The sequence below is a fragment of the Caretta caretta genome, chromosome 8 (genome assembly GCF_965140235.1).
Source record: "Caretta caretta isolate rCarCar2 chromosome 8, rCarCar1.hap1, whole genome shotgun sequence".
Taxonomy (NCBI): domain Eukaryota; kingdom Metazoa; phylum Chordata; order Testudines; family Cheloniidae; genus Caretta; species Caretta caretta.
Genome location: NC_134213.1, coordinates 60,460,114 through 60,532,202, shown reverse-complemented (window position 1 = coordinate 60,532,202; position 72,089 = coordinate 60,460,114).

Here is a 72,089-nt window from a genome sequence, read left to right as displayed (position 1 = left end):
CAACAGTGAAATTTCAAGTTTAAAAGCCAACATTTCAAAGTGTTTGCAGTAAGAGGAATAATGGTATTTGCATTCACTGAGCCTCTTCACAGGGAAAGGTTCAGGATGTACAAGTGTTATGCCTCCACAAACCGTTATCTGGCAGGTAGGGTGTGGTGGAGACATGCCTGAATAAACACATCCACTGAGGAAATTTTGAGCAAGATCATCTGATGATTCATACAAATTCACCACGTTTCAATTTGCACCCACAGCAGCATGTCCATGATGAGTGGGCCACACTCATTTTCACTTTGGAGACAGGTTTGGGGGAAGGCCTCTTCAAACAGAGGCAACATCATTCCTGCAGTCACTTTGGATTGAGCCTTGTGTTCCTGAGATTAGCCAAAACCACTGAGACCATGGGAGTCTTTCCACTGGCTGAAATGAGTTTTGTATCAGCTTCAGAGAGAGGGATAGCAAAGAGGTAGCAGGGTAGCAGAACTCAGAGCTCAGTAACAATGCAGACCCACACAACAAGCAACATAACCTTAACTCCAGCCAACCCAATTTACCAGACGGTCTTATCCTCACTCACCACACACCAAATGTCCACAACTAATCATGGAGGAGATTAGTAAAAGAGTGTATGCAGAAGGGAGAGTTAAAGGAGCAGAGTTAAGGCTGTGGTGTCCAATAGTTGATGTAGTGCATATTCTCCTCCACCTATGCATGGAGAAGAGTAGGGTATGGTTATATAGTTTAATGCTTTTGAGATTATATACCAGATATGCTGCGTGAGTGGTTTGTGTGCATTAATATTATATTCAAAGTGGTTTATACTTTTTCAGTTCAATTTTTAATTAAGAGAATGTACCAAAAAAAGTACTAGTCAAACAATGCATATTCAGATTTTGGCCTCTTCTTTCCTATTTGTCTTTTTGAAAATGTAGCCATAAGGAGAGTTATTTTTTAAGTAACCATTTTTATAATTCAGTGACATCATCATAGGTCAGGCACAGTGACTAATTCCATTGTTCATCTAGGGAGGCTATTGTTCACAAGAGAAGTTATTTGAAAGTACTTTTCACCTCCATGAGTCCTGACTACTGAGAGTGTATTTCCTCCTTTTGCATCCAGCCTGACTGGGAAGGGAGCTCTGAAACACCTCCTGCTCCACCAAACACCAAATACAATTCCATTTGTTTTCTTTTACTTTCAAGCTTTATTATTTTCCAGATGGGGAGAGGGCAGGCTGGATAGAACGGGCACAGCCTGCCTATCCTGAGCAGCTCCATTTACCCCCTTTATTTCCATCTAGCATTTTCCTTTAGCTGCCCTCCTCCATTTTTTAAAATTATCTACACTACATGACAGCCTGTTTATCCCTGAAATCAGAGTGGAGCAGAGACTAGAAGGGTCATCCCTAGCAACTGGCAAATTAGATCTGTAGCAAGTCTGGGTCATACTGTACCGTCAATTTTAAGCAACACTCCCCCACTGAAATCAGTGGGAGCCTAAGTAAGTTTACCTCAATATTTTCAATATTCCCTCAATATTCTCTATTGTAAGTATATCAGTATTTGAAATGTACCTTCCATCTACTATACGGAATTTCTGTGCTTTAATATGGAAGTCAATTTTGTGAAATATTCCCTAGATTACACGGAGTATTCAGGACTAGGAAGATTCACCACACTGTAAATAAAAAAATGCACAGATAATGCAGAAAATAATAACATTATGTGGCAGACAGATTATGGAATAAAACATATAGAATTGACATAAGAGCAGGGGATGTCCATGAAATAGGTGAGTTCCTTTAATTTAGTTATTTTATTCTAAAAGAATTGTAATGCTAAAACAGACAAGGATGCATTAGTCTATTACAATACACAAATCACATCATTCATGCAACCTAATGCATTTCTAAATCTCAATAGTACCAAGGATCCATACAGCTGTTTCAAACATTCTGGGTTTGATTGTGATGTTATTATACTTTTGCCTAAAGGGATTTGAAGACAGACAGTATGGGGTAACTTCGCTATAAAGCTTTTTTTCAGCAGCCAAACACTGCACTTTTGTTATGGAGATAAAGAACAGACATTATGGAGTTGGCAATTTATGGGCATTCAACTATCCTGTTGAGGGAAAGGGGGTTGGGGGCGGGGAGGGATGCATTTATCAAAGAGAACTCTGTGGTGAAGACCTTTCTTCTAAATGCATCTTTTAAGGGATTTCCAAAAAGTCTCCATAGTTACTAATAGGTGGACTCTTAAATTCCTTGTACAATATACCCCAAATCCTGTTCACAGGTCCCAGCATGAGAAAATATGCAGACACTGGGCTCTTCAGTGGTAGCAGGGAAGAATCCAGACAGAATGTTGCCATGGGCTCTGATCAAAACCCTATTGAAGTCAATGGAATGATTGACTTCAGTGGGCTTTCGATTGGCCCCCAGAGTGCACTGACATCTACATGCACATGCATGGTGCAGAAAGGGTGACTCATTAGCTAGGAACTGGGAATCCTTAGCCCACAAGGTAGCAAGCAATTGTGTTCCCATCAGCACCCAAAGCTATGTGCCAGCAGTTAAATATTGCACATTAACCTTCTGCAAGAGAGCACTAAATAGTGTCCAGAGTGCATGTTATGTTGGCCTTATGAAGGCAGGATGTTTTTCAGGCCAGACGTGTGGTCACCAGTGCATAAATGGTGTGTGTATTTACCTGCAGTGGCAGCACTTGATCCTGTATTTGCAATATATTTAGATAAATATCAAATATATATGTTCTTCACCACACACCTCCATATTTTTTATTTTTTTCTTCATTTACCAGTATTATGCTAAGGGGAAGGGGGTTCAATGCATTTCAGTTTATACAGTCTACCTCTCTCTGTCTGACAAAAAACCCTATGTCAGTGTCATTAGTTGTCATAACATTAATTGTCTTTGTGAGGCAATACCCTCAGTTCTCTAACCATAATTAAGAAGGCAAATACATGTAAAATTTGAACTGTAATAGGAAACTATTAGAATACCAGGATGCTAATTGCCTGCAGTTCTTTGTTGATGACACTTTCATGAACCATTAGGCAGATTCTTTTGTTCTATTAGTTTAACGATGTTTTATGTGAAAAGCTTGTTTGTAATAATTTTTGATTATTTTTAAAAATCAAATCCCCTCTGAAATGTTAGTATACCTCCAAACACGAATGTTCAGACAGCTCCAGGAATAAATGCATGCACAATACACATCAACAAGCAGAGAGAGTGATGCCACAACATAACATAGCACTGATTGGCTGATGTAGCCAAAGTGTTGCTGAACCTGACCAGTTCAGGATGAAGATGGCCTTCCCCACAGCTGATGTTTCAGACAGTAAAGTGAATTTCAGTCACAGACTACATGCATCATTTATAATTTTACAATCACAGGAACCCAACTACCTCTATGGAGAATTTGTTATGAATTAAGGATCAGCAAGACACAACTATTGTTTGGCTATGTAAAAGCTGACATTGAGAGGTGAAGTGAGTTGGGGTTTGAATTCATGGTTCATAGGAATGTGTACCTAGGTTTTGGAAATTATGTAAGCACAATTCTAAATATCTGGGTCAGAATACTGTGCATTGTCCAAGCTTCCTCAGATATTACTATTCCAGATTCTGAAGGTATCTGCATGATCCTCACTTCCACATGGAGAGGCTCAGCACAGGCATATGTCTGGGGATGCTGGGAGGGTAGCACTGAAGAGCTTCACAGTTAAATACCATGGGGTTACAGAAAAGGCAGGGACTAAGGTCTCTACATCCCTGGACTACATGTGACAGACATGACCCTGTGGAGCTACTACAGCTTTGGAGCTGGAGCAGCCGCAGGAGACAGGTGCCAATGGTGTGTAGCCCAAGCTTTCCTCTGGGGGTGAAAGAAGGGAACTTCCCTCTGCTCCCTAACAGACATGGTAGAGGAGATCTTTGGCCTAATGGGACCCATTATCCATAGCTGCCAGGTTCATTTAAGAGTAAGTCAGTATGCTCTAGTTGTCCTTTTCACTGTCTCCCACTCCCTCAGCTCGGAAATTTTGACCCCACCACACACTAACATGTTGTGGGAGGATCTCCCCACAACCACAATACCTCTCCTAACACTTCCACTGCCATGCACAGCACTGAAGAGCAAAGTGTGTGATGCTAACACATAGGTAGGGGATTCAGGCAGGGTAGCTGTAGGACTGGCTACTCCGTGACTATTTCTGAGGTATGTAGGCCTTCTGAATATACTAGCTCTATGCAGGAACAGATCCTGACCAGTATGTGGTGCTCCAGATGTCTCTACGCTGAACCAAGGTCAGTCTCTGGCCCAATAGTAGTGATGCTATTTATTATCTGTATTGTGGTCGTGCCTAGAGACCCCCATTAGAAATCAAAGCCCAGTTGTGCTAGGCACTATACACAGGATGGAAAGAGAGTCTGTATCCCAAACTGCTTCCAAACTACTTATCAAATGAGACACTACATGTGGATACAACTTATAGGGGGCACAACGTAACAGGGAGATATTTATTATTTGCACAATAGTAGTATTTTTAAAAGGGAATCAACTCCCAAACTGAATCAGTGCTCTACTTTTCTCCTTTAAATTACTTTTTCTCAATATTTATGGTTACAAAGGTTTTTAGTAAGCTAAAAACATTGCAAACCTCACCATTCCCACAGAAGAACTAAGTGTAAGAACATCCATTTCCCCCCATACATATAAAAGCACAAGTTAAGTCTTTTACTTCTGAAGTGCTTAGTGAACTAGTCTCTCTATAGCATGGCTACAAAGATCATTCAGCAAATCAGCCTTCCCCACACATAAGAACACTTAGTAAGCCAGCCTCAGCATTGGAAGACTGCATGTGAAACTAACAACATTGGAACCTCCAAAGGGTCAGAGTTCAGTACAGAGCAACAAGTTGGGAACCTTACCTAATTTATCAAGGCCTCTCCATCCATACACACCCCGTCTACCATCAACAAGCCTTGTAGACAGATTTTGGGGAGGGGAGGGAGACAGGTGGGAAGAGATTGTGGTTAGGTCAAAATTGATACGATAAGATGATTTCCATCCCCACTAGCATCTTAAGTAAAGGGGTTATGATTTGTGGTAAAACAAATAGAATATTTTGCTCCTTTTGCTACATCTGGAGTATTTTAGGTCAGTCGTTTTTAAGAGCAAATCGTCTAGATCTGCACCTGACTGTTGCTCTGCATGAGCCTTCAAGTACTTAACCGTCCCATGGAAAAGATAAAACCAATAAGAAATCAAGATGTTTCATCTTGCTTAAGGAACTCTATTTGCCTTAGTGGTATGTGCTAATGAATTTAGCATTTGGAACTCTGGCCCACTATCACCATGGGGTTAATATCCAAATGAATTACCTGAGAGTGAAACACAACCTTTAAAACTCCAACCATTAAACTATTTAAATAAGAATTTTTTTTAAAACGAGAGTTATTCTAAGGTTGCTCTGATATCTCTATGAAGAATCATTTGCAGAGTTGAGATTTCATTTTTTTTATAGAAACTTAGTAAAATAAAAAATAAACTAGGTAATAAAGAATACCCTGTGAAGATGTAATACTAGAGAATTGGTTTGCTGAGGGAATGGATACAAAATAGGAAACAGAATGTTTTTGGTTTGTTTTTTTCCCATTTCAGTTATTTATCTGCATCACCATGGGGATGTGGGAGGCATATCACCTTTTTGTTTAAGCAGAGAAAATCTAGAAGAACTTAGTGTATCCCAGTCATGTAGCCAATCTCGTATTTCTACAGTTGCCTTGTAACTTTAAAATGGGTAATTAAACCTGTAGGGCTATATTCAGTCCCCTGTGAGGCCAGGAAAAAAACTGGTGTAACCCAAAATATACCTCTGTGGTGGAAATAGTCCTGGAGATGCTAAAAAATGTTAAAATCTTCCCACCACTAGAGAACCTCTACCATAAAGAGACCCAGAAACAGACCATGCTACCTCTAGTGGAATCAGGGGCATAGGATGAGTGATTCAGTGCATACTGTGGGCAACTTCCACTGCCAGAGCTTCAGAGCTGCCCTCCTTTAATTGAACCCCTGGTTCTAGAAACATCACCTGTCTCCCAGGTTGAATTTTCCCTTAGGAACAAAAGCCTCTGTTGGTGCAGTTGCAGTCAAATTACATCCTCCCTATACCAGTGGGATAAATCAAACTTGTGTTTGTAACTGTGTTCTTGTCCATTTCTCCTGGAGTGGGGGCGGGGAGAAGAGAGAAGGATTCTTAAAACAGAATGTTCTAGTATTCTTGATAGGGTACATTTTCATTCTTAGAGAATACTAATTCATTGACTCTACATTTTTCAAATCAAAATTTTAATAAAGAACAGAACCCTTTTTTGTTTGGTTGGTCAAAATAGTCATTTCAATGTATGGTGTAATTATACAATTAGCCTGGTTTAACAACATCAACAACAAAAAGTCTATCTTCTGTAGATTTCTCCAATCTAGGGCTGAATGTAATTCCAGCTGACTCATTCTCCCTAAGAAAATGTGACAACAAAAAATTGGCTATTTGTAATTATGATTACCATGCTTAAGTTTGAAATTAATGGTCAGTAAACATAGAACAAACAAGAGAGAAATTACTTTTACAAACAGAAAATCAAAGGGTTGATTCACTATTGTGTTACACCCTCTTTATGCCAATGTAATGGTACTGATTTCCATAGAGTTGTGTTGGCCTAAAATGTGACTAATGCAGTATTGAATCAAGTCCAAACTAGGGAGTTTGTTGCTGGGTTGATCAGAGTCAAATACTATGGCAGGACGATGTCATGACCAGTAACATTTATAGTAATGCATGATAATATGGGGGTAATCAATTGTCATGCTTCAAGGTTGATCAAAGCTTCATTCCCTATCTGGGCACTTTATCATTGCTCAATTAGCTAGGTGCATTGTGATGGCCAACACACTTGGGATTGACATGGGGATCCACAGACCTAAAAGTCTGAACAGGTTGAACTAAAAACCCAACAGCTCTCTGGCTGGGACTGTAATACACACATATACTCTGCATCAGGTACAGAGAGGGACCGCAGAGTGGGTTACACATTTATTTACAGATAGATATTTCTATGGTATGGGAGGAGCTTGTCTTCTTCTAATGCATCAAGGCACCTAGTGGATGCCAGAGGCAGTAATTCCTTTTACTGAAATTGCTAATTCAACCTCAACTATGGCAAAAATTCTACCAATCAACAAACTTTTGATTGTGTACAGATTTCCTTAGTTTTCCTCAAATTAGTCAACTGCATGGCTGGTAAACTCCAAAAAGATGGATTGTTCTCTTCTGTCACAAATAAGATTCAAGTAGAGGCTCAACCTGTAGATCATGTGAACTCTTCAGTACTTTCATATGTAGAGTCTTTAAAAGTTCTTATCGAAATAATTGTTCTATTTTCAGTACAAATGAAACACTAAATAAATGTCCCGTTCAACTGTCACCTAAACCAAATGACTGAGTGAGAGAGGAGGAAAAAATGAGGAAAAAAAGAGAAAGAAACTAATGAATTATATGGATTAGCCTGAGAACAAATAATAGAGGATAAGAAAGTGGGTGGCCATATTTCATCTCTTGACAAGGCTGTTACCTAGGAAACAAAAGACCAAATGATTGCATGAATGACCCTCTGCCTGTGGATTTAAATTGATGAAATTATATAGGACTGCAATCTATGCAGAACAAGGAAGTAGATTGTCAGGGCCACTGTTTATTAGGTGAAATAGAAAAGTTTTAAAAGGCTATTTTCATTTTGATGAGTTTTTAAAGCATTTATTATCCAAGTTTTCTGTCTTTATTATCTTAGTCTCTGACCTAACAAAGCTGAGGAATAAAAACCCAACCAGTCAACCCATCCTGCTGATTAATCACCATTTTTAAGACTCCTGTATAGGATGCAAATTGCCAACTGAACTCCAGCTCCCATCAGCAGGACTCAAGTTGATTCCAACAGACATCCAGATGGTATCAGTAGGACATCATTTTGACTAGTAGCAAGGAGTTCATTAATCCTCCTGTGTGTGCTGGACTTCCAGCAAAGGTAATCCTGTATAAGAAACCACAGTATGCCCTCACAGACTATGACAAACAAATATCACTCATTAATTTTACAACTTAAGAACCTGGTGATGCATTGCCTATGATCAGTATAATAACCTTCTGTGAAAATATGAAGGAATCATTAAAAGGATGAAAGTGTTTGCTTCCTCTTGACTAAATAACCTTGAGATGCTTAGAGAAATGTTAATGTAAAAGGCATATCCTTTTGTACAATAAGATTAGTTTTCTTAGACAGGCTTGCAGCAAACAACTTTCCTAAGCAATAGAAAGGTTTAACAATTTCAAATGCTTTTCTATAATGTTATTTCTCCCCTTGCTGTGCAAACAGTGTACCTTTAAGCACCCTCAGTATATTTATCCATGAAATAAAAAGTGGTTATATATGGGAAATAAATCTTATTTGAAAACAAATAACAAATTTGCTTTGCAGTGGGGATTTAAACACAGTAGTAATAAAATACTGATAATTCTGTGCATGTATATAGTGTCTCAGACTATAATCCAAAAATGGTCAGGTCTCCAAGTATTCAAATCAGATTACCCTATGAAAAACAAGTTCTCGAAACATTTAAATGGATATCGTGGTTCAAAACTATGTCAATGTGTGGCGTGATGTTCCATACTTTTCCTTTACATACAATGGGCTAAATTTATTCCTGGTATAAGCAGGTGCAACTCCATCAACTTCAATTTCAACTGAATTTGGTCCATTATATTTTTGGAGAAAATTTCTTATTTCATCTCTGTTATGCAGTTGTTTGTGGATAATGTTCATCACATGGAGCATATAAAATAAATGGATGACGCCAATGCCAAGCCAAAGTGTTTGAAAACTACAGAAACCATGTAGTGGGAATAGATTCACTTGCTACGCACATTATTCCTTACTGTTCTTCAAGAAAAAGTAAAAAACTACAACTACTACATTAAAACGTTCAGTGATGACTGAAGCTATTTATAGATGATCTTACTTTAGAGTTTAAAAATTCCATACTATTTTTAGATTTTCCAATAAAGTTGTATTTGGAAATGCATTATGAATGGCCAGTGTGGCCAGTGCACCTGGGCGTGTAGGGCCAAATTCTGTTTTATTTATCTCTGTGCAAATTTAGTGAAATTGGTTTGGCAATCAACTATTTCAGTCCTGTTTTTGATGGGAATATATTTTCTTCAGTATGACTGGCTAAAATCCTGCTCCCATATTCAGACCATTGGCATGAAGTTACTGTATGGCACGGGCCATTCTAATTCTGAAGCGCTATTTTCAGTAGAAATGGGTCCAAAACAAAGCATCAGACAACCCCAAACTTTCTAAAAGTTCAGATCCAGATTTAAATTCCACACCACAAGGAATCTAAACCCTGAAATTTCTCTCTCTCTCTCTCTCTCTCTCTCTCTCTCTCTCACGCTCCTGCACTTTAAGAAAATATGGATCCAAAACTTTACAGCTCAGGCCCATCTGTAGTGTACTGGTTTTAAAACAGAAGGCCTCTGTACTTTTTTACAGGAATACATGCATGCTGTTTAAGGGAAAATCTGGAGTCCTAAGTCAATAGGTTTTCTTCCTGAGTCAGGAATGCACAATTTGGCACTAGAAGTGACAATTTTAAAGTAAACTTATACTGTGTAATCTTGGAATTTAAAAGTTTCTTGAATTGCTATAGCTTTCACTCTCACAAAATCTGTACTATATGTGACATCACAACTTTTGTTTCCAGATGCTTACTTTTTTTTTCCAAAATAAGTCTCCTTTAATAATACTTTACATTTATATAATAGTTTACATATGCAAAGCACTAAATAGACTCACTAACTGATCCTTGCCTTCTTCTGCCAGTTAGGTGGGTAAGTGTTATTATTCACAGTTTACAGTTGTGGATACACAACACAAACAGAGGGCCACACAACAAGTCAGTGGAAGAGTCAGGGTGAAAACTCAGGACCCTCTTTACTCCCAACTGAAAAGGATCTGGGGGTTATAGTGGATCACAAATTGAATTTGAGTCAACAATGTGATGCACTTGCAAAAAAGGCTATCATCCTTCTGGGCTGTAACAACAGCAATATCATATGTAAGACACGAGAGATAATTGTCCCATTCCACTTGACACTGGTGAGGACCTCACCTGGACTACTTTGTCCAGTTCTCAGTGCCACGTTTTAAGAAAGATGTGCAGAAATTGGAGAGAGTCCAGAGGAGAGCAACAACAAAAGATAATAGGTTTAGAAAACGTGACCTATGAGGAATGGTTACAAAACTGGGCATGTTTAGTCTTGGGGGGGGGTGGGGGAAACCCTAAAGGTAGACCTTATAACAGTTTCCAGATATGTTAATGGCTGTTATAAAGTTGACAGTGATCAATTGTTCTCCATGTCCACTGAAGGTAGGACAAGAAGTATTTGGCTTACTCTGAAGCATGGCAAATTTAGGTTAGATATTAGGAAACACTTTCTAACTATTAGCATAGTTAAGCATGGGAATAGACTTCCAAGTGAGGTTGTGGAATCCCCATCACTGTAGGTTTTTAAGGACAGGTGGGACAAACACCTGCCAGGATGGTCTACATTTACTTGGTCCTGTCTCAGTGCAGGAGGTTGGACCAGATGACCTCTCAAGGTCCCTTCCAGACTTACTTTTCTATGGGGTAGATATGGACATTCACACACACAGCTTTTGATCTCTCTCTTTTTCATCTTAGTTGGCAAACAACAGTTTCAAAGCATTTTGTAGTTCATATTCCATCAGGTTACATATGATGCCAGATTCTCTTCTATATTCCTTGTTGTTTTTGTTACTTATTGGATCACTTTTTTCCTCGATTGAGGGGTCCCGGTTTTCCTTTTAAGTAAGGACTTAGGGAGGTAAAAAGGTTACACTGGATTTCACTAATTGAGTCTCATCACCCTTTTTTCCTTCACTCTTCATTTGGTCTTTGACAGTTCACTTTGCTCGGTCTGCATTTAAACCTCCAACTATTAGTTCTACAGGTTTAGAATAACTATAAATATGTTCATTTCTGGGTATATTTAGGAAGCTATTTTCAATGTAATTATTGATCAGTATGCATAAGCTTCTTTAGTATGAATTTCCCATGATTCTTACTAGGTTTAAATTGCATTATTTTCTGTTTTGGGGAAGTATTTTAGCTGCCAGAAAGTTGCCTTACTTATTCCATTAATGACCTTTCCTTGAGGGGGCTAATGGCAGTTCCCTTTTCTTCCTTGTTTGCCTAATTAGGCTGGCAGACGAGAGAGGATCAGAACTCAAAGGGGGGGATGATTAAGCAGGCATATACTTGTAAAATTAAATAGTGGTTCAAGGTGGAGAGATATCAGACCAGAACAAATAAAGAGGGAAGGTGACCTAGTGCCTCCATTGGAGTATTAGCTTAAAGAGTTAACCACAAAGGAATTGCATCATGGAAGAGAGCAGAAAGCTGGATCTGAGAGTATGACCACCACACCTGCTCTGAATCACTCCTCAAAATCCAGCAGATGCTTTTGTTGACTCATGTGAAATGACTAAATTGCAGTTACATTTGTTTGTTGAGCAGGATAGGAAATAGTCTAGGAAGGGGGTGGAGAAGTAAAGCTGGCTGGTGGTGGGCTATTTGATTAGCTCCAGTGGTCCGGCATGAGGAAAGGAACAGTAGGAGGAAGACTGGCAATAAAAAGAGCCTGGGGTGGCCCTGTCATTATTGTGCTGTTTGGCCATCCTCCACAGCTCAGCCTGCCTTCCCTGCACCACTGGCCTTGGCTGTTCCAGCTTGGTAGTCATTGAGCACTACATCTGGTCTTAGTGAGAGATGAAAATCTGTTAAATAATTAACCACTAACACACTTTCATCATGCCATTTAAAGCAGTAGCCACAGCCACATTCCTGTAGCTGTCAGAGGAGCCTGTCTCTGCATAAACATCAGCTAGCAAAACAGGAGAAAACAAATCTGCTGGAGTCTTTAGCCACTCACCTACATCCACTGAGTCCTCCATCCCTAAGGTGAAAGAGACCAGAGAGAATCAAATGTATTGAGACAAAGCTTTGGAGTCACCTTTTTAACCTCAACTGCATTTGCTCAGCTGCGTCCCCTTTGTCCATTCTGCATGATAGACCACGAAGTAGCCAGAAAATAACTGGCTTGTTAACGAAGACTTTCTGTGAGGCAGGTGAAGTAGAAGATAAGATAGTCAAGAAAGGGGAACCAAGATGTGCAGACTAAGTCTGTCTGTTGTAAGCTGACATGCAGACAATCAGATACTACTGTGATGAACCTGGTATAAATGTCTAGACAGAGATAGACGTGCAGTACAGTGTGTGTAAGAGGGAGATACAGTAGGATAGCTGTTTCTTGCTTTTTGTACAATCCCAGGGGAAGTCTGATTATTTTATGTTAAAAAGGCTACAGTATAGATTCCTATTTCCTTCTTATCTCCTGTTAAGTAAGTGTTAATATTTTCAATCCTATGGAAAAGTTACTGATATAAATGTAAGAAACACCCAAAAAGACAATCTGTTGTTTTGTTTTCATTTTTGTGAAATATATTTCTTAGTTTATTTCTTCCACTTGTGGCATAGCCTTAATTTCATACCATACATTTATTTAGGTAGGTAGCCTAAGTTTTCTTGCAAAATCACTAGATCACTCCATACAAATTATTCTACTGCTAATGTAACTATAGAAAAAATGAGTATCTCCAGATAGATCAGATATTGGCCAAACAGTTACTTTTGTATGTACCTGCTTTATGTCAAACCTGTTCTGCCAGTCTCTAGCTATCACTATTGAGTGAGTACACTGGTGAAACATGCTATAAAAATAACGATAGCGGTACTCTGACCTATGCTCAAATTGTTCTTCCTCCATGGATTCAGTCAGTGAACTGGAACAGTTTGAGAGCTGGAAGTCCTGATTCTTCTGACAAGCTTTTCAGCTTGATATTCCAAAGACTCAGTATTTACCAAGTTTATCATTTTATAGATGACTGCCCTGCTGGAAAAAACAACAACAACAACTCTTCTAATAAAAGTGTGAAACTTTTACAAGAAGTAAATGGTACATCTGAGTGAAATTCACAATAGGACAGACAAGTAAATGGTTCATTCATTAATACTTTATTTCATTTTGAAGTCAGATTAATGAAATCCCTGTATTCTTCTTAGTTTAAAGGCCCAGAGCAATATAGTCACATTAAAGTTAAAAAAATAATCAAGAATTGTCAAATGGTCTTTAACTTGTATTCATGAAGGATATTTCCAATCATAATACAACCATTTTCTTCTCTTTATAATACATTTTCAAATCTACCATAAGGATTTTATATGCAAAAATATGTACTGCTAGAAACATTGCAGAAAATGCATATGCTTAATGAAGTTCTAGCAGTTTGCCCCCTTCAGCAAGCAGTGGTGACAAGTTATTGCCTGAATTATTCCATTGCAGAGTGAGAATTTTTTTTTGTTAGAATTCAATAAGCCTCAGCATAGTATGTAGATCATTAAGGCTTGTCATTGACTGTGTGGTGTTTTGTTTCAGCTATTAAGATATGTCTATGTTCACATATTGTAGTTCCCAAAAAGAATGGGAATTATGTACACATCAGGATAAACTGCTGTACAGCCATTTACCCCAGTCAAGGGGCAAAACACAAGTAAACTTAAGAGTTAATATAAACCTTACATTACTGCCGGCATGAGTTAGCAGGTTATGAATCTGGGACCTTCAGCATCACACCTCAGACCTCTACTGCTTTAGCTCATGGAGTAACTCTGTTAGTTAAATGCAGTAGAAAACTGCACTTCCTCGATTTTGAGGAAAACATTGACAATCCTTTTGTACTAGTGGGTCTTTGCGTGATTCCATAGACCAATTTGAGAAGAACGTTTAACACACTGGCCACAAAGCCATTTGCCTAGTTGTGTCGATTCAGCTGCACATTGTTTCCATACCTGGAACTGTGCTTCCAGCCTCTCCACACAATTCTCAAAGTTGTGGACACTGACCCTATAAGGTGTGGCACTATGCAATACCTTCAATTGCCAGCTGCTCAAAGGTTTAATCAAATATTCGTTTTGCACAGATTTTGTTTCAGAGTGTCTTTGAAGCATTTCACATGCTCTCCACACTTATAATTTGCTGGATCTTAATTCAGAATATAAAACATGCTTTGATAGATGGATCTCAGGTATTCAAATTACATGGCCAATCCATCTTAATTGGGTACAGATAAAATGAGCCTTGATGCCAACCAAACCAGCTTTCCCCAGGACTTCAGTGTTGGAGCAGCCACTTGAGGGAGATATGACACACACTACCAGTGTGTTACAGTCACAGAAAAAAATAAAACATACACTTGACTGAGAGTTTATCTTGGAACTGGATCATTTTCATGATCTTTGGTATTTCAGCAGCAGCCACAAATACAACATAGTTAGCTTGGAAACAACTGGCTACCATCAGCATCAATAAAATAAAGCTATCACCTGAAAGAGCATCACATGACCCTGTGACTTAAAATATAGAAGTCTCAAAACAAGGTTAAAATCTGCCCCGAAAGAAAATCTTATCACAGATGACAGCATACTCAAAGACATCATCACACTAAAAAACAGATCCAAAAAGTAAATCACTGTGCACTGGTTATAAGACGACGGAACATAAAGCAATCTATAATTACAGTAAGTGCAAGGAAGATTAAAATGATAAGTCACCTTAATGGTTCTGGATTACATTTATTAAAATAAACTTGTCTGAGGTTCATTTTATCCTTATGACTACATCTGCCATAGGGGGCAAAAAAAGTTTTTTCTTTTAAACACATGGAGCATATCCTGCCAATAAGAGTTTGCCTGAGTAAGGACTTAGACAATGAGTAAAGATTTGTCCTATTTCCAACAGAATGTTCACCTTGAGGGAGATTTTCAAAGGCCTAAGTTAGTAGTTAGGTGACTAATCAACAAATTCCAGAATAGAATTAAAATAGGAACCAAGGTAGTGTATTTCTTCATACTTCTGTGAACTAACTGACTTCTTTGCTGGCTTGCTGCTGGAGGCCCCAAATTTAATTGCCTTAGCCAATTATTTCAAGCTTAGTGCAAAAGTTATGTTGCCAAATCCACACAGACAGGGCTGATTTTAAGATCACCCATACTCCCATTTGTCGCCCTCTTTCCTTACACACAAGTGTAGAAACTGAGCTCAGGTGGGTACTTCACTGAACAGTCCCTAGATTGAACTCAGCAGCAATGGCAGTGAGGTGGGATTTTGAATGGTGGGATTCCAGTTATGGCACTTACTCTCACTGCTGATCCAGTAAAACACATTATGTGTTGACCTTCAGAGCCAAGTGTAAGACTCACCTACTTACAAAGATTTTTTTCTTTGAAGAGGGTAACAATGTTCTGTTTGGTGGCTGTTTGAGCTAATATTAGTCAATACATTTAGTGGATGTCTCTTCACTCTGCCCAGAAATGTAATAATTGGAGTAATTTTAAAAAGCTTTTAAAAATAAATAATATAATCAATCAGTTTGAAAGAAAGGCGATTTATGAAGAGAGCCATAGCAAAATGTAAATGATTATAAGTGTATACTCACATATACCTAGTTCATGTATACACAGGCAAGTATATTTTACTTATTTTTATGTAGCCAAAGGTCCAGTGTGCTTCAGTTGCAACAGTGGAGACTACAAGTTATAGATTACAAACTGCTGCATGTTGGGAGAATTTACTGGTGCCTGCTAAGTAGTATCCTTTACCCTTCTAGCAGGGAGTTTTAACATGAAAGCAGGGAGAGCATGAGGCAAGGAGAAAAGAGGCTGCTGGACTGTAATCTTGCTCTGTGTTTCCTAACAGAATACATCTTTGTTCCTGGTGTCTTGTCTGACTGGGTCTGGTCTGAGGTGACCACACTGAGGAACCTCAGTCCCAGTCCCCAAAGTTGAATAAAAAGCCAAAAGACAGACTTACCCTATCTTGAATAAATCTCATACTGGGATGAATGGGGAATGGGTGATGGGTAAATTTAGAAAAATCTTTTTCAACTGTTCCATAATATACAATTAAATGTATAGAAAAAAGTGTCTACAAATCAATACTCCTCTGCACTGCAGCATTTGTATGCCATGTCTATGATAGTATCAGTTCATTGTTGCCACAGGGAATATAGGCTTTGATATATTCTCATTCAAACTCGATAAGTTTATGGAGGAGATGGTATGATGGGATAACATGGTTTTGGTAATTAAATATTCATGGTAAATAGGCCCAATGGCCTGTGATGGGTTTTTAGATGGGGTAAGATCCAAGTTACCCGGGAAAGAATTTTCTGTAGTATCTGGCTGATGAATCTTGCCCATATGCTCAGGGTTTAGCTGATCGCCATATTTGGGGTCGGGAAGGAATTAATTAAATATTCATGGTAAATAGGCCCAATGGCCTGTGATGGGTTTTTAGATGGGGTAAGATCCAAGTTACCCGGGAAAGAATTTTCTGTAGTATCTGGCTGATGAATCTTGCCCATATGCTCAGGGTTTAGCTGATCGCCATATTTGGGGTCGGGAAGGAATTTTCCTCCAGGGCAGATTGGAAGGCCCTGGAGGTTTTTCGCCTTCCTCTGTAGCATGGGGCACGGGTCACTTGCTGGAGGATTCTCTGCTCCTTGAGGTCTTCAAACTACAATTTGAGGACTTCAATAGCACAGATATAGGTGTGAGGTCTTTTTTAGGAGTGGTGGGTGAAATTCTGTGGCCTGCATTGTGCAGGAGGTCAGACTAGATGATCATAATGGTCCCTTCTGGCCTAAATATCTATGAATCTATGAATCTATAAGTGAAATATCCAGTCAGCTGTGAACTTTACCTTTCCATAACTAGTCCCATGCTATGAAGGTAGCACATCTCATTACTGTCTGCTTGATAGAATTTCAGAGGTGACCCTGAGATCCTTTGGACAGAGCTGGGTGGAACCTGGACATTTTGTGGTTGCCTGCCATGGAAAATCATGTATGGCATTTTTGTGATACATATTTAAAGTAAAAACCAGTTTCCTCTCTAGTACTTTTGAGTTCTTATATGCTGAGTTCAATCACAGCTCTCTCATGTGATTGCACCCTAACCCACACTTTTCAGGCAACCAGAGTCTTGAGCTTCTGCACTACAAAGCAGTAGTCACACTGCTTTTCAGCCAAGAAAAAAAAGTGTGCTTTGCAATGGAGAAGGATGAATGTCAGAGTTCAATTTCATCTTGCAAAATCTTAATCTTCCCCTTTTGATTAATATTTTTAGCTATCACAATGAAGAGACATTGCAAAGGAGAGATTATAGAAGTCTCATACAAGGACTAACCCAAACAAAGTCATCTTCAAAATTCCCTAAAATTATCTTAATTTTATTACATATCTGTGTTCCTGATTGGTGTAAGGAGGACATCAGGTATAGTTGGAAGAATGGTAAGGGGAATTATATTTTAAAAAGTGAATGGTAGCAAAAAGAAGTAAAAACCCTCCCAGGTTCCAAAGGTGTCATTCCCTCTTTGTTCCCAACAAAGGAGAAACAGCTTTGTAGCAGATTCTCTCCACTCTCAAAATACATTGCATGCATTCATCTCCTAACATGGAGGATTTAACACCTTTATTTTAGTTGAGGATCGCCTCTTACCCACCAATCTGTGTGCAAAACTCCAGTTGAAGAGAATGTTAGCTAGGATCAGAGATCCATGGCTAGATATTGTACCATAAATCATCAAGGAAGCAAACACATGAAAAAGTAAAAGCAACATCACAGTGCATTCTCTTACTCCTCAAACTCTTCCCATTGTGGGACCCTGAGGTTGCTTATTGTGCAGGTACGATCAGCCTTCAGCCTCCCACGCTTTTGGTTTGACATGATTTTTATTGTTGTTTCCTCTGTGTACAAAGTGGTGCTATTGGTGAAAATAGCTGTTGCAATATGGAAAATACTGGTATAAAGCAAAGCTACTACTTCAGCTTTGTGTGGGAAACTTTTCACTAAACCTTTTGCACTGTAGATTAGGCTCCTCTAATATGAATGTTATGTTTGTGTGTGGGTTTGCTTTTCATTTATTTACTTGGGGAGTTGGGGAGACAGACAAAGGGAGGGAAATTAGTTGTTGGACTTTGGTGGAGTGAAGGGCAGAAGCTACCCCATGGTTCAAGGAAGCTCAGAAACCCCTCCTCTATTGATTAGCAATACAAAACTTTGGGGATTGAAATGTAGTGCCATTTACAAGCAGTGGTGCTGGAACAATTTTGATAGTGGGTATGATGAAGGCAGAAACCATGTATTTGGGTCATTACTACTTCAAGCCAGAAGGTGCGTCAGAACCCCCAGTTCCAGCACCTATGTTTATAACTGAAACACAGATCTACATTAGTAGACGTTTGCCCTGTGTGCATTCATAATGACTTTATGCAATCTCACTGTAGCACCAGGACCCAGTGAGTAATTAATATCTCCATTAGTCAAATATGGGTCTGAAATTTTGTCACCAGGGAGAAAAAAGTTTGCAGAAGAACTGGCAACCCAACTGGGAGTTATATAGGAGATACTGATAGAAAAGTAGAAAACTAGGTGTAGCTGCATTTATAGTATGCAGTTTCAACTATCTTTCTACCCTTGGAATCTTCATAACCTCTCATATCCTTAAGGAAATCTCCTTGAATATTTAAGAGAGATAAAATCAATAATCACTGTATAGTAATGCAGTAGGATTTTATAGATTACTACTTCCAGGCCATCCATACTGAAAAGTTCTTCAGAACACCATAGAAAATGGAAACTTATTTACAGGTTTTCTGAACAATATTTTAAATATAGCATGGTTCAAAAACCTGTAGATAACGTAACTTTCTATATTTTTTAGAGTAGGCTTGCTGTGCCTGTGTTCTTAAAAATAATGAAGTCAACTGGGAGATACCATAGCAGTGCTCTCCAGAGCTGTGCCAAAAATTTCAGGTACAACCCTGAACCCACTCAAACGTAGGGTAAGTTTGAAATCTAGTCAAATTCACAAACATCAGCCCAGGTTCATGATGTTTCAAAAAACCTGGGTTTATTCTAATCACACTGCTCACCTAATCACACCTGCCACTATTTTGTACTAGACTCTGTATATCTCTGGCTTATCATTACTGCCTTCTGGCAGACCCCATGGGTTTATCATTCCAGGTACCTGCCAGGTCCCAATATCTGTTTTATATTTACAGACGCTTAAACATTATCTTTAATAAAACAAGATACTTTTAATACAAAGCTAACAAGTGGTAGAAACTCTCTTTCTTACACCATACCCCAGAGAGAGAAGTGTGAAAGATTAATAATGAGAATTTCTACCAGTAGATAATTTACTCAATTATTTTAGTTCCCTTATGTGGATACAAAGAAAGTTCTTTAGACACCTGAAGGAAGTTGATAAAGTAGGATTTGACTTGCAAAGAGACCTAGAACTTGACAGTGACAGTAGAGAGTGTTTGCACTTTTTGAGCAATGTAATGACATCTCCAAGCCTACATTCACATTCATCAGGATTTCTACGAGAAAGTGAGAAACAAGTATTCTTTCTAGGTAATTCTTCACGTATGAGCTTACAGTAGAGTACACCCTATTTTCCTGGAACCAAAGTAGTGTCATTATTGCACATGCCTGAGCAATTTTGCTTGGAAATAACAAAAAAGAAAGATCTGCTCTTTCTGTGTGGTTCATAGGATTTGGAAACAGTTGACGGAAGCCCACATTTTCTATATTCTTTCTGCTTGGTGAATTACCTCAAAACAATACTTAGCCTGTAAATGTGGGCTGGCATTTTCAAAGTGCTGGACAATTGTTAATTGTTTGATTAATTGTTAATTAATCAATTCCCACAGTCTTCCTCTGGGGGTAGATAACTATATATTATCTCCACTTTACAAATGGGGAAACAGACATATGTTTAAGTGATTTGCCAAAAGTCACACAACAGGTCAGTGGTAGATGCCTACATTTTCAGAAGGGCCACCAAATGTTGGTGCCCTTACTTGAGACATCTAGGAATTTATTTTCAGAAATATCAAGCAGCCATATCGCCAATTGGAGTTTGTAAGAGTTGTGAGCAGAGCAGCTGGGTGGAAAAAAAAAAGATTTTTCTCCTGCAGACAATGGTGACTTTGTAGGTGAAATATCAAAAATTAAAGTATTTTGGCCAAAGCCCAAAATATTTAGATTCAAAATGGCACCACTCTGCCTCATGAAAGGTATAGTTCAAGTGCCTGATACACCTATTCTCTAATGGCTATGCTCTCTGTCTTGGCTATGTCTGATGAACCACTCTCCCTCATTATGATGAGAGGAATGGTGAATCATAGGAATCCCTGACTATGCAATATGGGAGATGTTGCCTGGCAAGAGAGACCGAGAATAAGAAATGAGGCACCTGAAAGATAACTCCTCCAATGAGGCATGGTGGCACCTGTGACGGGTTGGGTCACAGAAACCACTTTGGGACTGACACCTGATGTGCCTAGACTATCTCTGAGACTGTTTTCTTTGCCAGCTTGGGACTCCAGTACTTTGCCTTGTTTGAGCCAGACATGCTTGCCTGCTGCAAACAGATCCAAGTCAGAACCACATCCCTCACAAGCTGCAGGCTTAACTGAAAACAGCTTAAGAAGTGCTCCTGTCTCTAGCACTCAGATACCCAACTCCCAATGGGTTCCAAACCCCAGATAAATTTGTTTTACCCTGTATAAAGCTTATACAGGGTAAACTTATAAATTGTTTGCTCTCTATAACACTGATAGAGAGAAATACACAGCTTTTTGACCCCACCCCCAGGTATTAATACTTACTCTCGGTTAATTAACATGTAAAAAGTGATTTTATTAAATACAACAAGTAGGATTTAAGTGGTTTCAAGTAATAGACAGACAGAACAAAGTGAATTACCAAGCAAAATAAAATAAAACACGCAAGCCTAAGCCTAATACAGTAAGAAAACTGAATACAGATAAAATCTCAACCCTCAGAGATGTTTCAATAGGCTTTTTTCACAGACTGGATGCCTTCCTAGTCTTGGCCCAATCCATTCCCCGGTACTGTCCTTGTTCCAGCTCAGGTGGTAGGCTAGGGGATTTCTCATGACTGCAGCCCCCCTTTGTTCTGTTTCACCCCCTTATATAACTTTTGCACAAGGTGGGTTCCCACTCCCTCCTTCTCAATGGAAAAGCACCAGGTTAAAGATGGATTCCAGTTCAGGTGATATGATCACATGTCACTGTAAGACTTCATTACCCACTTGCCAGCAGACATGTATACAGGAAGACTTACAAGTAAACAGAGCCATTTACACCCAATTGTCCTGGTTAATGGGAGCCATCAAGATTCCAAGCCACCATTAATGGCCCACACTTTGCATAATTACAATCGGACCTCAGAGTAATATTTCATATTTCTAGTTTCAGATACAAGAATGATACATACAGACAAATATGATGAACACACTCAGTAGATTATAAGCTTTGTAATGATACCTTACAAGAGACCTTTTTATTATATTCACACTCATTATCATATTTTCATAAAATCATATAGAGTGCAATATCACAGCAGCATTTTGAATTGAAATATTTTGCTCTGGCCAAAATCATTTTGGGTGATTTTTCAATATTGAAATTTAAATTAAATAGTTTTAAAAAATTAAAAATTCAAATATTGAAATTTTCTACAGAAAGACACTTTTCTCAAAAAGTGTCATTTTGTTGAAAACCCATATTTCTGTCAAAAAACAGTTCTGAAAGAATTTTTTTTGACCAGCCCTAGTTACAGTTGCTCAGCACCTTTGAAAATCAGGCAACCTCCATTCCCACCAATATTGAGCCTGCGTTGCACCAGCCAAGCTGGTCCTTGTACGTTAGTTAACAGTATCTTTCAGGCTGACCTATGTCAGCTGCCAATGACTCCAATTCATTCTTATGGCAGAGGGGGATTACTGGGACGTAGGAAAACCTTGATCATCTTCTGTTTCCCATGCCCCCTACACGAGCTGCAAGGAGGGTGCTGGCACAGGAACTGTGTTAGTTCTGTGTCACTAAAGGACACTGCTACCCTGTAACACTCTTCAGAGTAGCAGCCGTGTTAGTCTGTATTCGCAAAAAGAAAAGGAGTACTTGTGGCACCTTAGAGACTAACCAATTTATTTGAGCATGAGCTTTCGTGAGCTACAGCTCACTTCATCGGATGCATACTGTGGAAACTGCAGCAGACTTTATATATACACAGAGAATATGAAACAATACTTCCTCCCACCCCACTGTCCTGCTGGTAATAGCTTATCTAAAGTGATCATCAGGTGGGCCATTTCCAGCACAAATCCAGGTTTTCTCACCCTCCACCCCAGCAGGCGAGTGAATTTGTGTGGGGGGGTGGAGGGTGAGAAAACCTGGATTTGTGCTGGAAATGGCCCACCTGATGATCACTTTAGATAAGCTATTACCAGCAGGACAGTGGGGTGGGAGGAGGTATTGTTTCATATTCTCTGTGTATATATAAAGTCTGCTGCAGTTTCCACGGTATGCATCCGATGAAGTGAGCTGTAGCTCACGAAAGCTCATGCTCAAATAAATTGGTTAGTCTCTAAGGTGCCACAAGTACTCCTTTTCTTGTAACACTCTTGTGACTCGCTATGCTGGGTTCAGGGCCTCATTGCATTGGCAAAGTAGTGCAAAGCAGCTCAAATGCAGGAGAATATACTGGCCATTATGAGAGGCAGGAGAAAGCAAAGTTTTCAGAATGCAAGCTCATTTCACTTCTGATTGTCAGGCAGTTTAACATTAATTTCTCCTTTCTTCATGTGCGTTTAATACATTTTAAAAAACCCTCTATTTGGTCTGATTGCTCATAGTATTATAGTTTACATCAATTTGCAAAACACTGATATCCCAAAATGTACTCTCTAATATTGTGAAAATAAAAAGATTCCTCAAAACACCTTTGAAATCCTATATTAATTTGTATGACAATTTAGTTTTCTCCCCATTTGCTCACATCTATGTTTAAATGACAATTTATAACACGTGTATTTTTTAAAATATGACAGTAATGTTATGGAAAGAACTGTGCTAGAGAGAAAATTTCATTTAATTTTGTAAAAATGCCAAAACTATCCAACACAAACTCAGAAGATGAATCTCTAGTTGGGCTAATTTTTATAGTTGGGTTTCCAACAGACTTTTGGGTGGAACTGGAAAACATTCAAACCGAACCCTACGGATCCTGGAACTTTACATCCTCTCATGGAATAGTAGATACCATTGACTGCAGTGTTAATTATTGGTCAACTAAGGCTGATAGCAACAAGGTCATTTGCTTAACATAACTAACACAGCTTTTGAGATTCCAGTTAATGTTTCTATTTCTTTGCCAAATGATCATTTCATTGCTGATCTTTCCTTTCATTTCCAGCAGCTCAGGTGCATTAATCTGGGATTAGGCCAAAGGAATTGAGCTAAAACCAGCAACAACTTTAATGAAGAGGTTCTGTTCTGCCAATAACATTGGTTTAAATCCTGTGTGCAATGTCATGTCTTCATATCAATTGAATTTTAGGATCAAACATCCATACTTCATACTTATGTACCTCTATGTTTGCTTAAAAAGTTAATGAGTGCTCAGACCCCAATAAGATTTAAATAAAGAAATAAAAAAAAAATACTACCTAACTGAAATATCAAGTTGTTATTAGCCATCCTACTATTCAAGAATATTCTTTGGTAGCAGAAATCTTAGGACTACATTTGATAGTATTCATTAAAGTAAAAAAGAAGAAGCTATACATCTGGCAACAATTGCAGTCTCTTTTGGAACCTATATACATTAAGATAATGAGTACAATAATCTTGAGAGTGGTTGTGTTTAGGTTTCAGTCTTAGTAGCCTGTTTCTGAACTGAAGACTTCTAATTTCCCTTTCACATTTTCTGTAATAACCATTTTATCTTGCTCACTCTCTCCCCTTTTTAATTATTTCAGATGAAGAATGCACAATGGATTCCTAGCAATCCCAGGTAATTTGTGGTTAATAAAGGTTTTGTTCAGAAAAGAAAGGAAAGAGTATGTTTCATATCATTCTTTCCATTACACAATACATCTCAAAAGGGGCAAATTAAGAATTTTTAAAAAGACAATACATAGAATGCTTACTTCAGTGAAATAATTCAGAGCAATGATGCAAATAACTTTCTGCTTTCCTAATTCCTAGCAGATATCTGTTCATGAGGAGTCTCCACAGGAGAAGTTTAAATGTTCTTCACCATAAATACTGAGGCATCATCATAATCCCAACATAACCCATGTATGAGCTTCCTGGGATCAATGTGATGGGCTGCTTCGAACAAGGGGAATCGTGGGATTTCCCATTTTCTGCAGTTGTATATACACTGCTCAGGTGATTATTCTATCAAAGATTCTCAGCCTTTTCAGTCTGAACCACTTTGAAACATATTATTTTGTCTCCATCCTAGCATCCTTCACACAGTTCTCAAAATATTTTCTTTTTTGGACCCCTAAGGAGAGCTTCATGGACCATGAGACAGAAGACTGGACAGTGAGAGTCTGGGTACTCTAGTGGAGTAGGTATAGAAGATGGTATAGAAGAACACTTCTAATCCAACCTTTAACTCACTGTATGGCCTTTGGAAAATCTCAAATTCTGATTTGATTTTCCCACATGTAAAATGGTACTAATACATACTTCACATAAACTTTTAGCAACACTCAAACACCAAACTTTTGCTGTTTAAAATATTTAACTTTTAAGTGTTAAAACAAAACCCCAAGCCACAAAACAACAACAGAATATTTCACAGCTCTCTGCACTTCTTGTTTTAGCAGAGACCAGAAGAGAAAATACCAAAATGGCACAACAGGCTAATTTCACAATATTTCTGGTTTGGTCAATCCAGCAAGTATTTATTATTTACTTAATAATATTGTTATGGTGCTGATCATCTTAGTATTCGAGAATGGAAAACTCAACAGAATGCCCCACATAATGAAATTAAATTACCCAACTGATTTCCACAGAAAGGCTTTTGGTATTATCTGAACACAAGGATGATTGTCCAAACCAAATCACTTGAAGTCCTGAGGTTGCCCCATTAAGTATGTCTTTTATGTCATTCTAATATAGAGGTGGGTGATGTTTTTCAGCTGAGGTTTTCTTTTTTTTTTTTTTGCCAAAAAGAAAATGCAGATTCAGGTTGATCAAAACATTTGAGAGAATGTGTGTTCAATTTGCCATTTATTTTGGTCTAAAAAACAAAATATGGAAAAAAAATCCCCAAAGTGTTTTGTTTCAACAATTTCAGCAGGAGGACTTGTGATTTTTTTCCTTTTATTCTAAAGAACTTCTCTTTTTGAATTTTACTTCTATTTTTAAAAAGTGGTTTAACTTTTAGACAAAACATTGCATTTCAGGTTAAATTAAGTGTTTTCTTGGACCTGAAATGAAATATTTTTCACTTGTTCAGTTCACTGAAAAATTTTCATTTCAAGTTGACCGGAGACACTTTTTTATTGTTTGATTCAGCCAGTGAACCAAAAAAAAAAAAAAAACCCACAAAAGAACCCCAAACCAGTTATTCAACTCTAATATTCTTCTCTTTAAAAAATAATGATGTTTGTAGAAGCCACTGATTATGTGTGTTACAGCAATGGGAGATTGCTTGCTTGCAGCAAAACATTCCTCCCTTCGCCCAGTCACCCTAGATTGACTCCCCAGTGCTGGGAGGCACTAAGTACAGTCTGCTCACTCCTCAGTTTTTTCTCTCAAAGTCCGTTGAAAGTTCAGTCACACTGTTTTCATGTTGGCCAAGGGAGGGCAGTATATCATTAAAAATTAATGGTCCAGTTGTTGTCTTCCATTATATCTCCAGGATAGCTCCATTCACATTTACAATTCTTCACACTCCATTTACGCCAACGTAGACATGTCTATGTGACTCACATCCAGACACATCACTACTTATTCCATCCCAGTAAGAAAATTAATCCCTTCATATCTAGTGGGTTACGAGGAAAAGTGAGTGGGGAAACTGAATCACACATACTTTTCATAAAAATCTAAAGCAATTTCCTCATGTTCTCCACAAACACCTTTATTACTTTAACAGTTCAACAGTGGAACGATGTGGAACTATCATGACTGAAGATGTCAAGACTGGACCTGACACCCATCTATAAAGATGGTGTAAAGATAATGAAATCATTCCTGTCATGATGCAGAAGGCCAGACTGGAATATCTACCCGGTAGCCCAAGAGAGCTGCCGTTGCAGCATCCAGCTCATCTTAAGGACTCATCTGTTTGTTAAAATAAATGGTCTAATCCAGAAAAAAAAAAATCCTCTCCAGTAGAATGGCTATGAATTCCTAAAACCTTCCAACACACATCTCAGTGAACAGTTGTGCATTCCTTCTTCCTTTTAAACTGATATTGTTATGGTATTGTACATCTGCCCCGAGTTACACAGTACTGCGGGCCCTCTCCCTTTTATATGCTTGTCAATATATGTGGGACTGAGTATGTTTAAAGTTTTCATAAACTATTTATATGTAACCATACACAAACATTTCTGGAAAATAATTTAAAATGGGTGGCTAATATTGGTAGAAAATAAAATGCAAGAAAAAATGAAAAGCACAGAGTGAAATCTTTGACAGAAGAACAATTAGGGTAAAGGAAATGGAAAAGGCTTTTTTAAGGAAAAATAACACAGATTTTGAATGAAAACTAAGACTAAGTGAAATAAATTAAACCAGAGAATAAATTAAACCAGAGTAAAAATCAAAATAAAATTAGGGGAAAAGTAAATAATTCATTATATTAAAACCAAATAAAATAAAACCAGAATAAAGTAAAAATGAGTTGTATTTTTTTTTTAAAGTTGCACTTATGAGGACAAATCAGAAGACCCTGTCAATCTGTATAATGTACTAAAATGTAAACACATCTATACCAATGTATATTTCTAACAAGCACAAATTCCACACCTCAAAAAAAAAAAAAAAAGAAGTGTTCTAAGAGGTATGGTATAACATTTTGCACATATTCTTAAATGTATACATTTTACAGTAGTGTTTCAAACCTGAAAGACTTCCCTTCCTGTATTCTGTGGCATGCATTGCTTAAATTCCACACAGTACTGTGTACCATACATTGGTGTAAATTGTTCATTTTTTATTATAATTTTTTTCCAGATGACACAATGTACACACAACGGGCATGATTTTCCATTGCCCTGAACCTTGTATAGTTATTTACTCCAGGGCAAACTGAGTATAATTAGAAGGGTAATGTTTTACACACACTTTGAACTGAAGTAAATTACTACACAAGACAATGAAGAATCAGGCCCAGTGTTATGTTACATGACTTCCTGCTAAAGCAAATAAAAATAATGACTCTGCAGCTAGCTAATGGCTAGTAAAGTACAGACTGAAACAGGACATCCTTGCAATTTGAAACAAGAACAAACTATAAATAAGAAAGGCTTTTTAAAAAATACAAGGGGTGAAAGACTCCCACTGATTTCACTAGAGCAAGGATTTCACCCAAGAAATCTAAAGCTTCTTGCTGTGCCACTGAAATCTGTCACAAAATACCGATTGACTTCAATGGTGCAGGGATCAGGGCCTTAATGAGACAAATTCTCATTTTCGTAAGCATCCTGGAGGACTCTAGCAGATGTATAAACTCTGGGCAGTGACTGGCAGAGTAAATTAGCATCCCTTCTATGCAGGTAAGGAAGTTAACTTTTTACCATCCCAAGACATTACCTTCATTCTTGGAAGAGAGCAAATTCTTCCTGGGGAGAAAGTAGATTGATCTGAGGAGAGCCAAGCCCAATCAGGACCCAAATCTACCAACACTTTGGGGTATCTCAACAAGGCTTTTTGTTTGGGTATTTGAAAATCTTAAACTTTTACATATAGAGACAGCAAAGTTTTGTCTTCCCTTGACTGAGGGTTCCTCAGCTGCTCACACAACCATTATATTGATAGCAAAGTACTCACAAGATGCTATAGTATAATGGCATCAGATCTGCAACATGTTAACAACAAATACCAGCTTCTTTCAATTTTTGTTTAAAATGGTGAAGCAGCATATGCCAAAGGCACAAGAAATACAAAGTGAATGTTACTCCAGTTAGATCTGCTCAGTGAGATTCAGATGACAGTTTGGTTGCCCCTTTTCAGTCTAATTGGGAAGACTGAAAAGGTAATAGGTAATCTTTAAGACAGTTACCAGAATATAGCAGGTTACTTTTTATTATAATTATATAATAATTCTGAACTTAATTTTAACCACAGGTGTGTCATGCTGATTATGAACAAACCTTTGGATCTTGTAAAAATATTGTACATCATTTCAAAGAAGAAAAAAACAGTTTCTAAACTACTGATCTACATTCTTGTAGTGCAGTCAACTGTTCCCTTCAACTCCAAGCTCTAATTCTGCCATTTGCTGCCTAAGGACACTAGCCTGAAGTAGACATAGAAATATGAACTTTGGCTACAGCTAGATGCACTGGATCCTGAGCAAGGAGCAGAAACAAGGGCTGGGATTCTCAAGGCTGCATAGGGAATTTCAGTGGGAAATGGGCGTTTAGATTTGAAAGGCATCTTTGAAAGTTTCAGTCTAATCTCCTCTGAGGCTACTTCTGGAGCCAAGTCCTTCCATTTTCCTCCAAGAGGGCTCATTTTGGTGCTTTACTTCTTTCCCTTCTCTATTCCCCACCTTCGTTTCTGCCCCCACTGACCATTTGATTTCCCTCATTTGCTCCCCCACCTCTGTACATTTCTCACTTTTCCTTTCATGAACACGCCTCTTCTCTGCTCCTTACCTGATGTGTATGGACTGCACATAGAGTTCTCTGTGCTAGGGGAGGCATTGCAATATGAATTCATTACACAGCGTCTCCAGCATTAACCCAAGCTCTGGCTGCCCTCAGGAGAAAAGCACAGGCCTGAGCTACTTACTGTAGGAGAGTCTTTACCTCTTTTTCCTAGCAACACAGCACAGACCCTGAGCCTGGAAGAACCACCTATGCTGTCTCCCAGGCAGCCCTGTTTTGGACAGGTGATAAATGCAAAGTTTTGTTCCCTTGGAATCGCATAATATTGTCAAAATGAACCATCTGCTGCTGAATGAGATCCTGCATCATAACATTATCTTGAACATGTTTTTAAGGGAGAACAGATAAGATAAAGAATATTGACAGAGAGGGAATAGAAAGGAGAAGAGAAGCAAAGTAGATTGTTGTGAGAAGTAAACTGCTATTTTTAAATGCTCTCTCCCCTGACTAAATCTCTCTGGCATGCATGTATGAAGCTCCCAATGAAGTCAATGAAAGCACTATAATGTATCATACGACTAAATTTGGCCAGAACATGCAAAAGAAAATAAAGAGTGGATATAAAGAGTACATGGATTTGCTTTAAGATCCCAAAGAAAGCACCATTCCCCCATGCTCCAAATGAGGTGGCACATGCCAAGGAAAAAAGGAAAAAAAAGAAAGAATGAGAAAATAATGAAATGATCATTTTATGTAAAGAAAATCAATACATTTGTCAAGATCTGATTGAATATGGGAGTAACTGTTCACTACATACAAATTTGGATTTTAAAATGAATGTTCATATTCCTGTTTTTTGGGTCACTGTTTGGAAATATATTAGTGAGCCAGATTAATTAGGGATATTTGCAAATAATGAATTTTAAAATAAGTTTTAATTTTATAAGGGAATATTCTTCAGAAGTATTAATTTTGATTATAAGCTCTTTGGGGCCAGAAACACCTTTTTGGTCTGTGTTTTTACAGCACCTAGCACAACGGGTACCTGGTCCATGATGTATTCTCCTACAGAGTACCGCTTCACACATGTTTATGAATTCAAAATCCACCAGTTTCCACTTTAGAACCCCAATTCTGAAAGTCACATTCACCTCCAGGGACAAAAATGTAACAAATGACCAAAGTTTCCAATCAAAATATTGCAAATTTTGAATGAACAGGAGCAAATATTTACTGTAAACTTATCAAAACCAAGGTGCAGGTAAAAAAAATAATGTTTGCACCATCCACTAAAGCAGTTGGCATTCACCACTGGCAGACATGATACCAAACTAGATGAACCACTGATCATGCTGATATGACAATTATAATATATTTATAAATTACTGCTTGGTCCACTGAAAGGTGCCACTTGACTAGTCTCATCTACACATTTAATTTTATAGTTCTGACAATTTTACTTAAGAATTAACTGCAACATCTAATGATTATTTCCACTCTTTTCCTCAGTTCCATATTAGATCACACTGATCTGAATTGTTTCCTTCAGTTGTAATACCACAATTCAATGAAGTTCCCATGAACATAATAAGTACTAACTTTCCCAAGAAGTTGCAAGACTGAGGTTAAGATGAGTTCTATAGAGGGTGAACACCTCTAAGTTCATTCCATTTGCCACAATATAGAGAGACTACTCATCCTGGCTATAACATTAGCTTTCTGGTGCTATCGCTCACCGGAGCTAAGAACAGGAAGAAATAGAGCAAATGTGAAAAAGAGTATTAGGGTTACTCCGAAAAGAGTCTCAGTTAAGCCACTGTGACTCTTTAATCCACATGAAAGATTAGGCTGCGGCAACTGCTGGAATACAAAACATAATCTGCAGTGTCTTTTCATGGGGTCCAAAGGGAAAGAATATTAAAACTCCACAGGTAGCAAAGATAGGTGAGACATATGGAGTCCCAGAGCTTTGAAATAAATCTTTTCAGAGGTTTAATTATTACTTTTGGAAGGACTAAATCAGAGGTATTATCCAAGTCAATAACGGAAGACATACAAGACTAAGGTTTTGCCAAGCTGACGAGTTGAGAGACCGACTTATTTTTCAGCTTTATTACTGTTATCTTGCATGGAGTACAGAGCCCATAGTCGGTCAGTAATTAACCTCAGGATACTGGGAGGCTTAGAGTAGAGAGTAAAGTCTGCCCTGTGCCACCTTTAAGCTTTCAGATATAATCGTCAAATTCCAGAAGCGTTAACTCTTAAAAGTAACTTAACTTCAACCATCTGGATTCTAAGTCAGGTACATAGAAACATATGGGAGAATCTATGTGAATCTCACCCTCAGTCATTACACTGGGAAGAGTCTGTTTTACATCTAGAGAAAGATTTACATTGAAAAGAAAATATAGGGATTGATGCATACCCCCCTTGGCAGCTGTGGAAAATTTCCACAGAGCTCTTATATGGAGGCATAAATTGGCCTGAGGAGAAGTCACTTTCTATTTTGTTTTCATTTGTTATATTTTATTAGTTAAAACTCCTCTTTAAATTTGCAATATGCAAGCTGATGTTGCTAAATTGTATCGGATACTTAGGACTACATCTTCAGCTAATATAAATCAGAATATCTCCACTGAAGTCGATGGAGCTATGTTGATTTTATACCAGTTGATGATCTTTTCCTTAGGATGAGTTTTTCCTCTACTTTTTTAGCATTTTAACAACATACATCATAAGGGATTCTAGTAATCTGTATTTCCATTGAAATATCCATGTATTCATAAAATAAACACACTATTATGATTTGTGTTTAACACAGGTTTTTTAATCATAATACAGACCTGGATTGCTAATTATGGTAGGAAAACCTGTGAATGGCAACTCTGGAGGAGGAAGTAAGTCTCTAAGTAAATAGAGAAGCATTTGCTTCTCACAGGTCTCTGAGGACTGGTCTTCACTGGAAAATTTAACTATTTTTTAAACAACTGCGTTGAGCGATACAATGCTGACCACAACAGCCAACGTAGATGAGGAGAAGTCACATTCAGCATTATGTCAGTTCTCCATGGATAAACACTAGGTTTACACATGACTGGCTGACATTATACTGTACACAGGTCCTTATCTATATGGCCAGTCAGCTCTGTGTTAGCCAACTTCACCATTAAAGTTTAAACCACAATAAAATTTCCTATTGAAGGTAAGGCAAGCAAGTAAAATTAAAATACCAGTGATAGTTCAAGAAGAGAGGTAAATTAGTTATAAATTAAAATGTTCTAATGTAAGAAATGTATGGAATTGTTAGCCAGTATTGTTTAAGTATAAATATTTATTATATATTGATAGGTATTTAGTTTTGCCTTGGATTGAAAGATGAATAGAGTGTGCCTGGAAGATGGAAGAAGTTTACTGTAGCTTCACTGTTTGAAGCTGTTCCCATTTGTTAGATTGAGAATACAATAAATATTGTGTACACAGCACATTCTTACATGAATTGCTGTTAACATCATAACTGCAGTCTAATAAAAAGGGGAGAAGAGTTAAGGGGAGAAGAACATTAAACTTAATGACTATTTGTATCGCCAAGTTTCTGTTAGTTACCTGAACTAAATATTGTAGAACATTTTACAACAAAGGGAATTTACCTTTCCTGATTGATAATTTTCAGGCATATTCTTCAGTCCTGACACTTCCCTCCCACAAGGCAAAAATATCTTGAAACTTCCTGTACTTTTATCTTCCTGGTATTTATTTTAAGAAGCAACTTTTCCATTCCATACAGCATTAACACTCGCTCACCACAGTAGGGGCATGCCTAAATACATTCACAAGTAAAAAGGCCACACATGCTAATCACTAAGGCTAAAATTTTCAAAAGTGGCCTTAGATTTTGGCTGTCTATCTTGAATCCCTTTGGGGCTGGTTTTCAAGACGTTTGAGAATCAGCAGATTGAATTGGTAGTCAACAAGTTTGATAATCAGGCCCCTTTAAAGGGTTTCATTTTGGGGACCCAAAATGCATGCCACTTTTGCAAAATTTGACTAAAAATTGTTGCTCCATCTACCACTTGTTCAGCTATTATTGCTATACAACAGTTTAAATGTGTCAATTTGGCAGAATATGAAAAGCAATTTACCAAAATTCCAAAGATTAAAAAAATCCATCAACATCTCTGTTTCAAGACTATCCTTCCTACAGTTACATACCTGCAACTTCAACTACACAATGAATTTAAGTTATTTTCTTAAAATTATATGCTTGGTTATACAAAGGTTCTCTTTTCAGAGAGGGGAAGGGAAAATGGTAAAAAATAAGCAACCTTAAAGATGAAGCTTGGAACATTATAACATTTGCCTTTGAAGTTTCAGTCTTGCTCTATGGTTACTGTGTAAATGAAGATAAACTCAGTTTAGGAAAGAAAAGAAACAAATTGAGCCATTTAATCTTCTTATACTGATAATTGCAAGCTGTGATAATTCTTTACACTTTGTGCTTTTAGTACTTTCACATGACAAGGCTTAGGCAGCCCTTAGTATTTAGTTTAAATAAGTTGTTATATTTAGCGCTTGCTTTTTGACTCACACTGCTTTTTTAATTTTACTTCCCATACAATTCTTGTATTTTTATCATAGATCATCATGCAGATATTTTTCTTCAGTAGAAAATTTAAATTCAGGGTCTCCATAGAGAGGGATCTGAAATTGTCTCTTATTTAACTCACTTCCTAAACTTATTGTCTATGTTTTATCATATTCACAATAAACTTTTATCCCCAATTGAAGAGTAAAGGTTGTTGCAACTGAAGATTTCCTATCCAATGTTTATCCAAACATTAATCTAAAGCCTACTGAAGACAATGGAAAGACTCCTCAGTGGGTTTTGTATCAGGCCTCTAATGAGAGAATCAAAAAGTGATATTACCAATTTGTAAGTAAACAAAAGATTTTTTTTTAAATTTTAATTTAAAAACTTTGCTTTCTTAGAAATAATTGTAGATCTTGACTTTAAATGAAGTAGCTAACAAACATAGAATCATTGGCAGAATTGGAACTCGGATGCAGGTCATATTCTGAATGCTTAGTCTGAAGTTTGCATATACTATATAGTGACTAACTGCACTTCAGATTGTGAGGAATCCCACTTTGCATCAAGTGACAAATAATTTATAGCAATATAAAGATACTGTATTTTAAAGTCATAAGCACAAGGTACAAGGATTAAAAATTGCTCAAATCTGATAGCAGTCTGATAGTATCCACCACTAGGATAGATTTTTAATAAAGAAATCAGAAATCTTGAATTCACTAAACTCTCAAATTGAAGAACTCTGGTAGAAAAAAAAAAAGATAAAAGTATCAGTGTTATAGACTCACTATCCTGGAGGCACATCCTCCTGGCAAGACCAGCATTACAGTGACTCCACCTCATCTCCTTTTTACAGCTCCGGTGGTCTAGTCTATCGACTTGGCCCTCCTACCAGTTCACATACAGTTCTGTACCTCCGTACCCCCATTCCAGGATAACCAACATCCAAACCAAATAATGTCTCACAAATCAAAAAGAAATAAACACAAGCTCTTCCACCCCACCTGGGCTCATCTTCAGTTCCACTCTCAAAAGTGTAAAGAGGATGTAACGGAAAATGACTATCAGCCTTCTTGGGCTCATTTTTTCTACAGTTTCTTGGCTGCCCTCCCAGGCTCTGAATTGTTTTTCCCCACTCTTTTTACACAGCACTGTCTCCCAGGACTTTCTCCCTGGAGACACATCTCCCCCAAGCAGCTAATCACTAGGGTCCTTCTCCCTGAAATCCTTCCCCTTCGCTGCCTTTTCCCAGGCTAGATCCTTACCCCTATCTCTCTGACTGGGGATTGGCTATTTCCAGGGTTTGCTCCTCTCCATTTACCCTCTTCCTTCAGAGCAGGCTACAAGAGATACCCTCCCTCTGACAGCTGTCCTGTCAACTCTCCTGCAGCTCTCCCTCAACTGAGTTCTCTTCAGTCTTTTAGCGAAATCATCCAGCTTCTTCCCATCTGAGTCTACTGATTGCCCCAAATCATCTAATCCCCAGCTGATCAGGATCTTCTGGGGAGAAGAGGGGGAGTCGCTAATTCATCACCAGCACAGCTCATCTTGACAACCTTAAAGGGCTAGCCAGCCTATGGCAATCATAGCTAGTAAAATCAAAATTAAAAAAATAAACCACAAGAAATAAATAATAAATACAAGGTAAACAGAAAACAATACTTTAGAAAAAGCAGAAAAACCAAACCAAACAACCCCTTCCTCCCCCCTCCCCCCCCACACCAGGTTGGAATTAGGAAAGGGTTTAGGGAAGAAACAAGCATTTTCTAAGTACTACGAATCGGACACCCAACAGCAGACAAACATTAGTTAATAAACTAAAATAAACACAAATATGAGAAAACAAGGTAAAAAAGGAAAAATGTATTACTTTTTTTTTTCAGAAACATTTGTAACCTGTTTCACCTCCCCACCAAGACCCTATTCTGCTACTCCAAAACATGGTGAGTAGTATTTTAGGCCTTGTCTACACTAGCAAATTAGGTCAGCATAACGCTGTGATTCGGAGGTGTGTGAGAAACAGCCCCCCCCACCTCGCCCAGTGCCACCCTCCTCTCCCCTTCTATTTCAGAGACTCTCTGCAATCCCCACACAGCCCTCTTCCACCATGCCAGAGGCTGTGTGCACCCCCATTTTCCCTCCCCCAGGTCAGTGTACCCCATTCCCCCAAGCCAGGGACCCTGTGTGTGCTCCAATTCCCTCCTTCCCCTATACTAGGGTCTTCATTTTCCCCCCTCCAAACCAGGGGCTGTGTGTGACCCCTGTCCTCCCATGCCAGAGTCCCCCATCCCGCCCACCCCCGTCCTACCAGGGGCTTTGTGTGCCTCCCTTCTCTACAATTCCTCCATCCCCCACCATTATTATCTTCTTTCTATTGGTGAGATAAGTCATCAGATTGTCAACATATTCTACACTACTGGGAGGATGTGAGAGAGAAAAGGTGGGTGAGACCACATCTTTTTCTGGACCTACTTCTATTGATGAAAGAGACAAGCTTTTGAGCTACACTGAGCTCTTCCTCAGAAGAGAATCTTTAGAGGATGGGGAGAGCTCAGTTATTATTATAGGAAGATGTTCAAGAACTAGCTGATGGCACCAATTAATTTATAGACAATTGCAGAGATGCTTAAAATGGTGGCTTTACAATATAGATGGCCTCATTGTTTCCCCATTTCCGTCTCCTGGTTTTCAGATTTTTCTCCAAATCAATAGGGTTCTACCCAATGTCTACAACATTCCCTGAAATTTTGGAACTGATCAGATGCAGCATTCAAAAGAATCTTGTTACATCCACAGATATGGTAGGTGAAGTAATATCTTTTATGGGACCAACTTTTGTTGGTGAAAGATCAAGCATTCAAGCTATGCTAAGCTCTCCTCCAGGTTTGGGAAAGGGACAATCTGTTCCACCTTTTATTTAGGTGTGATACTGAGCATCTTTCCCAAACCTGAGGAAGAGCTCTGTGCTGCTCAAAAGTTTCTCTTTCCCCAACAGAAGCTGGTCCAATAAAAGATATTGCCTCACCCACCTTGTCGCTCTAATATCCTGGGACCGACATGGCTTCAACAAACACAGCAAAACACATTACATTTAAACAGAGAAATAAATAATATTAAGTTGAGCATAAGGCCTCACAAGTTCAGCTAATACATTTTGAATACACGCTGCACAGATCATGGGAACCATTTACTACACCAAAAGCTGGTCTCTGTTCATGGCCTCCAAAAAACAGGATATGTGCAGAAAAACTATGTAGGGAATAAGGCAGACACTGGACTGGCCTCTTGGCATTTGGTCCCTCCCTCAGAGGGCCATAGACTATAAATGTACTAGTTTCCCTTTCATTCAGGGCTTTCCCAGACCCTTCTTGGGCTTCATATTTTTAAATTGTATTGTAACCAATACCCTATTTCAAGTCCTTCTACCATTCTCCAGCACTCCTCTGGATTTCCATCGTCCATTATTAATGCATCAATCATAAGCTCATACATTAAATGGCAAAACTGTAGTCTACAGTTCATCTAGGGATCAGCTATCAAACTATTGTTTTGAGATTTTAACAAAGTTTTGCAACCATCTCTCTTTTTCCTATTTGCTGAAATTGTTAAACACAGTTCTTGGTGAATGGTAGATAGAGATGGGCAGCTTGACATGCAAATAATTGAATGAATAGCTCCGAGAAGTGGATTCTATTTATTATGCATGGATGATTACTTCCAGCAGATATTAGTTTACGACGTGGACATGTTTAACTATGATATTTTGATATCTTATATTAAAGCCTTATTTTAAGAGGTTAGCTGGTGTCTTTTAGGAAAATAGATGAAGACAGTAAAGAAAAATGTTAGATGATATAGTGCAAAAAAAGTTGTGTAGAGGTTGAGCTATTTTCTTTTCAGATGCTGTTAAAAGATAACGTTAGTAGAAGTTACACTGAATACCCAACTTTCTAAGCAGGCTTTTCATTAATTTCAGTTTCTTTCAAGGTTTTTGTGATGGCTCATTAGGGCATCACGCAAATTAAGATTTACAGCATGAAAGGTAGTGGCTCAGGAAGAAATTACATTTTGTCAGGTTTGTTGTTTCTCGAGTGTTTGCATGTATGGATGTTTTACTTATAAAGGTGTTGTAGAGTATGTGTCGCTTCCCTCAGACATCCACTGAGCTGAGTATCCTGCACCTTTTGAGGATCACTATTTCCAAATCAAATAATAATTTAGCTTGGAATTATCTGGCTTAAACATCTTGGAAATTAATTGTACTTTTGGCATTTTATGACTATATTCGATAATTTGTCAGCTCTCTGGAAAATAAGTAGGTTTATACCAAAAAAAAGTCAGATAGGGGATATCAAGTCAAGCTTCAAAAAGTGCTTTATAGTTTACAGAAACATGCATTATAATTTCCAGTGGTTTAGGAAGATCACTTTTTAGCCCTCCCCCCACCCCCACTTTTTTAAAAACAGAAGTATCCCTGAAAGTTAAAAAAAAAGAAAGAAAGAAAAAGAAATCTGAAACAGCAAATGTCCTGTTCAACAACATCTGTGAGATAATTCAATGCCACCACTATGCTTTTAGGCATTAGATTAGAGACAGTTGGGGAATATGTAATAGAAAAATGAAATTAACATTATTTAATGCATATTACACGTTGGCATGAACTATTAGCCCGAAGAGATAAAATTAAGCACAGATGTGATTTTTGCAGCTCAGATTCCGCTCTAATTTGACCTATCTATACATAAACATATGCTTGTATTTGTGTTTATATACATATATGCAAACAGCATGTATAAATAAATATATATACACACACACACACACACACTAATATACAAAATGTGTCACACACTGACCTAGTATGCCTTCTTCATCTAGTAGCTGGACCACATATAGAGATTTGAGAGTCTTCCTTTGCTTTTGGTACTTTTAACATCAAACAGAAGAGGCTTGTGTGCTTTTAAATCCAGAGGTCTAGAGTTCATTCAGTCTTCCTAGTCAGGATTGCTGATACACATATACATACTGTATAGTCATATGGCCATATTCTCCTCTACATTGATGGTATTCACACAGGGGAAGAAACCTAAGGGAGTTGGAATTCATAGAGCTTCTTGCTCATTGTTCAGCTGGGACATCAGGGTTTGTCCCTCTCACAGAACAGTTGGGGTACATCTTAGTGCAGCAAATGTCCTTCACTCTATGCAGTACTCTGGATACCCATAGAAACCTTGTGCCTCCACTAGAGCTGGAAGGAATATTTTCCAGGGAATCTTCCAGGAAACATTTATTGTGATTTATGTATTTTTGCAAAAAGTATTCCAATTTTTCAACCAGTTCTAGCCTCTCTACAAAGAGCCCTGCTGGCATCTCTTCCCTTTGGCAGCACAGTGCTTTCCACAAAGAAATTGATGGTCTTCCCCTACAGCTACATAGTAGCACTTGGTGGAAGTTAATACTGTCCACAGCAGCATTATTTGTGAGTGCATTTCCAGTTACAAATCTTTGGGGTCAGTAGAGGTTCATGCTACAGAGTCTGGCCACTCCCCTATCCAACCCCACAGAAACCAGAGGCTTGATGTGAATGAGCTCCAGCAGAGGGGCTTCTGTAAGGGTTTTTAAGGTGGTAGAGCACACCGGGGAACCATTTCTGTGTCCCTTTACCACATTCCAACTCTTCTGGCTCCTCTCCTCAATGAAGCAAAGGAAAGGATCTGAGCGCTAGATTATACACCATTCCTGGTAGGGAAAATGTCACACTTCATGTTTGTATAGTGCTATGGAGGTGATTTTACTATGATACATATTCAGACTCAGACATACACCAGGACCAATCCTGTTGCTTTTTCTAACTCCCATTAAAGTCAATGGGAGATTGTATGGAATGGCTATGCAATAAGCCAGCAAACTTAAAAACTTCATTATGTCTCAACAATCCTCCACGCTTACACAGCCTTCCCTGCTCCATTTTCAAATGCCTGGGAAAAAATGCATCTGATGAAGTGAGCTGTAGCTCACGAAAGCTCATGCTCAAATAAATTGGTTAGTCTCTAAGGTGCCACAAGTACTCCTTTTCTTTTTGGGAAAAAATATAAGCTTTGCAACATGCCCTGATGGTCACCAATGTCAGGCTATACTTGAAGCAAAGTGGGGAAGAAAATTCCAAAGTTGGGGCCCTCAAACAGTACACACTCTCAGAAGCCCCTTCTCATTTATACTAACTTGGTTACAACTCAAGCAGCTCTGCTAATCTCACTTGTTATGCATTCAATTGTAATATATTCCATTTTATAATGCTATATTAGCAATTGATGGAATAAAATATGCATGTTACAATAAACATTTCCCTTCTGTATAGTGGGGAGCGGGGAGATCATGTATTCATGTTTATCATATGATGGTGATGAAGAAGAAATACTTTCCACTCCAACAGTAACTCAGGATAATGTTAAACAACAGCTACTAAAGTCTAGACATATAATTTGTATCCAAGAGCTTTCAAAGAGCTAGCCAAGAAGATCTCTGGATCATTAAATGTTGATCATCAAGACTCTGAACACCAGGGAAGTTCCAGAGGACTATCAGCCTGACATTGATCCCAGGAAAAAAAAATGGAATGGCTGATACAGGACTCAATAAAGAATTAAAGAGGGTAGTATCATTAATACCAATCAACACACATTTATAAAAAAAAAGCCTTGTCAAGCTAATCAATTGTCTTTTTGATGAGATTACAAATTTGGTTGATAAAGGTAATAGCGTTGGTATAATTTACTTAGATTTCTGCAAGGCATTTGACTTGGTAGTGCACAATATCTTGATTATTAAACTTCAATGATATAAAATCAACATGGCACACATTAAATGGATTAAAAACTGGTTAAGTGAAAGGTCTCAAAATGTAATTATAAACGGGCAATGACTGAGTGACTGTTTCTAGTGTGATCCCACAGGCTCTGTTCTTGGTCCCATGGTATTTACCATTTTTATCAAGAACTTGAAAAAAAAAAGAAAAGAAAAGAAATGAATAATGAGGAGGACTGGTCAGTGGTAAAGTGATTTGAACTGCTTGGTAAGCTGGGCACAGGCAAACAATATGCATTTCAACACAGCCAAATTTAAGTTCATATATCTAGGAACAAAGAATGCAAGCCAAACTTACAGGATGGAGAGGGGGCTCTATCCTGGGAACTAATACCTCAGATAAAGACTTGGGTTTCATGGTGGATAATCAGCTGAATATGAGCACCCATTGCAATGGTGTGGTAAAGGGCTAATGATATCCTTAGATATATAAACAGAGGAATACTGCGTAGAAGTAGGGAGGTTATATTCCTCTATATATGGCATTGGTGCTACTGAGATACTATGTCCAGTTCTGGTGTCGCCATTTCAGGAAGGGTTTTGAAAACAATTTGAGAGAGTTCAGGGATGAGCCATCAGAACGATTAAAGGACTGGAAAACCTGCCTTATCGTGAAAGCATTGTTAAGGAGCTATGACAATCAGGGTCGAGACACACTCTGGGGAGAACAGAAGGTTTAACCCCTCAAAATGAGCAATTAAACCAACTAATAGCATACTGTAATGATTGTGCTAGAAAAGTATATTAAGTAAGGTATTTTATGAAAGCTTGTAATATTCTGAACTTGATGGTCATTATGAAATATGTATACAGACTGGGGTTATGATTTTATGTATTGGTACACATGGAAAACTGTGATCATAATCTGTACTACAACTCCAACTATGCCTCACAGACATGCAGTGAGCATTTAAAAAAAAGAGAGAGAATCCTTAAAAGTCAGGAGTTAAAACTAGATTCAAGTAATGATCCATTGTCCAGCCCAGGAAAAGAAAATGATGGACTATTAGAGGGAAAAGGGAAAGACATCCCAGCTATCAAGTCAAGAGGAAATCTTCCTATCCTGTATAAACATAAGTTGCCACCAACTGACAGTCGCCTCCCATTGACTGAGGGAGGGGAAAAGCCTGTTAAAAACAGACTTAGGACTGCGGGTTTTTATCCAGACCTTGAGGGAAAGTCTTGTGGCAGGAGGCTGTCTGTGTTTATTTTTTACCCAAGCAGGTCTCTGGGAAGCAGAGTCTGCATGCTAAAGTAAGCTCGCATCAGCGGTGCTGGTTTCATGCCTTTGGGGGAGACTAAGCAAAGAGGAACAGTTGAGTGACAGGTACTGAAGAACTCGAGGAGGGTGGATTTGAAGAGACTCAGCATTGTAAGGGCTGTTGGTGTCACCTTGCAAGGGGTAACTAGCTGGTGAGAGCCAGAGTGGGACTTTGTGTTTGCAAGCAAGGTACTGGTGTCAGAGAATTGAACCAGAACTGCATATCATAAAGATCCTCAAGGTTACAGTGCAGGCAGTGTCAGAACCTCTTACCAGTCTGGGTGATCCCCAAAATGTCACAGGAGCTCAATCTATATATCTAGATAAGAAAAGATTAAGGGGTGACTTGATACAGTCTATATATACAGTACCTACATGGGGAACAGATATTTCATGATCATATTAAGATAATCTTTAGCTGACAAAGAAACAAGAACTAATGGCTGAAAGCTGAAGCTAGACAAATTCAGTCTAAAAATACAGAGGAAATTTTTAACAGTGAGGGCTGAGGGTAACCAATCACTGGAACTACTTAACAAGAGCTATGGTGGATTCTCCGTCACTGGAAATGTTTTTAATTAAGATTGAATATTTTTCTAAAAGATATGCTCTAGTTCAAGCACAACTACTGAATCTGAAACAGGAAACTAATATAGGGAAATCCAGTGGCCTGTGTTAGGCAGGAGGTTAATTTAGAAGATTACAATGTCCCCTTCTAACTTTGAATGCTTCTGATTCTACATTAGTATAATGAAAAACCAAACACTATAAATACAATATCAGAAAATAATTCAAATAATGGCTAATCTTCTAATTACAGAACAGAGGGTTATAGAAAATAAGAACAACCAAAAAAAAAAATCTACCAGATTATTCTAAAAGAATAGCGAGAATGTATATTTTCTCTTTACACTGAGGGACAATTAAATGTCATATTACTGGTAAAACAAGGACTATGTGCTTCTTAATCAGAAAAAGGCTTGACTGATTCTCTATAATTCTTCGTTAAAATGTTACTAGAATGCCATAATCATGTGCTGGATTACACACACTTCTCTACAAAGCTCTTAAATGAGTTACCCGGGAATTCACACAACTTGTTACATGGCTTTCATGCAATTACTATAAATCTGATGTTTTATGGATTTATCCATAACACCCTCTCTCCTTGGGCTCTAACCTCACAGTCAAGATCAGCTGAGGCCCTGGAGAACCCCTCTGGAGATTTGCACATTTTGGCACTGATGCGAGAGCATTTTCAGGGAAAAGCCCGCAAATGTGGAACTCTCTTCTCATGCTGATGTGGTAGCATCACAGTTAGGTGACTTTCAAGGCATGCTGCAGGCCCTATGTAATTGTACAGGCTATTCTCTGAGGAAGTATTTTGGAGACAGAGGCACAGAGACTGTGTGTGTATAGCTGTCCATCGCAGGAGGGTATTGGGATTCTAGTGACACCTACATTTTCAAAAGGTGATTGTATGTGCCTCAGTCTATGGGTTGCCCAAATATGGGATATATTAACGATGAGCACCTGCCCACTGAAAATTAAACCTCTTTTAGGCAAAGTTGGGTGTCCAAAAACATAGGCCTGAGCTTTTTAACTAACATTGGATCAGTTTGTTAACAGTTCATTTCTTATTTAGAGTGCTTAATTTTTGCACATTTAAGAGAAATTTGATGCACACATTCAGTACATCTAAAGAAGCTACATATATTTATAAGTAAGTGCTGATTATATTTGATTTTCAATATGTTCCACATTGATTTAGAATTCTTTAAAAAAAATAATTCCTCCTAAAATTAATTCTGCCTTAAGAACACAAATGTGGTATGGGGGTGGGAGCTGAGGGTTGGTTGAGTAATAAAAGGTTACCATCTTGGCTGTTCACCAATGAATGACTAAACCCAAATGGAAACATGTTACACAAGATTTGTGCTGGAAAATAACTAGACTAAGTGGCAGATCAGGATAGATGAATGTATTTATTTATCAAAAAGAAGAAAACCTCACAAATATTTTCTATCCATCAAGTTATGTAGATATTCCATCTGCTGTAAGCTATGTAGCCATGTGATTTTTAGTGCTGTTATCCTTCTCCTCTCCATTAGATACTACATCCTTCATTCCTAACAAGTAGTACTTATACAAGTGAGGAGTGCCATGGAAGGTCTGAGTAAGTATTTCTCAAATTCAGAGAGGGATGCAGAATCTGACCCATCAAAATCAATGGCAAAACTACAAGGATCTTCAACGGGAGCAGGATAGTCGTAGTGGGCATGCACCACATTGTACTTGCAAACATCTTACTAGCAGTATTTTAGTAACTTAGTTACTGATCCTGCCATTTTCTGCATGCAGCAGACACGTGTGGGAAGCCATTTGCAGGATTGTGACCTGATATGGTGTCTTTGCATTGATTCCCGATCTGTCCCTTGTGATCGGATTGTCATCCTCAGTTTTACTTATGGGATTTATACTCAATGTTCCATTGGGGCGGGGGATGGGACTTGCTCCCTGCAGAACAGACCACAGATCAGCCCACAAAACCTGCAGATCCTGGGGAGCAGCAGGAGACTGCACCATCTGCAGAGGCACCCCGTGCCTCTGCACCAACTCTTTGCCCCTACCCCCATGAGCGCTGGCCATCCAGCAGACCCATCTGATCTCCATGATAGCAGAAGAAGCAGAGGAAAATGAATACAGGATGAGGCTGTATTAATTTTCCATGGGGAAATATGCTGGGCATTGGGAGAGAAACAATATGCATCCTCTTGGCCCAACTTGCAGATCCCTGTTTCCACAGAAACCCCTTGGTAAGGGAAGGGCAGAGGTGGGGGAAGATATGCTGCCACTTTAGTATTTGTTCCACCCATCCCTTTCTACACAGGAAGGATATGAACTGTCCACAGATCAGAGAAACATGATCAGGAGCTTTTTAAATTTACAGTTAGCATGAGGGGTGGAAAAATCTACCCAATGTCTCATAGAACTGGATATATAGCCAAATCCTCAGGTACTGTGAATTGTCATATCTTCACTTAAATCATCAGAGCCATGATCATTTACAACAGCTGAGGATCTGGCTCAGTATTTTCTAGTTGTTAGAATTAAATATTTGCATTTGATGTAGACTGCAAAGTAGATTATCCTGCAGGTTTACTGTAAATATACAGGTTTCAGAGGAACAGCCGTGTTAGTCTGTATTCGCAAAAAGAAAAGGAGTACTTGTGGCACCTTAGAGACTAACCAATTTATTTGAGCATGAGCTTTCGTGAGCTACAGCTCACTTCATCAGATGTTACATCAGATGAACATCTGATGAAGTGAGCTGTAGCTCACGAAAGCTCATGCTCAAATAAATTGGTTAGTCTCTAAGGTGCCACAAGTACTCCTTTTCTTTTTGTAAATATACAGTGTATTCTTTTTGTCCAGTGAGAAGAGGTTCAGTTATATACCCAAGGTTATCAACTAGGTGATCTATAATAATATTTTCTTGTTTAACGTAGAGGCTCAGAAACAGTAAACAAGTGTACAAGCAATATAGTGGCTGGGGAGAACAGCAGCAACCTGACTGAGAAATATTGTTTACAGACTTGATTATTTAATGTGACTTCAGAATCATTTTAAGACCATCAGCAGTTTGTCCCTATTGCAGATAAATCACCATGAATGCACTAGCATTTTATGAAGAAATATATATATATATATATATATATATATGAATAGAATTTTGGTATCTTGCTGATTCCTTATCCAGTTCAACCATTTGCTTCATTATCATTACTTCAATTAACTTAGTGCTCAGAGAAAACTGAAGAACTGTATTATCAGGAAGCAGTTAAGATTAATTTTCAGGCAAATGAAGTACTAAGTGGGGTTCTTAAGTAAGTAAAAATACAGTCTGTCTACAACAGTAAAACTACATTCACAGTAAAACACTTAGGTACCAAAGGTAGAAAAGGAGGCGTCTTTAGTCATGTTAAAAGGGATTTGAACATTTTATAGTGGAAATCTTCGTCCAACATTAAAATACAGTAGAGTGAGAAGGCTGCAGGGGAAAATATCCTATCCTCAGAAAAAACTATTTTCAGATGGGATGCTGTACTTTTTGTGAAAATGGAAAAAATATTGGATTGTCGAATTGCTGGTCTGTGTCTGAAAAATGTAAAATATTGATCCAAATACTGGTAGTGAATGATGATTATTTTCTTTTCTTCAAGACACTCATTCAAAGTTTCACAAAGCTGTGAAATAAACCATCTGAGAAATGAAAGCAGCATGAAGACTGTCTCGACACCATCTTCCTTACTAGTGCTAGAAAATCAGAGTGTACTGTAGCGATACCAAACACTCAAAAATATATAATATTGTGCACTTATATAATGCCTTTCATGTGAAGATCTCAAAGCATTCTAGAAACAACTGTCAGCATACACCTGAATGGTGAAATTCCCATTTGAGCTGGTTGTGTGATGACTGCCATCTTGGCTGACACAAACCAGGGACCCCCAGAGCTAAAAACAGAAGCCGCTACACCTTGAGCTAAAGAGCCAAGGCTCCTTAGTGGGGGCTGTAACAACTCATCCCCTCTATTGATGGGTATAGAGAGGGACCTGTATCACCCAGATACAAGTAGCTTACAGTTGCACAGTGCATAAAGTGGCTGCTCAACTATTACTTTCTTGTTGAGCCTGTGGAGTGATATTGAAGGAGCCATGTCACACAGGCAATGGCGTCATAATCTCCCTAGGGGTACTCCAGACAGGATCACATGGCTAAAGAGTTCTTCTGGCTGTCATCTCCAAAACAACTGAGCTTCGATGAGGCCACCAGGTGATGAAGGAAGAGGTACAAAGAGCACCCACACAACCCCCATTATCCACCTAACGTAACATTACTGCCCCAGTTTAGACTAAAGTGTTGTCACAATTGGGGACAGAGGCAAGACCTAGAATCAGGATTCACTGAGGGCTGCTCAGGAGGGCAGAAAGCTCTTTCCATGAGCAGACCTGTGGCTCCTGCCTTTTGAAAAAGTATGGAATCCTTTCATGCTCATGCATTCCCCCCCAACCCAAAACATGTGCACGCTCCTTGCTCAGTGGGTGGATTATTCTTATATTCAGTAAACCAACATCTTATGCAACATATGGAGCTACTGCACCCCTTTTTACCTCATTGATTAGATACAGGATTTTACTCTAAGTAACTTGGTCAAGGTCACAAAGGAAATTGATAGCAGAACCCAAAATAAAATCTTCATTCCTAGTCTTCAGAGTAGCAGCCGTGTTAGTTTGTATCTGCAAAAAGAAAAGGAGTACTTGTGGCACCTTGGAGACTAACACATTTATTTGAGCATAAGCTTTCGTGAGCTACAGTTCACTTCTGTAGCTCACGAAAGCTTATTCTCAAATAAATTTGTTAGTCTCTAAAGTGCCACAAGTATTCCATTCCTAGTCTTGTGTTCTACTAATTAGAAAATACTCCCTCTATAACACTTGCAATCTTTTAATTCCAAACTCAAGCACCTATTAACCATATGTCATGTAATAATACATTGCCCTGCACACACACACACACGCTGTCAGTGGGGACAGAACCTGGAATTGAAAACACAGCGCATTGTTACTGAGATAAAAAGTAGAACTTGTTTAGCTGTGAGAGAGCAGTAGAGCTGAGTCACGAGGTGACCACCTTTAGGAGTCATTTTGCACACTAGAACCTGTGTAATATGTGTAACTCTGTGTAATGCTGTGAAGAGGATTCTGAAGGTATGTGGGTCTTCAGAAACTTAGGGAGGGGATTTGATGTCAGAGAGCAAGCTGCATCTTCAAAGTGCTGTGTAAAACAACTGTTTTTAGACTACTTGCATGAACCCCACTAGCCCAAGTCTTTTGACCCAGACTGGAAGGCTCACTCCAAAATGCTGCATAGACTCACCCTATGGGTTTGTCTGCACTCTGTTGAAAACCTAGGTTTGTGGAAGCTGTGCTTGTGGACTTGGTGTTCCCAAGGTTGTGCTTGAGTGTCGGGTTTACAGTTGCCAGATCCAGGTCTCGCAGACATGCTAATGTCTCCGTATAGCACCACACAGATCTTCTGACTTGGGTCTGCAGCTTGAGCTGCTTCCACACTGCAAAATGACAGGGCTTGAACCCAAGTCTCAGAAGGACTAGGGCTCATACCCGGTCCCCCGGGTGGGTCCTACGGCCTAGGTCCTGAGTTCTTGCTGATCTGAGGCCAGACAGCTGTGTGTGTGGACAGTAGGTGGGTTTGGGCTCAAACCTGAGTCCAACCCTGGGTTTACAATGCCATGTAGACATACCCTGAGAGATGCCCCAGGCACTAGTCTGATTTTAACAAAACCAGACTGCTCCAAAAGTGTTCCTCTTCACTCACCTAGCTTTGTTTCGATTTAGCCAGTAAAGACCCATAGTTTTGGCAGATCTAAGCCATATTCAAAATTATACTGCAGCTTGGGTTACTTATATGAAATCTATGCACTTAGTCAATCCATATTTATCAAAGCAATTTCAGGCAACAGATAATAGGATGCCTTTTGACAGACAATAATTAATGCACTTCAGACAATAATAGGAAAACACATTAAATACATAGGATAGGCATCACTGACACTTGATAAGGCACAAGCCTTGGACTGCTTACATTGTTAGCCAAATGAATGCAGCTGGCAGATGTCTATCAACCTCTGCTATAGCTATAGGATTTATGGCCTGGCAAGTCTGTATACTAACATTAGAATCTTATAGAAAAGAGAGCAGATTCAACAGCTTTCAGAGAAGTAAAAAGACGTCGATTATACCACTCAGTTATTTTACTATTTGTGCATCTATTCTAATATTTGCATGCTATCAGTCATCCCTGTGTTGTCTGTGTGGATTGTAACCTTTTGAGAGAGTAATGACTTGAATTTTTACTTGTCTATAAAGTGCCAACCACAATGCTGGTGCTATATAAATAATGCATTAGTACTATTAGGAATGGGAAGAATTATGAAAAACACATGAAATTAAAGATATTCAGGTTAGGTAAATAGGACTAGGGAGATTATTGATGTACAGTAATGTGCTGATAGCATTCTTTGCCATTTTCCTTTTCCCCGGTGACTTTTTCCACCCTTGGCTTCTAACCACTCTCTCTTTTCTTGCTTTCTTTCATCTACTTAAAATACATTGTTATACATTTTCCATTCGAAGTATTAAATAGAAAGTGAAGATTCTGAAACTGTAGTTGTGTAGTAGAGCTTGTGAATGCCAAGTTTTAGTGTGTGTTTGTTTGTTTTTTTAAAACCACAATAGATTGCCTTAGTATTATACCTGATGCCCATAGTGGATGAACTCAAACTTTCTCAGCTACTCTTGCAGCTCTTGAAATTGGGAGAAATTTAAATGGTGCATAGTTGCTGCTTCATATAGCTGTTCTGAGCAAGTTCTATTTCCCTTCCATCAAGTTCTCACTTCCACATATTCTTCTTAAACCTATTTAAACCTGACTTGGGTTATTTCTCTTTTGCTTCTTTCCACCTTCGTCCTTGCTTGATTTGTGACTACATGAGAGCACATCGCCAGCACCATTGTTATACCCTAGCATGCCTGTAATATACCATATATCCACAATAGTGCTTCCAACAGAAGCATTCACATTGTTCTTGTGACTGCCGTTTTTCTGAGCAAGGCTAATAATTTGCCACTGTGTCACTTTGCATCACTGAAGTGCCAGCATAGACACATCAGCTGCATCCATTCATCTGGTCCTTCCAGCACTTTCTCACACTGCATCAGTTACCTCTTCAGTGACTTGTGCCTGAGTTTCTGTACTCTAATGCCCTGGGGTCAAGTCACCCAAGTGTCTTGCCTCGGGGAAAAAATGGACAGAATACGTCTCAGGCCTCATTTTATGCACATATTCACCAGCATCCACTTCTGTAGATCCACTTTATTGTGTTTCAGTAAAAGCTTTGCAACCAGCTTTAAAAATCAAAGTCCTATCTGCTTCTCAGAAGCCAGCCTAAAATACTCCTGGCAGACTACAAGGAATTTATGCAGATCTGGGGTGAAGAGGAGATCAGAGTTCAGCTGCATTTGATCGTTTTGGAACACTCTTGTTTATGATGGAAGTCTGAGCAGCTGCCCCAGATGGATGTAAAGTGCACTAGGAAAAAACGTACGCTGTTTGAATCTGTCAGTATGTCTCTTTCCTGTGGCTGGACAAAGTGACTAGTTTAGGGGAATGCAAATTTTCATTCTGTCATTGTACAGGGCATATGAAAGCAGGGGATACTACTGATAGTAACCTACTTTGCTTTATTTATCCATTTTGGATTCCTCCAGTACTACGTGCATGGGACCCAGACTATGTGCATGGGTGCTCCATCACAGCTCAGAAAAGGAGCAAATATCTGACAACTCATGGGTGAGGGTGCCCGACAAATCTCAGGGCCAAAAGGCAGAGAAACAAAAATGACACATTTGTGGCAGAAAACAAAAATGAGAAGAGTGTGTGTCCAGTCAGATGAGAAGGAGCAGAAGAGAAAAGTTGGAAAAGGCAGAAAAACCAAGACTTTTATGGACCATCAGAACAGATATAGAGATGAAAAACTCAAAGCCATGAGAGAAAACACTGTAAACACAGAGAAATAAATCAGCAGGAGTTCCATAAGAAGCCATGTGAGGACATATGCAGATAACATGCTATCCCCAAGTACCTCTGCATGGTCACTAAATCTATACAGCAGATACCCATATCTCATGACAGCAGAATAGAACAAGACAGTAACAACACATGCAAGAATGCTCTCAGTTTCTCCTGTTCCCATCCAGTCCTATCAGAGCTGTGACCAGGACAGAGACAATATAAGCCCAAATGAACCTCATTTCCACTTCTTGTATTATTTCCCTATGGACTAGATTATGTCTTGTGCTTTATATTCATTTTGGCATGGGGCTCATGCTGCAGTTGAGCTACCTGTTCCTTGTTAAATTTTCCAGCATGTATGTCCATGTTACAGCCAAAGCAATCAATGATATGTAAATAAAAGGATGTTATTGAGTATTTAAATTGAATTCCTGAAGAGCCAAATAGAAACCTAACAGTCCGCAAAACAGAATTCACTATTCCAAAATTGCCATCAGCATCTATTGCTCTTTCACAATAAAGAGTTTAGTGATGACAGTGCTCCAAAATTCATATTCTTTGCCTAAAGTCACAGTACATGTACACTGCAATTCACAAATGTAATATCCACTACCAACAAATACTCCAAGCTGAAAGGAAAGCAGAAAAGTGAACAGTGAATGGCATTTGATTCAGTCTTTGCCTTCCTCTTGCTCAGCATCACATGCTTCTTTGTCTGCAAAGTACTTACAGCATCTCTCATAAGGGTAAAAATGCCTCATAGTAGCAATGCTTACAATATCATGTTCCAAAGGATATCTGTCCATATATAATTAAGCAGCAAGGCCTGTGATCTTTTCAGTTGTCAGCACTTCACCTTTCTTTCACAAAAATGTTGTCAAGAACACATCAGGTACATGCACTCGGGAAGGGTTGATTTTCAAATGCACAGAGGTAACTCAGGAGCACAAATGTCATTGAAAGTCAGAAATAATCCCATTAGTTAGAGTGGAGTAAAGCTGGAGTAAGCAAACAAAGAATCAGGACAAATATAGCAAAGGTGCTTGGTATAGGTCAGCATTCTGAAGAAGACATGTTCTTCACTTTACCAGCTTGATGCAAGTGAATTTCCATCTTTATGTATAAATGGAAAACTGGCAATTAACTTACTGGCTGATATAATTTTAAATCCAAAAATATATTCTACAACTTCTCTAAGGTTTCTGGTTTGTCTGTTACCCTTAGCCTTATTTATGCTGGTTTTTGAAAGTCGAAGAAGAACAGATTTTTGCTACTGGGGATGTTTTCCACAGAATGGAAATTTGAAGTAATAGACTGTCGTTCCTAAAGAAGATTGTACGAGCTTATATCAGACCTCTTGATACAGTAACATGAATACTGCACCAAACGTAAAAAACCTTACTCAGCGATGGAGGGGTTTGTTTTTTTTTAAGTTTGAAAAGTCTCTGGGACTTAGATTAGTATTTTACATCTGGAGATATTGTTTGTCAATTTAGAACATTGTCAGTGATTTTTTTAAATAAATTAGTCCTGTTATTCTCCACGAGTGCATGAGGCCAAAGCTAGGGTAGATTTTCCATTTCCAAAGGAAATACAGTCATTAGAAAACAGAATTGGTGCTGACACCCACATGTTGCACATTGAGAAGGGCCCAGATTCACATCCAGAAGAATGTGAATTCTTATCTTCATACTCACCCAATAAAAAGTTAAAATAAACATGGGAACACTGCACAGCAGATTCAATATATCAGAGTGTTTCTTGTGTGTGTATCAAGGGGGCGCAGCGGCTGTTCAATTTTATTCTGTCAAGGATTATTTCCATAGTTACAACCAAGTGTAATCAGCAAAGATTGGGGATACCAACAAATTGTAACCTGTATAAGCCATCTTGAAGAGGGGAAGGGATAACTGGCTAGTCAAAACTACTAATGAGTGACTTCTGCTTATTCAGGATATATTTTTCTCCTCTTTTGTTGGTTTCCAGATCTTCTTTAACTAACACATATCATAATCATTGCCAAATCTCTCTTCAAAAACCTCTACCAATGGCCTGTAATTATGCTTGGAAGGATTCAATTTTTATTGGTAAATGTGACTAAATTTCAATTTCAAACCGATGAATAAAATATTTCCTTTTATAATAAAAAATTACGTATAGGCAAAGAATGAAAAATGCTGTTTGAAAACTCAGTTGTATTTAAGGATATTTACTTTGTATATTTGACATATGATGTTGGAATTTTTTGTTTTAATAGTTATAGAGCTTTAGCTTTTTGAATCTCACTGCCTACTGTCATTAATTAAATTACTGTCTGACACCCCTCTCCTGCAATTGTGAACATTTAAATCATTTAGAAAAAAACTTAAAATAAACATTGATATTATCCATCAAAATGATAAAATAAAAATCAAATTCTGCCAAGCCTATTTATAGTCTTGAATTTATTTAGCAGGTACTATAAGTACACTTGTCCTTCCAAACCTCAAACCACTATATTCATGGCTCAGAACTAATCTCTGTATTGGTTAAATTACCAATTAAATTGGGGTACAATCTCAGAAGCCCCCCAAATACCCCCTAAACATTTTGCCACTATAAGAGCATTTCTGTAACTAATTATAGCTAAAGCACCTGATCCAATATTTGACTTACCGTGCTGTATTTTTAACAAGCTCTTTCACATAATGGTATTGAACCTATAGAAGTAAAAAGATAGTATGCCTAAGGATTTGACCCTAAATCCCTTTTGTGCCACTCCAGTGGCACAAAGCAGATTTAAAGCTGTCCGGAAAATGAGCAGCTGAACTTGTCTCCCACCTGGAGGGAATCCTTGGCTGGGGCAGACTCCTGGAAAGGAAAAAAGATCCTCCCCCTCCTTTTTTCCCTCCTTTTTGTCCTCAGGCGCACCAAGCTCTGCTCTAACACACCTCAAGATTCAAGGAATAGCGTGAGATTCAAATTAACAACATCTTATTTTTCATTCTGAAGTAAATTTACATTGAGCAAGTCACATTGTCAACAAATAATTCTGAAATTGCTTTTTCAAAACTAATTATAATGAATGAGGGCAGTCTCTGTAGTGTAATCAAGTAAAATTAGAGATTCTGCTTGCTCAGTGGAATAATCTAGCATGTAGCCTATTGGAAATGAAAGCCAGAGCAGCCATATATATAATACAAGCCCTGCATCTTCAGTTTTGATTGTTTTTGAGCCTTAAATAAATCCTTGTTTATAGGAGCAGACCAGCTGTTTCTTGTGTTCAATGTTGCTTGAATAACTTTCTCAGAGATTTCAGTAATATTCACAATTTGGTCAGGCATTTCCAATGAATTAAAAAAAAAATGTGTGGGGGCGGAGGAGGGGAAGGTTCCTCACCTTTGGTAACACTTTCACTGCAGTCAAGTTCTCTATAGTGTTTTACTTTTATGAAGCAGAACTACAAACATGACTCTTGTGAGTCTTTTTTGCATATCACTCTGCTTCTAAAAATAAGCACAGAATTACCCATTTATACAGGCTGTAATAATTAATTTAATATACGTATTATTTTGTAATATATATTGAGGGATAAGGTGGGTGATGTATTATCTTTTGGTCCAATAACAGATATTACTTCACCCACTTTGTCTCTTTAATATACTGGGACCAACATGGCTACAACAACCCTGCATAATATATATTGGGGAATTTCAGATGATGAAAATGAGGATTTCCTGAATCTCACTTATATTAAACAAATATTTGCTTGTGGAATATGTTAAGTCTCTTCTACACACCACCATGGGTACATCAGATTCACGTGAATCTGTTGCTGCTGCCATAGTTATCAAACCGTGGTTAGTCCACCCTTCAGCTCAAGTTCAATCATAGAATGAAAAAGCAAAATAACCTTCCTAAGTGTGACATTACACTATTGTTTTAAGGGGACTCTTCTGGTGTATGCAGCTAAATAACGTATGGTCTTGTTTTCTGTGCAGTGAATTTATTCAGTAGTATCCCATTAAAATGGGATTTGGAGATTTATAACCCCATTCTGTGGAGGAGATATGGCTGCCATTTGGTAAAGCATAGTATTGCAGCCCATTGCAAAGAAGACAGCACTGTGTGCTTGATTCACAGAGACTTTACATTTTTGTATTGTTTTAATTATAGACACACTGTGCAGTGAACTTTATAGTTAAGGCTGGACAAGCATTTTCATTCTGAAGAGTTATTTACAAATGCTGTTCAAACTTCATCAAACTTTTACAATTTGGGATGAAACTGGCAATCTGTTCATTGTCCAGAATTGATTTAAAGTAGAGCACAGGTGTTTTAGCTATTTCAAGGAAGAAAATGGCAGACATAGGTTTGCAGTTTAAACATTTAGTTAAACCTTTTGAACAATTCCAGTGTCCACATTGAATTACTCAGTCATGCTGCAGAAAGGATAAATATGAGATCATAATGCATATGCATAAGTGGACAGAGTTCAAGTGGCAGCAAATCAATCAATCAATTTTGGGATTTCTTTCTTTTTTCCATGCTTCTATTTTGCATTCTTACCATTCTTTTAACATAGTTTTTGTTGTTGCTGTTTTAAAACATGGGCCAAAAATGGTCATTCTGAATTAAAACTTTCTGTTGGTCTTTACCACATTATGCTTTTCATACACAAAGAGATGTCATGTCAAAGGCCTTAGCTTCTTAATGAGTTAAACCATTTCCCCCCCACAATTTTGCTTTGGATTTGATAAATCATTACCAAAAGTTATTTGTCTGCATTATTTCAGAGTTGCAAGGTGGGTGAGGTAATATCTTTTATTGGACAAACTTCTGTTGGTGAGAGAGACAAGCTTTCAAGCTTAAACAGAGCTCTTTGTCAGGTCAGTGGGAAAATCGTTTAAGTCATTAAGGAGACAAGGCCTGTGAGATGACATGTCTTTACCCCATTATGCTTTTCATACACAAAGGCCAACAACGTTTTATAGGTCTGAAGAAGAGCTTTGTGTAGCTTGAAAGCTTGTCTCTCTCACTAACAGTTGGTCCAATAAAAGATATATCTCATCCACGTTGTCTCTCTAATATCCTGGGATCAAGGCAGCTACTACATTTGTTTCAGAGGTGTGTAATAACAATGTTCATTCTTCAAAAGATTTTATTTAAAACACAAAAAAACAAACAAAATAAAAATTCTACCAAGCTTATTCAGTCAGGATAGATTTCTACCACCTCCTCTCATTGATTCCATTCATAGCCACATCCCTGAAAATCTTCTCACCTTGCTGAGCATCGACACCAAGAGCAGAAGTACAGTGAATTCGGAAAACCAAGATTGAACTGGGTACTTCATGGGAATGAGGCTCTAGCAATGTAAGATGAGGTTGTCCAGGCCAAGTACAGTTCCTATCTATTACTAACCATCAGCAAAAAACAGAGCTCAAACATATTCCAAAGGGAATGATAGTATAAATAACTGGGGTACTAAGGAGAGAAGCCATAGACTGATAGATTCCAACGCCAGAAGGGACCACAGAGCATCTAGTATGAACTCCTGTATAATGCAAATAGAACTTCCCCAATCAATTCCTAGAACATATCTTTTAGAAAAAAATCCAATCTTGATTTAAAATCATAGTCTACCACAACCCTTGGTAAATTGCTTTTACCCTATCAAAAATTTAAACCTTGTTTCAAGTCTGACTTTGTCTAGCTTCAACTTCCAGTCATTGGATTATGTTATAAATCTTCTCTGTTAGTTTGAAGAGTACAGTGTTATATATTTCTTCCCTGTGTAGATACTTATAAACTGTAATCAAGTCACCCCTTTGTTAAATTAAATAGATTGAGCTCTTTGATTCTTCACAACAAACCATATTTCTAATCCTTTCATCATTCTCCTCACTCTTCTCTGAATCCTCCCCAAGTTATCAACTTCCAGCTCTTTACCCCCAAATCTTTTTCAGATTAACTGCTTTCCAGAAAAGAGTTCCCCATCCTGTAAATATGTCCTACATGATTTGTTCCTAGCCATATACATCTGGCCATCTCAAAATGTATACTGTTTGCTTGTGCCGTTTACCAAACAATCCACATCATTCTGAATCATTGACCTGACCTTTTCATTATTTACCACTTCCCCAATTTTTGTGTCATCTACAAACTTAATCAATTAGGATTTTATGTTTTCTTCCAAGACATTGATAAAAATGTTAAATAGCATAGGGACAAGAAGTGATCCCTGATAGACCCCACTGCAAACACAACTGCTTGCGGTGGTTCCCCATTTACAATTACATTTTGAATGATATCATTTAGCCAGGTATTAATCCATTTAATCAATGTTAATTTTATATTGTTCTAGGGTTTTTAAATCAAAATGTCATGCAGTACCAACTCAAACAACTTAGAGAAGTCTAAGAATAAGTTATGTTCTCACTTATTTATCTATTTAGTCACTTTAACAATTGATACCTTGCATGACCTCCATGGTTTCAGTTTTGATTCCCCTCACCCCCCAGGTTTTGAAAATAATGAACATTGAATTTTGTTATTTATATGCTATTTCCACCTTGTGCACCTATTAATTTTTTGTTTCATTGTGCATTTATATAAAAACAATAAAAATAAAGTTAAAAAAGAAAACACCTTAAAGTCTACATATATTACATCAACAGTATAACCTTTATCAATCAAACTTGTAATCTCTTCAAAAGGAGACATCAAGTTAGTTTGACAGGATCTATTTTCTGTAAACCCGTGTTAATTTAGATTAGTTACATTACCTTCCTTTTATTCTTTACTAGTCAAGTTCTACATCAGGCTCCATTATATCACCCGGGACTGATGTCAGGCTTAAAGACCTGGAATTATTTGGGTCATCTCATTTACCCTTTTCAAAAATTGCCCCACATTAGCTGTTTTCCAGTCTTCTGGAACTTGCCCAGTGCTCCAAGATTTATTGAAATTCAACATTAACTGTCCAGCAAGGTCCTCAGCCAGTTCTTTTAAAAGTCTTGGATACAAATTAACAGGACCTATGATTTAAAAAGGTCTAATTTGTAGCTTCTTTTTGTCAGGGAGGTTGCAACCTTTACTGCTTGAGGACATGGAAAAAATGGCAATTTACTGTAGCTTTATGAGGATATTATTAGATATGGAATTCCATACATGGAAATGAGGAAGAGTGGAGAAAAGAGATTTCTCAGTTTTTGAAGATGTCATTTAAGACCCAGTCTCACTTTAGTGATGGCTTCTAAAGATCCCACTTCAGCAAAGCATCAGAATAGAAGCCATAGTTTTGAAGTAGTATCAGAGCAAAGGTTAGACAACTTGGATGAAAAATAGCCATGACTATTACTATTTATTATTCTTTGTATTTCAGGCAGCGTCTAGATGCCCCTGTCAGGCATTTGGATCCCATTGTGCAATCACCATACATACATATTATGAAAGAACAGTCATTGTCCATAAAATGCTTACCATTGAATTAGACTTTTGGATTATTCTTCAAAGAGAGTTTGTGGTGATTGAGTGAGTTTTCCAACTGCCTATGAGCTATGAAATGTTGCAGATGTCACACAACAATTTAGGAGATCTGTTAAAATTACAGTAAATATTTGTAACAGGTGGAAACAATATCTAATCACTTGACAGTATACATATGTCAAAGTTCCTTCCCCACTCTGAACTCTAGGGTACAGGTGTGGGGACCTGCATGAAAGACCCCCTAAGCTTATTCTTACCAGCTTAGGTTAAACACTGCCACCACCAAAGTGATACACAAAGAACAGGGGAAGTGCCCACTTGGAAACATCTCATCCCGCAAAATATCCCCCCCCAAGTACTACACCCCTCTTCCTGGGGAAGGCTTGATAAAAATCCTCACCAATTTGCATAGGTGAACACAGACCCAAACCCTTGGATCTTAAGAATAATGAAAAGCAATCAGGTTCTTAAAAGAAGAATTTTAGTTAAAGAAAAAGTAAAAGAATCACCTCTGTAAAATCAGGATGGTAAATACCTTACAGGGTAATCAGATTCAAAACATACAGAATCCCTCTAGGCAAAACCTTAAGTTACAAAAAGATACAAAAACAGGAATATACATTCCATTCAGCACAACTTATTTTATCAGCCATTTAAACAAAACAGAATCTAAGGCATATCTAACTAGATTGCTTACTGACTTTTTACAGGAGTTCTGACCTGCATTCCTTCTCTGGTCCCAGCAAAAGCATCACACAAACAGAGAGAACCCTTTGCTTATCCCCCCCTCCAGCTTTGAAAGAATCTTGTCTCCTCATTGGTCATTTTGGTCAGGCGCCAACGAGGTTATCTTAGCTTCTTAACCCTTTACAGGTGAAAGGGTTTTTCCTCTGGCCAGGAGGGATTTAAAGGTGTTTACCCTTCCCTTTATATTTATGACAACATATCATAGATGAGAAGTGCCTATGTTTTGAAAAGAGATTCAAAGTACATTACTATCAATATGCACACAGTTTTTTTTAAATAGACTTAATTTTTTCTCCCATGGTACATTTTTTATTCCCAGTTTTCATCAAAAATATAGATGTAAACTTTAAAAAAAAAACACACGACATCTGAAGGTTCCACATTACAGTCATATGGCAAAATGCTACAAACCTCACTAATAAGGGATGACATCTTCAGTTGGCTAGCATCACATTTGTAATATTTGTTTTAGTGATGGTACTAGCTTAGCCGAGCAATTTCTTTTTACTTTAGCATATCATATGTTATTTATATTGCTTGATAGGTATGTGAGAGGATGACAAGGAGCCAGAGCTGAATAGCTGTTCCACGGTGTGCAGGAGGTGCTGGGAGGGAGGGGGAGGAGTTGATCAGCAGGGCCCGCGGACCCCATTTTGAGAAAAGCTGGTTTAAATAATTTAGAGGTTTTATCTGGCACAGCTCGAGTGTGGAACTTTGCATTCTAAGAGCGAAGTAAAGAGGGATGAGCAGGACAGTGAACTGCATTGAATAAACTTATGTGGTTTCCAGTTTACTCCTGTCTAGCAGTGGGTGTAAGGTGAAAGAAGGAACTACTGCCTCGTATGCACACTGAGGATCCCACATAACCCCATCTTCCTGGACTCCACCCTGACTCTTCACTTTTAAGAGTAAGGGAGCAGGCATGGCAGGGGTTTGCTCCCATGTATAGGTTCCCAACACTCATACTGGAGTTAACCACCTTGCAGTGTCACCAGGGCTTGCAGCATCACGCCTAAGGGGCAGCAGAAAAATGTTATGGAGGAACAAAATGATTGGTAATGCTAGAGATTAGTTAAATCAATACAATACAATTAAACTAGCTCTGAAGTGATGGGATGAATTCAAACTTTTGGTATAGTATAGAATATGATCAACATAGCTAAAATGAACTTTCTGGTATAGAGATGCATGTGTGTGTGGCTTTTTAGCTATAAATATTATGCACTCAGGTTTTTTTTCTTTTAAATAAAAATATTTATTTAAAAACAGTTATGTCAGGACTATGGATATCACTGCATGGGTAGCACCTGACTGCCAAGACCTCCTGGATATGGTGATGCCTCCAGTGACATGAACATTGCAGGAACAATAAAGTAGGACCAGTATGTTTCAGGGAAGGGAGATTTTTAATGGCTAGTGGGGCTCTGGGGAAAAATACTGGTGTTATTTTTCATCTTTTGCGATCTCGCATTGTCATGAAATTATGGTACTTTGGAAGCCAGCAATTTGGGAGACCTGAAATTAGGAATTTAAAATAACCTCTGCCCTTTGGAGCATGCAGCATAAAAATATTTTCACCTTGATTTTAATAACCTATTTTCCATTCATCATTAAATGCTAAGGTTCAAATATAAGCTGCTAATACTAAAATGTAGTTCTGCCCATATTACATGGAGAAACAGGCTCTTTTTTCCAGCCACCTTTGGCTTTTATATAAGGAGAAACAGGGAGGTTGGGGTGATTGGGTACTTGGGAAGATTGGATTAGAAAGAACAGGTTGATTATATTTAAATTATTATTTTCTGTTGATAGACTGAAGCACAAATATGATTCATGCCAAGCATCTCCAAGCCACCATCAGTGTTGATTCATGGTATTTGCATGGCATTCCTAAAATATCCCCTCTCCCCCTCACCTCCTTTCTGTCTTTGCTTAACAGATGTTGCAAATGGCACAACTATTTAAGTTCCATGGGGGAAAAGCTGGTACATGGTTTTTATTTTCTTGAAGTAGAAGAGGCATAAGTACATATAAAATCTTTTCTTAGCAGGGGCTGGATTTTCTACATTACAAATCTTGTACATATGAATTATACCTCATCCCTGAATTTTATTTTATTACTAGCTTTTACTTGTTACTTTTTTTTACTAGTTCATAATGTCATATTTTATGAGTCATTTCACAATGTATATGTTGCAATGGAAAGCATCCCCATCCGTGAGATGTGTTACCTTTCGTGTTATTTCCAGTTATGATACTTAGAACATACATATTTATGTTAATGCCTATATCTACCCCCCAAGTCAATATTTACATTTCTACTGTATTCATCACCAAAACATCTGACATACTTTAGACATTGAAAAATAAGATAGAGGCGTTAACATTGCCAGTAACTGGAAGTGGAAGAGGGGAATGGTGTTTAAAAAATAATAATAAAGGAATAACTGCTAACATGCATTAAATACAGTATATAATACTAATAAAATACCTATTTCTCATATAGAGCTTTTCTTCAGTAGATTTCAAGGCACTTTAGAAAGCAGGTCACTGTCATTATTCCTGATTCACTTAAGAGAAAACTGAGGCACAGAGCAGTGAAACAACTTGCCCATGGTCACCGAGCAGGCCAGTGGCAGAGATGGAAACAGAAGCCAGGTTTCCTGAGTCCCCATCTAGTGCTCTGTCAAGCTAGTCACACTGCTTCCCATGAGTAAATAAGAAATTTTAGAAACTGGAATAAATGAAATATTGAACTCAGAACTCAAAGCTGAATTGCAGTGCTGTGTTAGGAAAGAATGCTGTGACCATTACAAGCTTCATATTACAGTTTGTCTGTTAAGCCCAAATTCCCTTTTGCTTTGCTAAAGTGGCTATTCAGATAGATGCTAAAGAGCACTACACTATTTGGGAAAAAACACCCAGATAACTGTGGGGCCTTGGCCATCTTTCCCTTTCTCAGTGCAAGCAGCTGTAATGTCCAAGGTTGTGTGAGAGCTATTTCTGAATGCATAATGGCTGCTCCATTTGCTGACACCATCATTGCACTCATCATACCTAACCAATTACTTTGCAATGCACTTTGAGAATGAGATGCCTTGACTATGAAAATCTATAAGCCCTCTTCTGTTCTAATTAGTTCTGTGGACATTAGAGCATTCACTTACTCTGTGAGTTGGCAGATATTCCAGTGTTTGAAAGAACCAAGATTTCTCTTAAATTAGTGAGAAATACTTTAATTCATACTGTAAAAAAAGTTTGATCCAAATGGTGGTAATGCTAAATGTTGTCATAAAGGTGACAGTTTACCAAAAAAAACATTGGAAGGAGCTAGACGGCAGAGGATTATTTCTTCAAGTTTGGGCTAACAATCAGATGATTGAAATGGACTTCTAGTGATGAAATAAAGTTATTCCCTTGTCAACAAAACTTCAGTGTGATCTTAGGCCATTGCGGCTTATCTTGAGAAAAGGGTCCATCATTTGTACATTAAATACTAAGTAAGTTGCTCACAATATTAACCAGGATATTGAGTATTTTTTAATTTTACAAAGAACTGCAACAGGCCGATTTTGCAGCATAGTACAACCCTAATTGTATCGGGAAGGATATTAAAGTGTTTTTTATCAGAGAACAGAGTTTGTTACTCATATGGGTGAATACAAAAGAAAATTCTGTGAGCCATCTTGGCAAAGAAATATGGGGACCCTTACAACTCAACAGACAGAAGATAAAGGCAAATCAGGCTCTCTATCTGTTATGTGAAGGGGAAACAGAAAATGGATAAGGTTCTGACATGAATGGATGAGATCATTTTTAGTTTGGAATCAAAAGTTCCTCCCTGTCCCTTCTACATCTTTCTATCCACTTTATTTCCCTTTCTCACTTCATTTTGCTATTGAAGCAAGAATCCCACAGGTCTCTGACCCTTCTCAACAGGCCAAGAACAAGTGATGATGTAACACCGACAGACCATGGTCATTGGTGGGATTGAACCTGGGTCATTTGGAGCTTAGTGCATAAGCCTCTACCCCATGAGCTATTTACATTTTAAAAGCTCCAAAGAGATGGTCATAATGGATGTAGTCTTTTTGGCACTGTATGGTGAAAGTCATTAGCATAAGGAAATCCTACAGTTAAACATAAGGAAGCCCCTCCCCCCCCAGTGGGAGAGAAGAGTGGCACAAAGCAAAAGGTGAGGCAAGATACAGATATTCAGTTAACCTTAAAATATTTTATTTACCTTGTTTTTTTTAAACCTCCTTAATACCAGTGTATGTTGTATTAAGTAAATAAAATAATTTAATTTACTCCCTGATTAAGTATTCTGATCTGTTCCACCATCCCTAACCTCCATCTTTTCCCCCTCTTTCATCCCAAAACACCTACACTTCCCTCCCCCACCCTTCCTGCCCCCTCACAAACCTTCCTTTTGCTTTGGCAGGAAAATCTGACCACAATTCAAGCCCAATATGTGTTTGAACGAGGAAGGGAAATGCAGATGTGTTTTTATTGTGGAAAAACACAACATTGAAACATGTCTCTACCTTCACTTTCTGAAAACCCCTTAATATGTGAGAAAATATATGAACAGTTCTGAGAGTTTGTTCCAAGCTGTTCAGAAAATCATTTTCTTCAGAAACAGATCCAGAGAATAGAACGGCTTGAAATTATTAGGAGCAGTGAGTCTCCTGGTACCTCCTGGGGATGTACAAAGTGGGTCTAAGCCTCTGAGCCATGAGGGGGACTGAGCCACAGTATCCATTTCACTGTATCTTCAGAACACCAGTCAGCTCTGGAATGGTGTTCCCATTAGTAATTCACATGTTGCTTGACACATGGTTCCTGGGTATTTTCATTTTCAGAATGCCAGCGATGTGCTGGAGAACCTTTTCTTCATATTCTGCCATCAAAATGAGAAAGCAACTTAGGTGATTTTTCACCCTCTGATGAAGTTGGTTATTTCTCAAGATACAGCTGTGTCACTAATCATCCCTGAGAATGTTATGCCTGAGGAGAAAATGTTATGCCTGAGGTTCATAATCTAATAAAGAACAAAATGTTTGCTTTTGGAATGCATTTCATTGCACAGAGAGCCATGTATTTTCAAAAATATTTAACCAGCAGGGTAGCTCCTCAATTCCAAAACCAATCATCCTTTAATTATTTCTCACTATTGAGATGCAATACTGTCCCACACAGCCTATACTCACACAGGTTATTTTTCAGGAAAAACAAACGAACTATAAACATTTTCAAAGTGGCTCTTTGTATTAATTGGTTTGCCAAGTGGTGTTGCCTCTCCTGTGAATTTTAATGGCAATCTCTTAATTTGTTTTCCCGAGTCCCTGGCCTTTCTCTTCTCTTAGAATGCATAGACCTTGAGTACACAGTCTTTATTGCAGGCTAAGGAGAGAACTTATTGTGGGAGCAGCTTGTTAAAATATTCCTGCAAAAACTATCAATATACTAAAATGAAGAATCATACCCATAACATATCTGACTCACTTGGAAACAGCCCATCCATTGCATTGATCTCGACACCAACCCCACATCTTGAGAGATACAAGGTCCAATAAATGCATATTAGCAGCATCACAGTCTAGTAACAAATGAGTCTCAATTTACTACAGTCAATCCTGTAATTACGCAGAGTACCCACAGTGAGTCATAACCCCATGCTAACACTGATATCTTCTGTGGGCCCATGCAGAGAATGGAAGAGGTATAAATTAAAAGCCAAATTAGGCAGTATTAACCAGCTCCCTTCATCATGCTGCTTTTGTAGGGAAGCACCCATGGATTTGGCCTTGACCACATCTCCTTTAGGGAAAGCAGACTACTTTTTCTAAAGATAGCACAAAAAATAAGTAAGCCATTAATAGCACATCATGTCTCACCCACATCTGCTCCTGGTGGGAACAGAAGGTAGATTTTGTTTATTTAGTGTGTAACCAGTGAAAGCTGAGTGTGACTTGAACCCTATTTGGCAAATGTACACTTTGCACCTGAAGGGATCCCTAATATATCTAGAAACACTGAAAGAAGGAAGAGGAAAACAGGTACAGTGGGGAAAATAGACTCAAACCCAAAACTCATACATAGTGATCAATAGAAATTGTATAATAGTGTATATCTGTATTGCAGCTCCAGCTCTGAAACAGTTTACAGTACTTATACCTTTTAGCCTTGATCTAACTCCCACCTGAAGACAATGAATAAACTAGTTGGATTAGGTCCTTCGTTATTCTGCAGATTGCAACTTGCCATTTTTTCCTTTTCTTAGGCTACAGAGTATGTGAAAAACATGACAGATCATGAGTTTTTAATGCTTTGTTTCTTGCCCTTATGGAGTAATTCTCACTTCCCCTTTTCATCTCTCATATTTCTTTTGTGCTGAAAGAGTCCCCTTCCAGCAAGGCTAGTGTAAATTTCAAGTCTTCTGAGCATTGTGTTTGAATGTAAATGATTTGAGGTCAACAGCCGACTAAGTTTTGAGATATGAGTTTTCGGTATAATTTTCCCTCTTGCACTGGGAAAGTGCCTTTTAAAATATCTTATTTATACCCTTTGTGACTGTATGAATTATATCCCTCTAATCTCCACAAGTCAGTTCTTTCCATTGTCATAGCGATACCTGGATATGATCAGCAGCAAGCTTCTTTATCTGCAGAACCCTTCAATTAATGACAAGCTAATGACAACTATAGACATTTTCCCACTAGCCTCCCAGGTACAAGACCACCTCCATACTTTATCAGAAATGACAGGGCCTAAAACAAAGAGGGAGCAGTGGTCAAAAATATTTCTCTCTTGAGCCAGCATGCCAGCCTTAGAACTATCCTGTAGTATCCCCATTGCATGTGAGCAATCTGCAATTCAAGTTCTAAGCCAGAACACCACAGTACCTCAGCAGCATAGAGGCCAAAAAGGGCCCAAATCAGAATGTTAGTGTTTAGAGGGGAACATAGAGTGTCAAGGTAGACACCACAGAACAAGGAGTAATGGTCTCAAATTGCAGTGGGGGAGGTTTAGGCTGGATATTAGGAAAAACTTTTTCACTAGGAGGGCAGTGAAGCACTGGACTGGGTTACCTAGGGAGGTGGTGGAATCTCTATCCTGAGAGGTTTTTAAGGTCAGGCTTGACAAAGCCCTGGCTTGGATGATTTAGTTGGGGATTGGTCCTGTTTGAGCAGGGGGTTGGACTAGATAACCTCCTGATATTCTATGATTCTAGATAACCCCCTGATATTCTATGATTCTATGAACACTCTAAGCATTCCCCACCAAGAGCTCAAATTATCAACACAGTTGTCCTTGACCTGGAGTGCACAAAAGAGAAAACATTAAAAAAGGTTTTCTTTAATGTAGAGCAGGGCAGAGTAATATGTCTTTAAAGTAATTTCAAAGTGAAAAAGAAGAAAGCAATAAGCACAGTGGTTGGTAGATTAGAGACTGTGGGAATAAGTGTGCTCAGAGCAAAGCCTTCTTATCCAAATGAAGAGAAATGAGGAAAAAGCAGTAAGGACAGAAGTGCCATAGTGTAGCCAGATCTATTTTGACTCAGCTTATTTTCTCCATCACTGAGAAGGGGCAGCTATGCCATCAATCACAGTCAGATCATTTTTTCCCTGTTAAATAGACAACTTGTCAGGCAGGTAACTAAATGTATGTTATGCTTCAACAGTGCCACTTAGGAAAAGAATCGACACACTGAGTGTGACTTTCACAATGCAACAATTCATTATTAAAAGATTGTTGTGGCTGCAAATAAAGCTCTGAGGGCAATTTCCCAACAGCCATTCACCAGACTCAATATCAGTGAACCTTAGTAGAATGGAAAAATGTTAACTTCACAAAAAATATAGCTGATTGAAATACAGCCTCCCCAGGAAGCTGAATACTCCCAGGCTAAAATATTTAGCTTATAGGAATATAGTATCATAATGTTAAGGAAATAACTTGATGAAATTGATCTGGGTTACAATACAGGACAAAACTTCAGAAGAAATCTAAGCTTAAACAATGGAATTTCATGACAAAGAATTCCACACTGTAAAATGAAAATATCAGGGTTTTTTTAAACACAGGCCTTCTAAGATGGGACAGATAATAAACAATTTGCTGTAGGCAGAAAACATTTTTCTTTAGCTAGTTTGACTCTGGACTCATTGATTAAGCTCAGAACTTCATTGAAGGTTTTTGTCATATTCTTTCACTGGTGACAGATATGCTAAAATGTTGCCATGAAAAATTACAGTCCCATTTATACAACAAGGAGTCCGGTGTCACCTTAAAGACTAACAGATTTATTTGGGTATAAGCTTTTGTGGGTAAAAACCCCACTTCTTCAGATGCATGGAGTGAAAATTACGATGCAAGCATTATTATACTGATATATGAAGAGAAGGGAGTTACCTCACAAATGGAGAGCCAGTGTTGACAGGGCCAGTTCAATCAGGGTGGATGTAGTCCACTCCCAATAATTGATGAGGAAGTGTCAATTCCAGGGGAGGCAAAGAATAAATGGACACAAATCGGACATCAGGAATGGTAACATACAAAAGCCAGTGGGAGAACACTTCAATCTTCCTGGACGTTCTATAACAGATTTAAAAGTAGCCATACTTGAACAAAAAAATTTCAGAACTAGACTTCAATAGACTTCAATTGTGCTGGAAATGGCCCACCTTGATTATCATACACATTGTAAGGAGAGTGATCACTTTAGATAAGCTATTACCAGCAGGAGAGTGGGTTTGTGGAGGGGGTGGGGAGAAAACCTGGATTTATGCTGGAAATGGCCCAACTTGATTATCATACACATTGTAAGGAGAGTGATCACTTTAGATAAGCTATTACCAGCAGGAGAGTGGGGTGGGGGGAGAGAAAACCTTTTGTAGTGGTAAACACCCATTTTTTCATGGTTTGTATGTATAAGAACATTTTCTGTATTTTCCACAGTATGCATCCGATGAAGTGAGCTATAGCTCACGAAAGCTTATGCTCAAATAAATTGGTTAGTCTCCAAGGTGCCACAAGTACTCCTTTTCTTTAGACTTCAAAGAGGAACTGCAGAACTAAAATTCATTTGCAAATTTAACACTATTAAAATTTGGGCTTGAATAGGGACTGGGAGTGGCTGGCTCACGACAAAAGCAGCTTTGCCTTTCCTGGAACTTGGAAAACTACAAGAGCACTGGCAATCTTTGAAAACAAAATCTCCCAAATGGTGTAAATAATGTAGTAAGTTTAGCACACTCTTTGACTAATACAATAGCTCCTGTGACTTTAGGGACAAAGTCTTACTATGTTAGGAGGATATATTTTTTCTCATTACTGCTTCATTTAGTATTTTTAAGATCTACATATGTTTGTATTTTCCCATTTTCTTCTTGGTAACTAGGAAAGTATTACAGAAGCTGTGTGGTTACTGGCTTGGTGAAATCTAATCAGAGAATAAACCACCAGTTTGGGGGGATCGTGTCCATCCTATTCTTTGCAGTTTGCCCTCTTTGAGCAGTCTCAGTATTGTCCCTCCAGTGACCATGGTCACAGGCTCACTTACAGTTTATATCTTATGTTTCTAAAAGCCCACGCTTAAGAGCTTCAAATGGCCAACTGCAGGAGTCAGGAAGGGATTTCCCCCAAATATGTTCAGGCGGAAGGGAGGCTGGTCTCCTCCCTTTGAAGCACCAGAGATAGCCACAACCAGAGATAGGCCACAGCTCTGAGATGGCCCTGAGCATTCTGTATTTCAGGTGCTTGGCTGGCTGGTTCTTGCTCACATACCCAGGGTCTAGCTGCTCACCCTGAAGGAAGGAATTGTTCCGTTGGTCAGATTGGCAGTTATCTTGGAGGTTTTTTAACCTTCCTCTGTAGCATGTGGCTCTGTGTTACTTGCTAGGATTATCTAAGTATATTTCAAATAATTATTTCCCTGCCACTACTGGTGCACCTCAGTCACTTGTATTCTCTCCCTGTGGCACATAATACTTTAGTCTCCTGGGGGGCTCTGTAATACTTGGGTCTAAGTTTGATTGTTGGGTTTAATGTATTAGTGCTGGGTAGCCTGCAACATACAGGAAGTCAGACTAGATAATATGGTGGTCCCCTTCTAGGCTTTGATCGTAGGGGTTCCTCCACCTCCCAGTTTTGTGGGGACCAGTTTAAACTACAACTTAGAGGTAAAGACTTGAGTATGAGGCACGCTGGGGTCTGGCACCCTCTGAAGTCTTTAGTAAGTTTTTACCCAGTGAAAAGAGCAATGCAAAGCAGTATGAATGGGGAGAGGGGTTAATGATCTGGTCCCCTAAAGTCCCCTACTTCTTCATATATTTGCCTGGAATATTTCCTAAGCAAGGACCAAAAAGGTATTTGCATGCAAGCCTTCTGAGCTTTCTGTAATCCAGACATCTGCAGGTACCATGACAACAAAAGTTAATTACAGGCATTTTGGCTGATGCTTACACACTTCTATGAAGTGATTCTTCTTAGTTAATGTTTTCATTTGTCTACACTTGCCTTTCTCTGCAGCATGGGGCACGGGTCACTTGCTGGAGGATTCTCTGTACCTTGAAGTCTTTAAACCACGATTTGAGGACTTCAATAGCTCAGACATAGGTTAGGGGTTTGTTACAGGAGTGGGTGGATGAGACTCTGTGGCCTGTGTTGTGCAGGAGGTCAGACTAGACTATCATAATGACCACTTCTCACCTAAAAGTCTATGATTCTAAGATGCCTCCATAAATTCTTTTTTTTTTAAATTGCACTTATATGGTTATACTGTCTAGCTCCACCCACTTTCCTTCCACTTTTGAAATCTGTAAAACCTCCAGCAGTAAGTCTACTATGGTGATGTACTGAAAACTGTGTTAAAATTGTGATCACTTTAAATTCTATGGGGTTTTCCTGGTCCTGTTTGCAGCCTGGGGGCTCTGTAGGGAAGCACAAGATCATAGTTAATTCAGACAGCCAAACAGCCTAAATTATGATGGGGTGAGTCATGTCTCTCCATTTTACAGAGCAATCTGCTTTTTCTCTCTCTGTTTTGGGTTCTTGTGTATTATCATTTTGGATTCTAAGACAAAGTAGTGTTAATTTTCAACCTTAAAGCAAAAATATGTGTATGTTTTCATTTAATTTTGCTGTTTGTACATTGTGAATATAACATGAGTAGAATGTCAGTGTGACACATACTAGTCATGCATGTGCTGTTCTGAGCCCAGTCTATATCTGTATATAACAAGCCTCTGCTTTCAAATCCAAAACCTAGTTTTTGTAAACAAACATCTTGCACAATTTTAAAAATCTACCAATAGTGTTTTATTCCCTGCATACTTTACATCACCAAAATTAAACCAGATGTGAGTGAACCAGATGTGAGCATCCTTGGACAAAGCTGTTCAGGAGCCAACATTTCCTGACTTGGACTTCACTGAAAAGCTTCAGTCTTAGCCTGGAAAAAAAAATGTGCCATTTGTTAAAGGCAGTAGGCATCAGTCATTGCAAAAGTCCCTTTTTAAGTGGTTTATTTATGCAGCTATGAGGAGGACTTTTGCACTGATTGTAACTGAAGTGGTGAGCTCAGAGGAATGTAATTGTTCCATAATATCCCTCTGCAGGAAATAAGAGGGAACAATGTATAGTAATGCAAATTTCCTTTTGAATCTTACAAATCCCTTGCTGCAGGGATTTTATTTTTAAGGGTCTCTTTTAGCATTTGCTGCTCGACTGGATAAATTGTATGACATGGTGACAGGATTTTGCTATGCTAGAGCACAGGCTGATTTTATAGGTAAATCACTTAGACAATTTTTCCGACACTAAACCAATACTATGCAGTTGTAAGTTACAAAAAACACCACCAAAACTGCTTTAGTGATGATGGTAAGTAGCTAATTGGCTAAGTGTTAGAGATGAGTCTATGAAGATTTTTAAAGTGAAAATTATACAATGCATTGTCATATGTACTGCTAAAAATGTGGCTTGTCAAATGTGCACGCAAAATGTTAGGGTTAAATAGATAAGCTATAGTAAATGCAATGAATGTACCTGGGTTACCCAGACGATTAAAGTACATTATTTACTATTCAGATATATTCACACCCTGACTTCCACCAGAGGGCAAGATTCAATTACAAACATATGGCTGTCTTCTGCAGCATAGGTGATACAAAAGGCCAAGAGAGCCCTAACAAAAACACTTTTCAGCTTTTCCCAGGTTTGCAAAGCTTTCTGCCTATATAAGCAAAACATAACACTGGTCAAGGATAGATGTGAGAAGAAATTGATGAAACTGAGGGCAAACAAAAACATTTGGTCTAAAAGTCAAACAATGTTTACTATGGGTACAGTAATATTTTACCTACTTACACGGGAACGGATTTTAAAACTACAAATATTAAACTTTCATTACCTGCTTTAAATCACTAAAGATTTCTATGCTTGCTTTAATCACAAAAGCTTCCAGACTACTTTAAAGACAGTGCATTACAGAGCTGCCTGTGTACTATACATTGTAATTTTTTCAACAAGTTGCTTTTCAAAGCATACTAGCCAAAATTTTCAAAAAAACTGAAGAGTCAACAGCTCCAGGTTAGGTGCTGAAATGAAGTGGCCAGATTTCCAAAAGATTTCAGCACTCAGAAATGTCCACTGTTTGCATAATAAAGAGGAAAATGAAAACCTCATGTACATCCATTTTAACATCTTTAGAAAGCTCTTGAAACAATCTGTCAGCTGAAGAACTCCACTGAAAAAGCATGTGTGCCTACTTTATGACTTAGTTCACATATTTGTTTATTTTTAAATTAGATATATGCACAATTTTCCAATTTTTGCCATTCAGGAAATTACTGATAACCTTGAAAAAGATGAGTGTCAGAGAAACAGAGTACAGAATATATCTGAATGATATTCAAGCATTTGACAGAGTGCTCCATGAAATTGAGTGAATAGCAACTCTCCAACTATTCACATTTTCTCCAACTTTGTTACAATATTGAACATTTCATAAGACATCAGTCCTTCCATGGCCCACTTTTCTGTGTCAGGCCCCAATAGCTTACCGTTTGATTGTCAAAGCATTCTATTCTTAGGACCATCAGTGATGGAATCATAGGGCTGGAAGGGACCTCGAGAGGTCATCTAGTCCAGTCCCCTGGCAGGAGCAAGTACTATCTGACATGTGTTTGTCTAACTGGCTCTTAAAAATCTTCAGTGATGAGATTTCACAACCTCCTTAGGCAACTTATTTAGTACTTAACTACTCTGACAGTTAGGAATTTTTTTCCTAATATCCAACCTAAAGTGCCCTTGCTGCAATTTAAACCCATTGCTTCTTGTTCTAGCCTCAGAGGTCAAGGAGAACATTTTTTCTCCCTCCTCCTTGTAACAACCTTTTTATGTACTTGACAATTGTTATGTCCACTATCAGTCTTCTCTTCTCCATACTAAACAACCCCAATTTTTTCAATCTTCCCTCATAGGTCATGTTTGCTAGGTCTTTAATTATTTTTGCGATGATCCATGTTCCTT